We start from the raw sequence: 60,948 nt of genomic DNA, 5'->3' as shown, positions 1-60,948 counted from the left end.
ATTCCTTGGTAACCGTCCCTGCAGGGATAACATTCTCATCACTGTAGAACTTTAGCTTCTCTTTCTGACTCTGTAGGACATGGGTCCCGTAAGGTCTCATTGACTCCACCTCAACATTTTCCTCTAGTCTTGCCCCCTGCTGTTATCTTTTTTCCCTCATACTGAGCACCTGCCTGAAGCAAAGAATTCTGTGCTTCCTGTAAGTTGCATGTGGCCTGGTCACAATCACTCATGCCAGTAATACTAGCACTTTAGGAGGCCAAGGCAGGAGAATCCCATGTGCCCAGCAGTTTCAGACCAGCTGGGGCAACGGAGCGAAACCCTGTCTCAAATGTTCTTTAATAAAATTTTAGAATTATTAAAAAAGGAAATAAGAAAAAACAAACATAACTTGCACCTACATACTAGATTTTAGTGTCCAAGGGCCTAGAAGAGAACTTTGGATTTCTCTACCCCGCTAGGCACGCCTTCCCTAGCAGCAAAGATGGAGCTCCAGTTCCTCAGACGGTGATGAGCCACAGGAAGGGCAGGGGGTGGGACCAGTGAAGATCCTCTTGGGCTGCCTGACTTCCCTCAGTGTACACACCAGCTCAGCCCGAAGTGGGGTGAAGATCTCCCAATCGACACGAACCAAGGAATTCAAACTCTCCCCAGGGGCAGGATATGTCTCCAGGCTTAACTTGCTCAGCCCACTGGTGTGGCGCAGCAGGTCCTTCAGGGCGCCCATAGACATACAATTTCTGCCAAAGTAGAAGGTGGTGAGCTGGGAGCAGTGGCTCAGGCCAGGCAGGATGGCACTGAGTTGGGAGTAGTGGATCTGACAGCCCTCCAAGATGAGGGTCTTGAGAGTGGCAGCAATTTTCTCTAGCAGAGCTCCTAGGGGTTCAAGACTGATGCGGAACAGCAGCACGTAGCTGAGATTCAGATGCTTTAGGTAACCGAGGCTTGGGTACTGGGAGAGACACTTCATGTCCTCTTCCAATAGGTAGCCACAAGTTAACTCCAAGTTCTCCAAGGGGTTCTGGAGGCACCTGTGGAGATCAAGAAGTTAGTTCTGGGCAGTGATACCAGTTAGATGAAGGTGGTGGGGAATAACTGAAAGGGAAACGTCTGCTTCACCCAAACACAAGTTTATTCCCATCATATGATGATGGTCCACATGCAAGTTGCTGTGTGATGAGGACTCTGATCATTCAGGGGCAGTCCTAGTTTAGCCTCGATCCTTTCACCATTGCTTGTGTGATTGGTTCAAGGCCACAAAATCACATCACTAAAGCCTCTTTTCTTCATCTTTTAGCAGAAATGTTCGTCTCTGGGCCACAGGTACTCAGTGGGAGATGTGCACGAAGAACTCAACTGAGTAAGGTCTAGGGTCATCAGCTAGGGCTACATGTCGGCAGGGGCTCCCTGACATGCCTGCATCTGCAAACCAACTGTCACTTTTTACCACTCTCACGCCTACTCCCTCAGCCTCCGTTCAAGAAGCACACATTTCCCATGTCAGTTACCTTTCCTGGAGTTCAAAACAACCTTTTACAGACAGGGAATTAGAGACAGGATCATTTGTGATCACTAAGCTGGTGAGGACAGAGATTCTACTGTGAAATGCACAGGTTTGATGCGCTATCCCTCCTTTCATACCCTCCTGTATTATCTCTTTTATATCATATCAACTTGAAACACACTTTGTAACGAGAAATTCACATATGCACCCCCCAGTAGAGCTGAAACCCCCACTACCTGGCTTGTACATGATGTAGCTCTCTAGCCTCTACCCCAGGTGACCCCGCTGCCCTCATTGCAGAGATCCTGTGATAGCCACTCCAGAACATGGAGCACTGAATGGGACAATGTGTTGATATTCTGGTGTCCCCTTCACTGTGATGTCGCCACTGACTGACACAAAAGTTATGCCTTCTAGCGTTTGCTGTAACAAAAAAAGGCTGTGTTGTGGTCTACAGAGAAAGTGCACGATCCTTTCTCACCTGATCAGCTGTTCCAGGTGCCCACTGAAGAAGGTGATCAATTTTACTTTAAGCAATTGGAGGTGTTCCAGCCTGAGGAACACAGGCTGAATTTGGTGAGTAACCATTCCTCGAGGTCATTGTCTGACGTGTAATGATAGCACCTGGAGAAAACGAGTTTGCGAAGATTCTTCATCTCCTTCAGGTAACAATGAAGCTTTCTTATCAGATGCAGCCAGGACATGTTGTGAATTTCCAGTTCCTGAATACTATTCAGGTGGACTATTTTCAATGACTTTCTAAGATATTTAATGGGTGTTAGATAATTCACCAACTTACTACAGCACAGGTGTACTAAAACTCTCCTTTGGTAAACCCACTGGAAGAGGTATCTCAGGCATTCATCTTGGGGTGTTTCCTTGAGGCAGACGTCTATGAACACCTTTAAGGGCTGGTGCTCTCCCATCCTTGGATAGTCCTCTGCTCTCTGCCTCTTACTCATGGCCTCTGGGGAGGAGGACAGGGCCTAGCCTCCAGGCCATTCGGCCCAGACATTCTCATCAACATCCAGCAAGTCCAGCACTTGAAGTTTCCACCTCCTATAGGTAAAGTAAGGGAGAAGCTCAGAATTTAGAAGGAGCCATCCCTGACTTTTGCTTTCATTCTCATTGCTCCCTGTTCTCTCTCTGACTTTTCTCAGTCCATTTTCTCTTTTGATTCATACTGCTCCCCACTTCTAGTCCCTTTACCTTCCACTGGGAAAAAGCAGGTTTCTGTTCCCACAGTGGACCCTGTATGGTGAGCAGTCCTTTCTCTGAGGATCTGGACAATGGCCAAAGCCTCCCTGAGCTTCCTCACCAGCACCATCAGAGGACTCTGGGCTACCCTGAGTCAGGCTGGAAAACAAGCCGCTTTATTTTATTTATTTATTTATTTATTTATTTATTTATTTATTTATGGATTTTGAGACCGAGTTTTGCTCTTGTTGCCCCAGTTGCAGTGCAATGGTGTGATCTCAGCTCACCACAACCTCCGTCTCCTGCGTTCAAGCGATTCTCCTGCTTCAGCCTCCCGAGTAGCTGGGATTACAGACATGCACCACCATGCCCAGGTAATTTTGTATTTTTAGTGGAGGCGGTGTTTCTCCAAGTTGGTCAGGCTGGTCTCCAACTCCTGACCTCAAGTGATCTGCCTGCCTTGGCCTCCCAAAGTGCTGGGATTACAGGCGTGAACCACTGCGCTCAGCCTCAAGCCACTTTATATAGGGTTAAATAAACCCCCTCTGAGGGGACTTTGTGATTTGTAGAAGGTGACTCCCCAGGCCCTTTAGTTGGGAATTGGGGACCTTCATGTCCCAACTTCACCTCTGGATGCAAAGAACCTAATTATAATGCATTTAAATGTAAAGCCTCAACCACCAGGTGAACCTGGGACGTATGTGACATGTATATTTGCTCACCATACATGCATGCATCCCCCGCCCTGTGAATTTTCATAGCTGCTCCAATAACCTGCTGAATATGCACACTTGGCGGCCTACAGGTTCAGCATAGATTCCTGCGTCACCTTCCCTCCCTCCAAACGCTTGCCTCAGGTCCTGCCTGGAGGCCCATTTCCCAGCGAGCAGGTTGTAAACCTTTAGAAGAAATTACGCTCCTTTTTTCTAAATCTATAGACCCCATAATTTTTAGTGGACCTCATTGGTGTTAGAAGTGGGATTCAAAGGGGACCTCCGATCTCTTCCTGATGCCTCCAGAACCAATGCATCCTGCACTGGCAAGAGCCCCGTGAGCTCTTCTCGATTGCGCCATGGGAAGGCCTCGGGTAAGTCTTCCTGAATTCAGATGTCCAGCTCTTAGGTGGAAGATCTCAGAGACTTTAATTCTTCCCAGCTGGTTCTCTCCAAACAGTTTCTGGAGGGGACCTTCTCCATCAGTTCCAGGTTTTGGGACCTATGGTGCCTTCCCTTCCCTGTTCCCTCTCAGTCCCTGTCCTGGCTCCCTAATTGGGATCTTGGAGGGAATCTCTTTGTTGGTCCTGGGTTTGAGGAGACTCTTCCAGTTCCCTCCATCTGGACTGGATGGAAGATTCCTCTGAGGACTCCTGCCTAGCAGGGAGACATTCAGGTCAGACTTCTTGGGTCCATCAGGTTTGGTGAAGATGCTCGCCCTCTAGTGGTGCTTACAGGGACGCCTGTGGTAGGTAAGTGCAGTTATGAGGGCCCTTAGTTCCAAGGGGACAGACTCAGGCCAGTGGCCATCAGGAACCCTGGTGACTCTTTGTTTAAAGACTGTGTCCTGTATTACATGGGGGGAAATCTATAAAAAACACATGAAGTTCATCCATGTGATGACGGCACTGCCGTGACACACAGGTAGTGACCCCGGCAAAAGGAGGGTGACTTCATCCATATTCAACGTGTTTATATTATTGGTGGCAGCTCATGTTGACTGCCCGACATTTGCATTGTAGTGGCTATAAAGTGATTTCTAAGCACTATGTGATCAATAAGCATTTACAGCCACCTGCCAGGCTCCATGCTCTGCTGTGGGACCACAGGGTGACAGAGACACAGTCCCTCCCCTTGAAGAAGCAATCTCTGTCTACCACATGAGATTGTCCAGGAAAAAAATCATTATCAAACACAACCTAGGCACATGGCCCAGCAGCCACGCTCCTTGGCACTTACCCAAATGAGAAAACCTAAAACCTGGATGTTTTTAACCACTACATTCACAATAGACAAAACTTAATAGGGACCAACATGTTCTTCAGCAGATAAATGGATGTATATACTGTAGCACATCCTGACAGTGTAGATTATTAAGTCCTAAAAGACATTAAAAAAAGTAAATGCACATAACCATGTGAAAGAAACCAACATGAAAAGGCCACATGACATTCTGGAAAAGGCAAATCTATGGACACAGTAGAAAGCCTGGGGGGGCCAGGAGTCAGGGTACAGTGGGATGGATAGAAAGAGAACAGGTGATTTTTAGGGCACTGAAGCTACTCTGCATGATGCTATAAGGGTGAATACTTGTCATCATCAATTCATCAGAGCTCATAGAATATACAGCACCAGATGTGAACCCTTAATGTTAATTATGAACTTTGGGTGATAAGGATGGTTCGTGTGGTTCATGCATTGGAACAAATGGATCACGCTGGGGCAGGACGTTGATCCTTTAGGAGTCCGTGCTAGAGTGGGGTCATGAAGTATGTGGGAATGCTCTACTTTCTGCTCAACTTCACTGTGACCTTATAACTGCTCTCAGAAAATAAATCATATTTCCCTAAAAATATTGCACTTCCTTCCAGCTCCAAAATTGTATAAATTTAAATATTTTTAAATAAGAGCATTTCTTATTCATTGATCTTCAAAATCAGTTTTGAAGGTGTCATTTTATTTGAGACTCAAAACCACATTAAGCATTTTTTAAATCTACTTTAAGTTCTGGGATACATGTGCAGAATGTGCATAGGGATACATAGCGATACATATGCCATGGTGGTTTGCTGCACCTATCAAGCCGTCATCTACGCTAGGTATTTATCCTAAGGCTATCCCTCCCCAACACCCCCACTGCCCGACAGGCGCTGGTGTATGATGTTCCCCTCCCTGTGTCCATGTGTTCCCATTGTTCAACTCCCACTTATGACTGAAAACATGTGGTATTTGGTTTTCTGTTCTTGTGTTAGTTTGCTGAGAATGATGATTTCCAGCTTCATCCATGTCCCTGAAAATGACCTGAACTCATCATTTTTTATGGCTGCATAGTATTGAATGGTGTATATGTGCCATATTTTCTTTATCTAGTGTATCACTGAAGAGCTTTTGGTTTGGCTCCAAGTCTTTGCTATTATGAACAGTGCCACAGTAAACATATGTGTACATGTGCGTTTATAGTAGAATGATTTATAATCCTTTGGGTATATACCCAGTAATGGGATTGCTGGGTCAAATGATATTTCTAGTTCTAGATCCTTGAGGAATTGCCACACTGTCTTCCACAAAGGTTGAACTAATTTACACTCCCACCAACAGTGTCAAAGCATGCCTAATTTCTGAACATTCTCTCCAGCATCTGTTGTTTCCTGAAAAATATGGAACGTGTCACGAATTTACATGTCATCCTTGTGCAAGGGCCATGCTAATCTTCTCTGTATCATTCCAGTTTCAGTATATGTGCTGCCCAGACCAGCACAGACATTTTCTTTTTTTTTCTTTTTTTTTTTTTTTTTTTTTTTGAGACGGAGTCTCACTCTGTCCCGCAAGCTGGAGTGCAGTGGCACACTCTCGGCTCACTGCAAACTCTGCCTCCTGGGTTCACGCCATTCTCCTACCTCAGCCTCCTGAGTAGCTGGGACTACAGGTGCCCACCACCACACCCGGCCAATTTATTGCATTTTTAGTAGCTACGGGGTTTCGTTGTGTTAGCCAGTATGGTCTCGATCTCCTGACCTCGTGATCCACCCATCTTGGCCTCCCAAAGTGCTGGGATTGCAGGCGTGAGCCACTGTGCCTGGCCCACAGACATTTTTAAAATATTGCACTACATACTTTAAAATACCAAATTGCCATTATAAATTAAAATTTCAATATATATATTCAATATGTATAAATGTGTTATATATAAATCACAATATTTATTCTCTATAAACTTTTACATAACAACAGATTTTTGGAGATACCACTCAATATCACCCTGTTTGCATCAATAAATTACACCAGATGGTCTGAGCAACCAGCAGATGGCACATGAGTCTTATGGGTTGGAAATTTTTATCTCATGATCACTAGAGATGAACTCAGTCCTGCCTCACCCATCGCACCCTCTGCTGGCTGCTGAGGCTCTGCTGTTTGGGGGAATCATGATTAAGTGGTGGTGGCATGTAGAAGTTGAGTCCCATTGCCTGCCCTGGGTTTCTGCTGCCTCCCTGTTATCAGGAATAGAAGGTGAGATTGAAGGGTGAAGAATGCTGGGACTTCTATTAGGACGGGAAAAAAAAGAACAAGATGCATGTATTGAGCTCTTACTGTATGCCAGGCCCCATTCCAAGTCCTGGCCGTGCACCGTCTCATTGGGTCCTACGATAGTCTCATAGGGTGGTGGCATCATCATCTTCATTTTACAGGGAAACTGAGCCTCTTGGCTGTTTCGTGCCCAACAGCACCAGCCCCTGAGTCCTCGGCAGGGTTCTACACTTACGTGCCCTTTGTGTAGGGTCCCTCAGCACAGGTGCGGTCATTAATTACCCACAGGCACTTGATCATTATCCACCCTCTAAGGATGTGTGATTCCTACTACCATGCACTAGTCTTCCTTCACAGGGAGAAAAAGGAGGAGTTAAGAAAAGGTCTTTCATTGATGTTATAGGTATTATATGCCTACGTAATGTCAGCATTTTGCTAAAAGGGAATTTGGATGTCTTTATTGGCCACAACTACTTTAATTCAGCAAGGGCCGCTACCCACCATGACAGGCATGGGTTAATGATGCCCTGAGGCTCCTGCTCATACAGTGTGGAGCTCTCCTTCCAGGGCAGGGCCACGCCTTGGGCAGTGAAGTCCTTTCCCAGCACAGGTAACGGTCAGGAACTGAGAGCTCTGAATCCACCCATTGAGAGTGAACAGGGTCTTGGCATTGGGACAGAATGAGGGCACCTGAAGGGGCTTAACTTCAGGGGCTGACACTCACTTTACACTTAGAATGCTTCAGGCCCTGTGTGTGTCTCTCATGTGTATTAACCCATTAAATAGGCACAGAGAATAGCAAGAAGGTAACAGATGCACAGAGAGAAGAAAAGAAAAGGAGGGAATTGATCCAAATGATCAAATTCCATTTTGATGGCTTGATTTCCAGGAGCTGAACCTCATCAGTCACAGACAAATCAGTGCCTTCTTAGCTCGATCAGTAACTGGACTTTTTTAGGTTTAAATTGTTTAATTGTTAAGCCATGTTAAGCAATTATGGAGGACACCAGAGAGTTTCCACTCAGTTTCCCTTTATTTCTGACTGTTACTTTACAACCATCTGTGCAGGGGTAACCCTCTCATGTGTCTCTCCTCCCCGATTCTCACTCTAGCAATTCAGATTGCCATTTCTGATTCTCTGGGACACAGGTCTCTAAAGAGCCCATCCACTCCAAGTCAACTTTTCCCCCAGTCCTGCCCCTCCTGCATCCTCATTCCTTTCCCATTCACACTGAGGAGGCATTTGAAACGATGGGTCTGTGCTCCCTTTAACATGCACTCATGGCCTAGGTTTCAGCTGCGAAATGACCAGAAGAAAGCTTGAAATATATCCACCCTGATGGCAGGCATTCAACAGAGGCAGTGACTGGGCTCCAGGTCATAGGAGGCCCTGATGCCACAGCGAGGGCAGGGGACGGTGCAGAACACAATGATCTTGGGCTGCCTTAAGTCCCTCAGTGTCTTCATCAGCTCAGCCCCAAGTTCAGCAAATCTCCCCCAGCAGAGAGCACCCTGGGTGTCATAACTCTCCAGAGGGGCAGGATACAGCTCCAGGCTTAGCTTGCTCAGCCCGACGGTGTGGCGCAGCAGGTTCTCAAGGGCAGCCATGGAGATGAGGTTCCCACAGAAGCTGAAGGTGCTGAGCTGGGAGCAGCGGCTCAGGACAGGCAGGATGGCGCTGAGTTGGGAATCCATGATACCACAGTCCTCTAAGTCCAGGGTCTGCAGGGTGGCCACAACTTGCTCCAGCAGACCTGTGAGGGGCTCAGGGCTGAAATGGGTCAGTGTGACGCCCCTCAGGTCCAGCTCCTTTAATTGTCGGATGCTCGGGCACCAAGAGAGATGCTTCAAGTCTGACTCTGACAGCAGGCAGTCGGTCATAACGACCATCTCCAAGGGGGCCTGGAGACACCTGGGAGAGAACAAGGAGTTAGAGGAGAGAGGTGGGGATGACTTCAGAGTGAGAGATGACGCTCTCCATAACCCAGGGCTGCACTGCTCATCTGAGGATAGTCAGCACCTGGGGTTTGGGAATGGAGACTGTTCCTTCAGTGCAGTCCCAATCGAGGCTCAGTCCTTCACCATCACCGAGGTGACTGGATCAAGTCCATGAACTCTAAGGCTCCCTTTCCTCATCTGTCAGGTAGAAAACCACATCACTGGGCCACAGGAGCCCGATGGAGACACAGGCATAAATGACAAACCCAGGCAGGATCCTGCAACATCAGCTGGGGTGGCCAGGTTGCGGGGGACCCTGACATGCCTGTACCATCAGCAAACCATCTATCACTTTTACCATTCTTCACTCCTGCTCCCTCGCCCTCTATTCTATCATCATGTATTTCAATACATTAATTACCGACCTGGAGCTCAAAACAGGGTGCTGACAGGGAAACACAGGATTTTGCCTGTTCACTAGGCAGGTGAGGATAGACCTCATATTTTAAAATATAGGAGTGTGATGGGCATTCTCTTTTTTAGTGCCCTCTTCACCTCCCTATTTCCCATCATCTTAACTTAGACACACATCCTCAGGAGGAATTCACAAATGCACTCTCTTCAGATCTAAACCCTGTAGTAGCTAGTTTCCTAGCTTGGCACCTTCTCTATAGCATCTTGCCCAGGAGATCCCTCTGACTTTATTGGGATGGTTGTGTGATACCCATATCAGGACAGAGCCACCAACAGGATAATGCATGGATATTCTAGTGTCTCCTCACTCTTACTTCCTCACAGGCTCACAGTGCATACCCACTGGTGTTTACTGTAACAAAGAAAGGCTCTGCTGTGGTCTGAAGAGAAAGCTCACCATCCTTCCTCACCTGAGCAGCTGGTCCAGGTGGCCTTCAAGGAAAGAGACAGAGTGCATAAACAGATTCTGGAAATAGTCCAGCTTGAGGAACTGAGAGGTGAATCGGGCAATAAACTGCCCCTTGTTGTCTGGGGGAATGCGGGCAGATGCATGGATGTTGAAGAGAACAAGTTTGCGGAGATTCCTCATCTGGCCCAGGTAAGGGGCAAACTTGACAAGAATGGACAGCTCCCAGGGGCAGCACACTTCCACCTCCTGGATACAGTCAAGCTCCACCATGTTCAGGACCTCTATGATACTGTGGATGGGCATTCCAAAAACCTGCAGCTCCTTGCAACACACATGCAGTAAGCCTTTTCTCTCCTTGCCCCACTCTAAGAGGTGGGTGAGGCATTCATCCAGTGTCCTGTTCTTGAGACAAAGGTCTACGAACACCATGAATGGCTGCTGCCCGCCTGTCCCTGGACAGTTATCTGCTGTTTGCTTCTGACTCGGAGCCTCCGGGAAGGATGCAGCAGCTCCAGACAATATGTCGCAGAAGTTCTCATCCACATTCCTCAAGTCCAGCACTTGAAGTTTTGACTGCCTGTGGGTAAAGGAGAAGAGAGGCTCCAAACTAAGGCAAGGACCTGAGCTTTTATTTACATCCCAGACATCAGCTGTTCTCCTCTCTGCCACTTTTCCCTCTCTGATTTTGTCCAACCCCTTTTCCCTCCGGATTTTGCCTCATCCCCATTGCCTGTAGCTTTCAGAGCCACTAGAAGAGAAGTTTCTGTTTCCTCAGTGGACCCTGCATGGTGAGCAGTCCTTTCCCAGAGGGGCTGGGCAATGGCCAAGGCCTTCCTGAGCTTCCTCACTGGCACCATCAGAAGCCTCTGGGCCTCCATTGTGCCCCTCCTCCTCCTGAAACAGCTGTCCCTACCCTGGACAAAGGGCCCTCCCCACCTGGACACCTGGGTCACCTCACCTGGGGCGAACCTCTTGGGTCAGCAGCACATCAACCCCTTCCAGCACAGATTTTAACGACTCCAGATGAGGCGACTTCATCAGGGACCCTAGAGGGAGGCAGGTGAAAGGCCAGGCCTGCACCATCGTTTTCAGGGTTTCACAGCGTCTCCTGCTGAAGGCTTCCATGAACAGTGTGGGGAAGAGCTCCCTGGGCAGCTCCTCCACGGTGGAGATGGCCAAGGCCTGGTCCCTCAGCAGCCTCTGCCTTGCCAGCTCCAGGAGTCTGGGTGGGGCCCTGATGCTCATCTTGATGAATCTGCAAGGGAAAACTCTAGAGGACAAATCCAGAGAAAAGGCATCACTCTAAGGCCAAATACGATCACCTCATCTTCTCCTATTGCTAATCTCATTGCTCTGGTGGAGGTGGAAAAGCCCTCAATTCCCCCCAATTCCATTCTGCACTTGGTGGCCACAAATCTGTACCTGTGCCCCTGCGACTACCACAAAGAATGTCTTCCAAACACCAAGGAGGGGACCAGGTGGCCAGTGGCCCATTAATTTCTATGCATTGCTCCACTGAAACTCAGGATTACTGGGATCTGTCACTCAGGATCCTGAAAGCTAAGCTCCACCTTTTTGAGGGAAATTTTTTTGCTACTTACCACCCAAAAACAATGAGAATGACTGTCCTGTGGCCCCACACAGCCTGCATTCTCAGTTTACACAATTAGCATGCTTGGGGAAGACTAAAGTGACTCCCTAAAATCAATGCCATTTGTTTTTATTTTGAAAAATTATAAGAGAAACTATAAAAGCAGTGTGGCAGTATTCTAGAGCACTTGGAAGGTGCGGATGGAAACACTAAGTCTCAGATGAAGGATCCAATACACATCCCTTCCACATACTCACAATCACCCACTTAGGGACAGAGTCTAAGGGCAGAGATAAATCCCATGTTCAGAACAAGACTCGAGAAAATCACAATATCACCAAGTGTGTGAACTCTAGCTAAAGGGCACAGAAACCAGTAACTTCACATGTCAAGACATAAAAATTCATCCAACTGTAAATTTTTAATATCTTTTTTAAAAAACTGCTTCAATAAGAATTTTGAAATGAGAAAAATGAAGCAGAAATCAAAATTGAGGGATGAAGTCAAAACTATATTTAGAGGAAAAATCAAAACCTACATCTGTTTAATTGAAAAAACAGACAGGAAATTCTCTGTGCCACTTTGGGCTGCGTGTCACCATCCCTGACTGGCTGGCTGCAGATCAGATGGGCATGTTCCTAAGGAGGTGGTGACTTACCAGATCTGGACTCAGTTTGCAGGATGCTGGGATCTCTCAGAGAATCAAGCAGTAGCTCCAGGCACCAGGGCTTTGGGTCTCTCCTGTGCAAACTCAGGAGCTTTTGTTGATGTTTCTAACCACACCCTCCCCTTCTCAATCACCAGCTTCCAATCAGAAAGTGATGCCTGATTAGATTCCGAAGTTCCACCTAGTTAATCCTGATTGAGTTTTACACTTTCTTCTGATTCATTGATTAAATTAGATGTGCATTTATGAAAGTGAAAGAATAAATAATAGGGTGAAAGTCCAAAACTCATTAATTCATTTATTCCCCAAACACTGATGAAGTTTGACTAATATGTGACCTTCATAGTGACATGGAAGGTTTAATCTGTTCCTGGCATTAGAAAGAAAAAACAAAACCTGATGATATCTTTATGGAAAAATCTGTGGCCACATCGAAATTATCAACACGTTTCGTTAAGACAGTTAAAACAGCTTTAAAAAGACAGTGATGCCCACCCTAAGAAAATGGATTAAAAAGCTCCTTTATCCAATGGTCACCTGGGTTTTATGTTTTATAACAGGGCAGGTCATATGTGGGTTCAGGTTGAAAAGGGAACCACGGAGGGTGTGACTGATCACAAGACTAAGGTTAAGGCTTCACTGAAGGAAATCAGGACAGAGTGACAAAGTGAGGTGGGGGCTGGGCAGGATGGGACCGGGTGTTCTAATAGAATCCTGGAAAGGAACCAAGACAGCATAAAACATGGTGGGTATTTTGTGGGCATCTCCACAGAAGGATTGAAAGACTCTGTCTAGATTGAGTTTAAAAATTAAAAAGGGAATAATTACAAAAGAGACAGTGCAGACTCTTCAAACACGACATTGTCTTTAAGGGCAGAGGAGGCAGATACAGTCTTGGCCTCTACTACAAGGGAAAGCGTGTTTACTCCCAAAAATGATGGGCTCGCCTCAGAAAATCAGCCTGGGAAGATGGAATCTGAGAATGTGAGCTGGGGCAGATGCCAGAGGAAGGAAGGAAGGAAGGAAGGAAGGAAGGAAGGAAGGAAGGAAGGAAGGAAGGAAGGAAGGAAGAGAGAGAAACTCAGCCTTCCTGTCTTTAAGAACGGTGCACACATCTGGTTGTATTGTGTGCAAATGTACAATACATTTCCCCAACAAAACCTGGAAGCTCTATTTCATGTTAAAAGATCTGCTAAGTTCAGGGATGGCTCCCATCCTAAGCAGGATCACACAGTCATTCTTCTGCTATTTTAGGGCACAAAGTAGCAAGAACGTCCCCCGCCTCCAGAAAGTCCTCCAGGCCTTTCTCTCCCATTCCATATGAAACCCAAACAGCTCGGAGATGCCACTGGCTTCCAAAACTGCAGTACTTTGAAGGATGTTCTCCATCATGGAATATTTCTGTAAATGTTCTTTCTCCACATTTCTGACCTCACTATCAATGCCCTGCTATGTGTGCAATCGAGTTAAACTGAAACGTGCTCAGTGCGGCTTCTACTTCACCTGCCCTCACTTTGTGAGCCTGAGGCTGAGGGTGAGCTCAGCACCAAAGGTCATCCTGAGTGTCTCTGTTGATTGAGCATGCACAAGGCACAGCAGGGACTGGTACCATTCATCCAAGATCTCAGCTCTCCCTCACGAGGAATCTAAGGCATGTTGCTATATTCCCCATTTTTAAAGTGGTGACCCTGAGACTTGGCTAGGGAGAGGAACCTGCCCGTGTTCAGGCAGCAAATGATGGACAGACCCCTCAGGTGAGGTGCTCAGAGGATCCCCTAAGGAGTTCAATAATCTAAATGTTGAAAAGAACTGATTGACAGACTTTCCCTTCCTGCCCAATTCAGAAGGTCCAGCACCATCCCCAGGACCCCATTGAGAATCCCGCACATGGGGGCATTTCTACCATGTCCTGTCACCTGTTCTTCTCAAGGTGCTCATCTGCTGTCAAACTCAGAGCAGCCTTCAGAGCCCCTCTGAGAAGATGACCTGACCCCTTCTCCACTCACAGAATCTCCACCAGAATACCAAAGCTCCCCCAGGCCCTTGCTCAGGGTCTCTAGAATATTTCTGAGCTTCTGTTTCCCTCCTCCAGCCTGAGCTGTCAAGGCAGGTATCTCTTTATGCATCCTGGATACCTCAGCCCAAATCTCCTGAACAACAGAACATGGCCACAATGCTGGGAGACCCTCACCCCAGAGCAGTCATTGAGGAATTCTCCCAAAATTCTATTGAGCTATTTTGGTGAACATGAGAAGCCATAAAGCAGGGAGTTCCTCAGCTGCTGCTCTGGCCCTAAAGAGGCCCCTGGGACCGGACTGCTGGAGGGTGACCCTGCCTGGCACGCAGAAGGAGACCTGAGTCCTCTGGTCTTCCTATGGGTGCCAGGCTGAGAAGAGGTCCTGGGAAATGTCCCGGTGCAGGGGCCATCCCTTCCCAGGCTCCCCTGGCTCAGCCTTAGAGCTGACAAGGCTGCACCTGGAATGCAGTCAGTCTGCTTCTGTCCAAGTCAGGTCTCTTCTTAGCCTGAGCTGTTCACCCTCTGTGCATTTCTAAGAGTCAAAATCTCTGTTCTGGCCCTGTTGCCCTTCTCTGGTCCTCAACCGGGTCTGATTCCAGGTCAGATTCATGCACATCGTGTGCTAAAGTAGGGGCTTCCTCTCTTTCTTCCTCCAATCAAGTCTGAGGACAAGGTCACCCTGAAAGCAGACACTTGATGCTGAGGGAGGTGCTCAGAGCCTGGGGTGGGAGGAGGTCTGCACCCTCACTCCAGGCTGGACAGAGCCAGAGGGACTGAAAGTAGGAATGGGGCCAAGAAGGGGAGTGACCAGAGGAGCTGATGGGGCTGAAATAAAGGGGAAGGAGGGAGGTGGCAGCAGAGCAGGCAGCCAGGTTCTCTGGCTCTCATAGAGCTGTGTCTCTGAAAGGCAGGGACTTGTGTCTGAGACCGTGGGGCACTGGGGCTTGGACTTGGGTCTGTGAGTTCCCAAGACACTTTATGTGCCCTGGTCTGAATGAGGTTTTAGTGGCTGCCCCATCCTGCCCCAGGGGCACAGAGTCAGGAGAGTGGGGAGTCCCAGGAGAGGAAGAGCGGGTGGCGAGTGTCCATCCTGGATCCAAAGACAAGCAGCAGGTCAGAAGGAAGCAGCTGTGGCTTGAGGCCAAGGAAAGGATTCTCTTTGGAAATCGTGCAGCTCCATCTTTTCACTGGTCAGAGCCTTATGGGACGGGGAGGACTGGGCTTTTCAGGAGGGAATGAAAAAGAATGAAGTCTGGCTCAGAGTCCCTGACATCCAAGTTATTCCAAACCTCCTCTGACAAGCAAAGGGAAAATCATGGAGGATGGAAGTCAAACCAAGGCTCACGTGGCTGCCCAGAGCTTTCCAGTGGATCCAGAGAGGGCACAATGATCCTCAGTCAGAAAAGTCCTCCAATGTCCAGCACTGAGACCCAACAAGAGTGCCTGGAGGGGACTCTCTGTGACACGTCTGAAGAGAAGATTCTGGCACATGTGACTCCTCCCACACCCTCTGCCTCCCCCTGACTCCTCTCCCCTTGATTCATTCAAAGACCTTCACTGAGCACCAGGGATTGCTTCCTGCAATTCCGGGTGCTACCAGGGAAGATGAATAAAATGCAAGGAAGCTGGAAAATGAACTCAGCAGAGGACACCAGGCTCAGCACTGCAGTCCCGGTCAGAAAAATGACTGTGCAGGCTGCGCGGTGCAGAGCGATCATAATAACCCATGGGGATAATCACAGGTGTCCCAAATCCTTTAATCACTTTTTGTTGGACTATGAAGAGGTCTCTCACTGCTGAATATAAATATACAGGGAAGTGAAAAACATTAGTAAAACGAACATTTACTAAGTGCAACGTGACTCAAAACACTGAGAAGCCAAGGGTTTTATTTCTTTGAAACAACTTGCCAAGGCAGTTTGAACAGTGATCATCTTCCTCCTGGGCTCAGCACCGCAGAGGCAGCTGGTGTCTTCTCCACCTGGGAGAGTTGTCCTGCTTTTTTTTTAAGTTGGGATAGGCCAGTGAGTCGGGAAGTTTGTTCATCTTGGGCTTGGGGTACAGGAGGAGTTGGTGGGGTGCCTGTGGCCACTCCACTGCCCTCTGGGATTAGGAGGAGACAGTGGGGTCAGGACTCACCCCCTGGCCTGTGCTTCAGGTGATCCCTCTCCGTCCTGTGGATGTGGGGTTGGGAGCAGGTTTGGGGTCCTCGCCTATCCCCATTGGCTCTTCTTGGGAAGATGAATTTATGGGGCACCTGCAGGTGGCCACGTGTGGGAAGGAATCTCAGAACTTACATGGATCCATGCAAATGAGGCTTCCTTCAGGCAGACACAGGAACTCTGAGCCTCCCTGATGCTGCAGGCACCTGGGTCTGGGGACCCTCTTAGAGACAAATGCATGGAGCGTCCCAGCAAGTTTCCCTGTCTCCCAGCTCCTCCCTGGGCTTCTGCATCTGGGAGTCAGGGCCGGATCAAGAGAAGCCCTGCGGGGAGTGGGAAGGACATAGGATTCTCAGGGTCTCAAGTTCAGCTTTTAACATTATCCTCAAAGGTGGGGTTTTTCCCAGAGGCCTCCTTTCCACAGATCCCATGCCTTCTTGCTGGACTCACGGGAAACTTGCCCTGCTAGAGACATGGGATATTTTACTTTTCTCTGCCATGGAGCCATGCTGGAGAGCTGTGACTTCCTAGCTGACCACACACACACATAAACATGTAAACACCATGAGGTCATTGTAGGGATGCCCACTGGGCCTGCGGTTCTCCCATAGCACCCAGTTCATAAAAGCCTCCCTTCCACTCGCCTGGGGCCTGGAGTCATTGGCCTCCTCCTGTCTCATTGATCCAGCATTTGGCCTTGACTGGCCAGTGACTCAGACCCCAGCAAGAAGGACAAAATGACTAGTTCACGTGCTTTAGGGGAAACACAGAGAGAATGAGAAGACCAGTGTCTGAAGTGGCAGGTTGTGAATTGGCTCAGGGAGATGAGACTGGAGAGGTGCAGCCAGGGGCAAGGGTGACTCAGGGGTCATTGGCAGTTTGGTATTAGGGTTGTGAGGCCACTTGAAGCCTATTTTCCACATCCCCGAGGTGGCTGAGAGGACCGTATTCCCTGGGGGGATAACCAGAGGGCAGGGACATGCATCAGAAGATTCTTGCACTGTCCAGACAGGAGGTCCTGGTGTCCACTTGAGTGGCCATGGACAGCATGGGGACATCCTGGAGGCAGAGTCAGCAGGACTTGCTCTTAATTCTTCCTGGGGTGGATGTGAAGCTTGTGTCCTGGCAGAGGGAGTGGCTGGCACAGGAGAGGACTCTGCCTTAGGACTGAGTTATCCCCTGTGGCCTCAACTGTTTTCCTGATTATGCCTGTTGTCTTTGAATGTCAACAAAAGTAGCCAACATTTGTGGAGGGTTTATTATGCCCCATGCTTTGGGCTCAGCATTTTTACCTGAAGATTGAGATTATCCTTCTACACATTTGATGGAGAAAGAGACAGATTCAAAGAGAGAGGGAGAAATTTTCAAGGCCAGACAGTCTGTAAGTGGTGGGACTGGAATGACGGAATGTCTGTTTGTCAACATCTTTGGCGGTGACATGATACTGTCCCAATCCCTGCAATCTGCTGCTCATTTTCATCCTTTCAAATAAAACTCCACAGTCAGAGGCTTGTGCAAGAGTTGGGGTCCAGAGCATCACGTCTAATGTTTGCTATGTTTATATTCACTGCCAAATCTGTTATTCCAAAGAAATTTTACTAGTGAAATAGAAATACGTTGTCTGACAGCATTACCCCCTGTGACATGGTTTGGATCGAACCATTGCTCTCCAGCCTGGCAACAGAGTGAGACTCCATCTCCAAAAAAAAAGCAATTAATTATAACAACACGTCCATTCACTCTCCAAAGTGTCTGGGACTGGACAATTAATTGTCAGGCCCTCTTCTGTAGCACCATCCACTAGAGCATATACGTGGTTTAAAATAAATACACACACAAAATGCAAGTATATATTCTTTTTTCATTATTATTATACTTTAAGTTTTAGGGTACATGTGCACAACGTGCAGGTTTGTTACATATGTATACATGTGCCATGTTGGTGTGCTGCACCCATTAACTCATCATTTAGCATTAGGTATATCTCCTATTGCTATCCCTCCCCCCTCCCCCCACCCCACAACAGTCCCCAGTGTGTGATGTTCCCCTTCGTGTGTCCATGTGTTCTTATTGTTCAATTCTCACCTACGAGTGAGAACACCTATGAGTTTTCTTCTAGGGTTTTTATGGCTTGAGGTCTAACATGTAAGTCTTTAATCCACCTTGAATTAATTTTTCTATAAGGTGTAAGGAAGGGATCCAGTTTCCGCTTTCTACTTATGGCTAGCCAGTTTTCCCAGCACCATTTATTAAATAGGGAATTGTTTCCCCATTTCTTGTTTTTGTCAGGTTTGTCAAAGATCAGATAGTTGTAGATATGCGGCATTATTTCTGAGGGCTCTGTTCTGTTCCGTTGGTCTATATCTCTGTTTTGGTACCAGTACCACGCTGTTTTTGTTACTGTAGCCTTGTAGTATAGTTTGAAGTCAGGTAGCATGATGTCTCCAGCTTTATTCTTTTGGCTTAGGATTGACTTGGCAATGTGGGCTCTTTTTTGGTTCTATATGAACTTTAAAGTAGTTTTTTCCAATTCTGTGAAGAAAGTCATTGGTAGCTTGATGGGGATGCCATTGAATCTATAAATTACCTTGGGCAGCATGGCCATTTTCACCATATTGGTTCTTCCTACCCATGAGCATGGAATATTCTTCCATTTGTTTGTATCCTCTTTTATTTCATTGAGCAGTGGTTTGTAGTTCTCCTTGAAGAGGTCCTTCACATCCCTTGTAAGTTGGATTCCTAGCTATTTTATTCTCTTTGAAGCAATTGTGAATGGGAGTTCACTCATGATTTGACTCTCCGTTTGTCTGTTAGTGGTGTATAAGAATGCTTGTGATTTTTGCACATTGATTTTGTTTCCTGAGACTTTGCTGAAGTTGCTTATCAGCTTAAGGAGATTTTGGGCTGAGACGATGGGGTTTTCTAGATATACAATCATGTCATCTGCAAACAGGGACAATTTGACTTCCTCTTTTCCTAATTGAATTCCCTTTATTTCCTTCTCCTGCCTGATTGCCCTGGCCAGAACTTCCAACACTATGTTAAATAGGAGTGGTGAGAGAGGGCATCCCTGTCTTGTGCCAGTTTTCAAAGGGAATGCTTCCAGTTTTTGTCCATTCAGTATGATATTGGCTGTGGGTTTGTCATAGATAGCTCTTATTATTTTGAGATAAGTCCCATCAATACTTAATTGATTGAGAGTTTTTAGCATGAAGGGTTGTTGAATTTTGTCAAAGGCCTTTTCTGCATCTATTGAGATAATCATGTGGTTTTTGTCTTTGGTTCTGCTTATATGCTGGATTATGTTTATTGATTTTCATATGTTGAACCAGCCTTGCATCCCAGGGATGAAGCCCACTTGATCATGGTGGATAAGCTTTTTGATGTGTTGCTGGATTCAGTTTGCCAGTATTTTATTGAGGATTTTTGCATCAATGTTCATCAAGGATATTGGTCTAAAATTCTATTTTTTGTTGTGTCTCTGCCAGGCTTTGGTATCAGGATGATGCTGGCCTCATAAAATGAGATACGGAGGATTCCCTCTTTTTCTATTAAGTGGAATAGTTTCAGAAGGAATGGTACCAGCTCCTCCTTGCACCTCTGGTAGAATTCGGCTGTGAATCCATCAGGTCCTGGACTTCTTTTGGTTGGTAAGCTATTAATTATTGCCTCGATTTCAGAGCCTGTTATTGGTCTGTTCAGAGATTCAACTTCTTCCTGGTTTAGTCTTGGGAGGGTGTGTATGTCGAGGAGTTTATCCATTTCTTCTAGATTTTCTTGTTATTTGCATAGAGGTGTTTATAGTATTCTCTGATGGTAGCTTGTATTTCTGTGGGATCAGTGGTGATATCCCCTTTGTCATTTTTTATTGCATCTATTTGATTCCTCTCTCTTTTCTTCTTTATTAGTCTTACTAGCAGTCTATTAATTTTGTTGATCTTTTCAAAAAACCAGTTCCTGGATTCATTGATTTTTTGAAGGGTTTTTTGTGTCTCTATTTCCTTCAGTTCTGCTCTGATCTTAGTTATTTCTTGCCTTCTGCTAGCTTTTGAATGTGTTTGCTCTTGCTTCTCTAGTTCTTTTAATTGTGATGTTAGGTTGTCAATTTTAGATCTTTCCTGCTTTCTCTTGTGGGCATTTAGTGCTATAAATTGCCCTCTACACACTGCTTTGAATGTGTTCCAGAGATTCTGGTATGTTGTGTCTTTGTTCTCATTGGTTTCAAAGAACATCTTTATTTCTGCCTTCATTTCGTTATGTACCCAGTAGTCACTCAGGAGCAGATTGTTCAGTTTCCATGTAGTTGAGCAGTTTTGAGTGAGTTTCTTAATCCTGAGTTCTAGTTTGATTGCACTGTGTTCTGAGAGACAGTTTGTTATAATTTATGTTCCTTTACATTTGCTGAGGAGTGCTTTACTCCCAACTATGTGGTCAATTTTGGAATAGGTGTGGCGTGGTGCTGAAAAGAATGTACATTCTGTTGATTTGGGGTGGAGAGTTCTGTAGATGGCTATTAGGTCTGCTTGGTGCTGAACTGAGTTCAATTCCTGGATATCCTTGTTAACTTTCTGTCTCATTGATCTGTCTAATGTTGACAGTGGGGTGTTAAAGTCTCCCGTTATTATTGTGTGGGAGTCTAAGTCTCTTTGTAGGTCACTAAGTACTTGCTTTATGAATCTGGGTGGGGCAACCCGCTCGGGTCCCCTTCCACAGTGTGGAGGCTCTGTTCTTTCGCTCTTTGCAATAAATCTTGCTACTGCTCAAAAAAAAAAAAAAAGTATGAATCTGGGTGCTCCTGTATTGGGTGCATATATATTTAGGACAGTTAGCTCTTCTTGTTGAATGGATCCCTTTACCATTATGTAATGGCCTTCTTTGTCTCTTTTGATCTTTGTTGGTTTAAAGTCTGTTTTATCAGAGACTAGGATTGCAACCCCTGCCTTTTTTTGTTTTCCATTTGCTTGGTAGATCTTCCTCCATCCCTTTATTTTGAGCCTATGTGTGTCTCTGCACATGAGATGGGTTTCCTGAATACAGCACACTGATGAGTCTCGACTCTTTATCCAATTTGCCAGTCTGTGTCTTTTAATTGGAGCATTTAGCCCATTTATATTTAAGGTTAGTATTGTTATGTGTGAATTTGTTCCTGTCATTATGATGTTAGCTGGTTATTTTGCTCGTTGGTTGATGCAGTTTCTTCCTAGCCTTGATGGTCTTTACAATGTGGCATGTTTTTGCAGTGGCTGGTACTGGTTGTTCCTTTCCACGTTTAGTGCTTCCTTCAGGAGCTCTTTTAGGGCAGGCCTGGTGGTGACAAAAATCTCTCAGCATTTGCTTGTCTGTAAAGTATTTTATTTCTCCTTCACTTATGAAGCTTAGTTTGGCTGGATATGAAATTCTGGGTTGAAAATACTTTTCTTTAAGAATGTTGAATATTGGCCCCCACTCTCTTCTGGCTTGTAGAGTTTCTGCCAAGAGATCAGCTGATAGTCTGATGGGCTTCCCTTCGTGGGTAACCCAACCTTTCTCTCTGGCTGCCCTTAACATTTTTTCCTTCATTTCAACTTTGGTGAATCTGACAATTATGTGTCTTGGAGTTGCTCTTCTCAAGGAGTATCTTTGTGGCATTCTGTGTATTTCCTGAATTTGAATGTTGGCCTGCCTTGCTAGATTGGGGAAGTTCTCCTGGATAATATCCTGCAGAGTGTTTTCCAGCTTGGTTCCAGTCTCCCCATCACTTTCTGGTACACCAGTCAGACATAGATTTGGTCTCTCCACATAGTCCCATATTTCTTGGAGGCTTTGTTTTTTTCTTTTTATTCTTTTTTCTTTAAACTTCTCTTCACACTTCATTTCATTCATTTCATCTTCCATCGCTGATACCCTTTCTTCCAGTTGATTGCATAGGTTCATGAGGCTTGTGCATTCATCATATAATTCTCATGCTATGGTTTTCAGCTCCATCAGGTCCTTTAAGAACTTCTCTTCATTGGTTATTCTAGTTATCCATTTGTCTAATTTTTTCCCAAAGTTTCTAACTTCTTTGCCATTGGTTCGAACTTCCTCCTTTAGCTCGGAGTAGTTCGATCTTCTGAAGCCTTCTTCTCTCAAATCATCAAAGTCATTCTCCATCCAGCTTTGTTCTATTGCTGGTGAGGAGCTGCGTTCCTTTGGAGGAGGAGAGGCACTCTGAATTTTAGAGTTTCCAGTTTTTCTGCTCTGTTTTTTGCCCATCTCTGTGGTTTTATCTACCTTTGGTCTTTGATGATGGTGATGTACAGATGGGTTTTTGGTGTGGATGACGTTTCTGTTTGTTAGTTTTCCTTCTAACAGTCAGGACTCTCATCTGCAGTTCTGTTGGAGTTTGCTGGAGGTCCACTCCAGACCCTGTTTGCCTGGGTATCAGCAGCAGAGGCTGCAGAACAGTGGATATTGGTGAACCGCAAATGCTGCTGTCTGATCGTTCGTCTGGAAGTTTTGTCTCAGAGGAGTACCCAGCTGTGTGAGGTGTCAGTCTGCCCCTACTTGGTGGTGCCTCCCAGTTAGGCTACTCGGGGGTCAGGGACCCACTTGAGGAGGGAGTCTGCCCGTTCTCAGATCTCAAGCTGCATGCTGGGAGAATGACTACTCTCTTCAAAGCTGTCAGACAGGGACATTTAAGTCTGCAGAGGTTATTGCTTTCTTTTGTTTGTCTGTGCCCTGCCCCCAGAGGTGGAGTCTACAGAGGCAGGCAGGCCTCCTTGAGCTGTGGTGGGCTCAACCCAGTTCCAGCTTCTGGGCTGCTTTGTTTACCTACTCAAGCCTCGGCAATGGTGGGGGCCCCTCCCCCAGCCTCGCTGCCACCTTGCAGTTTGATCTCAGGCTGCTGTGCTAGCAATGAGAAAGGCTCCGTGGGCATAGGACCCTCCAAGCCAGGTGTGGGATATAAGCTCCTGGTGTGCAGTTGTTATGCCCATTAGAAATGCGCAGTATTAGGGTGGGAGTGACCTGATTTTCCAGGTGCCATCTGTCACCCCTTTCTTTGACTAGGAAAGGGAATTCCCTGACCCTTTGTGCTTCCCAGGTGAGGCGATGCCTCGCCCTGCTTCAGCTCACACACGGTGCACTGCACCCACTGTCCTGCACCCACTGTCTGGCACTCCCCAGTGAGTTGAACCTGGTACCTCAGTTGGAAATGTAGAAATCACCCGTCTTCTGCATCACTTATGCTGGGAGCTGTAGACTGGAGTTGTTCCTATTCGGCCATCTTAAGTATATATTCTAAATACTTGCTATATACTTATATTCTAAGAGGTCACATGCAAATTCAAGGCTAGGTCAAAGAGTAGAGTGGCTATCTATGGAAAGGGGAGTGGAAGTGAATTATGGTAATAAAAATTAAGTATAGATATAGATAGGAATAGATAGACATACACAAATATAGCTGCAAGAAAGGGGAATGTCATGGACCAATGATGACACTGAGCCATGTAAAAAGGCTACAATTCTTGTGATTATGTGTCTGTTTTCAGGATGGGTTGTAGCTTACCTTTTTAGAAAGGCTGATGCCACAGCCATAGTGAATAAATGATTATAAAATGTGTTTCCTTTCTGGGGCGTCTCTGGAGAAATCTCCAGTGGTAGGAGAACTCCGTTTACTGGGCGGGTGATCACACAGATAAGATTTTTCAGATCCAATGGCACTACCATTAACTTCATTATCCTTGGTATCCTACAAAGGTCGAGTGAAGAAATGGTATCTTGAAACTAAAATTAGCTAAACTAACAAAGGAGACTGGGTTAATTTTTTTTTTTTTTTTTTGAGACAGAGTCTCTGTTACCCAGGCTGGAGTTCAGTGGTGTTATCTCAGCTCACTGCAACCTCTGCCTCCTGGGTTCAAGTGATTCTCATGCATTAGCCTCCCAAGTAGCTGGGATTAGAGGTATACCACCACACCCAGCTAATTTTTGTATTTTTAGTAAATAATGGGGTTTCACCATGTTGCCCAGGCTGGTCAACTCCTGGCTTCAAGTGTTCTGCCAGCCTCAGCTTCCCAAAGTGCTGAGATTACAGGTGTGAGCCATCATGTCCAGCAAGACTGGATTACTTTAATGAAATTGTTACCACCCCCTATGGGAAAACACAGCCAGATCCCCCATAAGGTATTTTATTTTCACCAACTGCAATCAGAAACACTGATAATTAAGTATTTACTGGAGAACCTATGCCTTTGATAATAGAACCTCATGTATCCCCTGCACTTTTTAGCTCTGATCATGTAACCAGAGGATCAACTCCAACAGATTAGTCATTGCTTAAGTTGTTACAGGTGATGACGCAAAGCCCAAATTGCTCAGGCATGTCCGATGGGAAAAAGGTTTAACCTCTTCACTATTAACACAGCCAGGCAGACTGTTTGAGTTGGCATCATCTGAAACCAGTTGGAAAGATGATGCAAGCTTGCTCCACCATCCCCAGATTGGGGAGACAGGTTTAGAACTTGTCTCCTATCTGCTTATCAGTTAACTCTTTTTTATTTTTATTTTTATTTTTTTCTTTGAGACAGAGTCTCGCTCTGTTGCCCAGGCTGGAGTGCAGTGGCATGATCTCAGCTCACTGCAACATTGGCCTTCTGGGTTCAAGTGATTCTCCTGCCTCAGCCTCCCCAGTAGCTGGGATTACAGGCATGCACCACCATGCCCAGCTAATTTTTGTATTTTTAATAGAGAGGGAGTTTCACCATATTGGTCAGGCTGATCTGGAGCTCCTGACCTTGTGATCCACCCACCTTGGCCTCCTAAAGTGCTGGGATTACAGGTATAAGCCACTATGCCCAGCCCAGTTAACTCTTAATAAATTTTTTTCCCAAAATGGAGTCTTGCTCTGTCACCCAGGCTGGAGTGCAGAGGTGCAATCTCGGTTCACTGCAACCTCTGCCTCACAGGAACAAGCGATTCTTCTGCCTCAGCCTCCTAAGTAGCTGGGATTACAGGCATGGGTCATCACACCCAGCTAATTTGTGTATTTTTCATAGAGACAGGGTTTCACCATATTGGCCAGGCTGGACTCGAACCCCTGACCTTGTGATCCGCCTGCCTTGGCCTCCTAAAGTGCTGCAAATATAGGTGTCAGCCACCATGCCCAGCCCTTTTTGCTTTTCTATGCACTTAGGAGAGTGAGCCCATCGTTCAGTAACAATATGACTCAGTACCGCAAGACCTTTCAAAGCCTATTTCCAGTTGGTGAAGGAGGGTTTTGATGATCACTGGACCTTCATGCCCTACCATTTGGAGACTGCATCTTTTATTTTTTTATTATTTTCTTTTAATTGATCATTCTTGGGTGTTTCTCGCAGAGGGGGATTTGGCAGGGTCATAGGACAATAGTGGAGGGAAGGTCAGCAGATAAACAAGTGAACAAAGGTCTCTGGTTTTCCTAGGCAGAGGACCCTGCAGCCTTCCGCAGTGTTTGTGTCCCTGGGTACTTGAGATTAGGGAGTGGTGATGACTCTTAACGAGCATGCTGCCTTCAAGCATCTGTTTAACTAAGCACATCTTGCACCGCCCTTAATCCATTTAATCCTGAGTGGACACCGCACATGCCCCAGAGAGCACAGGGCTGGGGGCAAGGTCACAGTTCAACAGCATCCCAAGGCAGAAGAACCCCTCCCAGTACACAACAAAATGAAGTCTCCCATGTCTACTTCTTTCTACACAGACACAGAAACAATCTGATTTCTCTATCTTTTCCCCACCTTTCCCCCTTTTCTATTTCACAAAACCGCCATCGTCATCATGGCCCGTTCTCAATGAGCTGTTGGGTACACCTCCCAGACGGGGTGGTGGCCGGGCAGAGGGGCTCCTCACTTCCCAGAAGGGGCGGCCGGGCAGAGGCGCCCCCAACCTCCCTCTAGGATGGGGCAGCTGGCCGGGCGGGGGCTGAACCCCCGCCTCCCTCCCGGACAGGGTGGCTGCCGGGCGGAGACGCTCCTCACTTCCCAGATGGAGAGGCTGCCGGGTGGAGGGGCTTCTCACTTCTCAGACACGGCGGCTGCCGGGCGGAGGCGCTCCTCACTTCCCAGACGGGGTGGCGGCGGGGCAGAGTCGCTCCCCACATCTCAGACGATGGGCGGCTGAGCAGAGACACTCCTCACTTCCTAGATGGGGTGGCGGTCCGGCTGAGGCTACAATCTTGGCACTTTGGGAGGCCAAGGCAGGCGGCTGGGAGGTGGAGGTTGTAGCTAGCCGAGATCACGCCACTGCACTCCAGCCTGGGCAACATTGAGCACGGAGTGAACGAGACTCCGTCTGCAATCCCGGCACCTCAGGAGGCCGAGACTGCCGGATCACTCGCACTTAGGAGCTGGAGACCAGCCCGGCCAACACAGCGAAACCCCGTCTCCACCAAAAAAATACGAAAACCAGTCAGGCTTGGCGGCGCGCGCCTGCAATAGCAGGCACTCGGCAGGCTGAGGCAGGAGAATCAGGCAGGGAGGTTGCAGTGAGCCGAGATGGCAGCAGTACAGTCCAGCTTCAGCTCGGCATCAGAGGGAGACCGTGGAAAGAGAGGGAGACCGTGGGGAGAGGGAGAGGGAGAGGGAGGGGGAGAGGGAGAGGGAGGGGGAGAGGGAGAGGGAGGGGGAGAGGGAGAGGGAGGGGGAGGGGGAGAGGGAGAGGGAGAGGGACTGCATCTTTTAAAATGACACCAAGGGAAATCTGCCCATGAGCAGCATTGGATGGGACCATACCAGGTGACTTAAAATTAAGGATAACCAAGGAACAAAGCCTTTCTTACAAGCAGACATCATCACATGGTAGACAGCTTTTTTAAGAAAATGGGACAAAACTCCATTTGATCTCCTTCCATTGACAGAGACTTGGTTTTGTTTTGTATTAACACAAAATGATCAAGCCTACATTTTATTTTGTTACGTACTTTCACCAGTCAAAGCAAACACTTTCTAAGGTCTCCTATTCAAAATTTAGCCACTCTCACTAACCAAAGCAATTACTGGCTATGGAGTCATTTAGGTGAATGGGAAGGATCACAACTAATAGTAGAATCTGCTCTCACACGTGGTTGGTTAATATTTATAATTAAATGACTTGGCACTGAGCAGAAGCTATAGATGCAAATGAGTGGCCTATGACTCTTGTTGATTTCATTACTTGTAACTTATCTCCATGCATAGGAAACATTAGTGTAACCGGGTCTAATCTAGGTAGTGTCCCAGACTCCCCCTAGAATCAAAGTCTTCCATTTGACACACATTATGAAGACTGAAATGCTATAAGAATTGACATAGACACAGAATCAGAACATGACCATGTTACCCTCTGCCATATAATCAGAGAACTTACTGAAACTAGACATTTGTTCATTGGAAACTCGAGGCAAATAGAATGCATCTATAGCTCTACTATATGAAATAAACAATAGTTTCATTTATTGGATGCATCCATACTCAGCACATATTTGGAGAAGACCCTATTCATTCTTCAATGGAGATGACATGCAAGGATTATTTAATAAAATTCATAAAAATATTTTTTCATCCCACCCCAGTTCAAACTGTCACCATGCAACCTGGTGTCAGTGGAAGGTAAGGCTCTTAAGGCAGAAATAATTAAATAAATCTTCACTGGAAGCTAAATGTGAGAATGAATGTGGAAGACACAGACCAACAAAGTGGGTGTGTTCCAAAGTCTGTTACAAGTTGGAATGCTTTTGTGAGAAAAGTTAAAAGAAGGGAATGAGACTCCTCCTATCAGTTTTTTTTTTTTTAATTTTCTTTTGTTTTACTGACCTGGCAAGGCTCAAATAGAGTTGAGTTTTTGTTTTGTTTTTGTTTTTTCCATTGGAAGGTACAATACAGAGGTTACAATCATTGACTTTAGCTGACAACATAACAAGTTAAACATTTTCCTTGCAAGACAACCAGTGAAACTTCATGATCAGAATCAAATCAGTGTCCTTCTCACTGTCAGTGGGTGAAGCTTCATCAATACATGTAGAGTTTGAGGCACTCATGAACTCAAGATCAGATTCTTTACTCAGGGACAGAATGTAAGCCAATCATAAGACCTTCCACAGGTGGTTAATTTGGACTCCTGAAAAATGTGACCTGTAAGTTTTCACTGGCAATATGCAGGTGCACATATGACAAATAATAACCAGGACCTTTATATCACCCGCAGCTGGTGGGGAATGGGATCCTTTTGACCCTTTCTCTCCATAATACCAGGCTACTCATGTTGTGTGGCAATAAAATATATGGTCTACTTCACAGAGAAAGAGATTCTTTTAAAAAAAAAGGATTTTTATTATGAAATGAGCAAAGCAATGGGAATAGATGTGAGATTATTCAGGGAGGTAAAGGAAGACAAAGGTTTTGAAAGGAAAAATCAGGAGAATTACATACACTGTTTTGGAAGACTCATTCTTGGTCACAAGTATCAACACCAAGGGGGCCTCAGTGCAATGTTGGAAAGATTCCTCCTCCACACACTCAGTAACCCCCAACATGTTTACCAAGTCTTGGTTCGCTCCCCGGATCCCATTAAAACACACAGCTCAACCCTGACCAGCCTCCACCTTCACTTCCCTTTGTAATTTTGACATGACTTTTTTACAGGACCATCAGGTTCCTATGCCTGCAGCACAGTAGCATACTAATATTCTTAGACAGCAGGGTTTGCAGCAGAGAGTTTAACGATCACAGGTTGGCAAAATGAAAAGCTGGGAGGAGACCCTCAAATTCATCTCCCCAAGAAGTACTGAGAGTTTTCAGAGGATCATGGATAGCAAGGGGCTGGAAAGTTGGTGCAGTTTGGTGGCAGTAAGAGGTATGAAGTCATCAGGATGTCAAAACTGCATTCCTTGGTGAGTTGGTGCCTTGCAGGGCCCTTCAGATCACCTGCCATCAGTAGCTTCACTGACATGCAGAACCTGAAAGAATATGTCAAATGAAAAAGTTAATGTTTTACAAGGCCTAAATTGTTGTCTGCAGGGCAGTTAAGGGGAACTGTAATCTAAGGTCTACATGATTTTGGGACAGTAGGCTGCCAGCAACCATGAGGAAGCAGGTCAGAGAGCAAGCTGACCTCATGATGAATGCTGAATGCGCTGCAAGCTTGGTTTATGTTTGTTTCTCCCCCTCCCTTCTTCACTGATTAAGCTTATAAAGTTTATAAGTATGGTTGCAATTTCTTCCAGAGTAGCCTTAACCTAAGCCCTGAGACCACTCAAGCCCTCAGTGGCACCTCTCTTCCACCAGCAGGAGTGAAAAAATTGCTACCTTAGGTGATATAAAACCCACAAGACCATTCAATACATGGAGATTTTTATTCTGATTTTGTAGGGACGACTCCTCTGTTTTTATAAAGCTATTTTAACTATAAAACATTTTTGTGAATTTGATGTGGCCAAAGATCTCCCAACAATACTACTTTCAGATTTTAGTTTTCTGTCTAATATCTGGGAAAGATTAGACCCTTCCCTGCCTCAAACTCAGGACTATGCAGGTCACATATTAGTGAAATTCCATCAGTGTTTGTGAAGTTCCTGAATGAATGAATTTTTTTTTTTCTGACAAAGTCTTCCTCTGTCACCCAGAGTGGAGTGCAATGGTGCAATCTTGGTTCACTGCAACCATTGCCTCTTGGGTTCAAGCGATTCTCCCACCTCAGCCTCCTGAGTAGCTGGATTACAGGCATGCGCCATCGTCCCTGGCTAATTTTTGTATTTTTGTAGAGATGGGGTTTCACCTTGTTGGCCTGGCTCATCTTGAATGTCTGAACTCAGGTGACCCACCCAACTTGTCCTCCCAAAGTGCTGGGATTACGGGAGTGAGCCACCTTGCACGGTCTTGAATGAATGCATTCTTGATTCCCACCCTATCCCTAACACTGTCAATTTCTTGATTCATGAACTTAATATGGATATCTGATATGAATGGATATCTGATTCAATCCATTAATCTGGGGAGAGCCAAAAACCCAATCAGGATTAACTGGGTGGAGCTTCAGAAATGCAATCAGATATCACTTGTTGATTGGAAGCTAGCAGTGGATACGTGGAGGGGTGTGGGTGGGAGTTGTGATTAGAAAGGTCAATAAAAGCTTCTAAAGACCCACAGAAGAGACACAAAGTCTTCAAGTCTGGAGTTCCTGCTTAGTTCTTCCTGAGGTCTGAGCACCCTGCAAACTGAGTCCAGATCTGGTAAGTCACTAATCTCTCTGTAAGGACACTCCCATCTGACCTACAGTCAGCTGGTCTGGGATGGTGACAGTGCAGCCTAAGATGGCATAGAGTTATATCCTGTTTTGTTTTTTTTCTCATATGAACAATTTGAAGCTTTGCATTTTTTCCTCTAAATGCAGTTTTGTCTTTATTTCAAAAAATTGGATTGTGCTTTGGTTTATGTCATTTCAAAATTCTTGAAGGGAGCAGTGACTCATGCCTTTAACCCCAACACTTTGGGAGACCAAGGCGGGAGGATCATTTCAGCCCAGGGGTTTGAGACCAACCTGGACAACACAGCAAAAACCCATCTATAAAATATTCTTTATTGAACGGGGGATGGAGTCTTGCTCTGTTTCCAAGGCTGGAGTGCAGTGGCACGATCTCAAATCATTGCAACCTCTGCCTCCCAGGCTCAAGCAATTCTCATGCCTCAGCCTCCTGAGTATCTGGTATTACATCCAACTGCCAACTTGCCTGGCTAAATTTTGTATTTTTAGTAGAGGTGGGGTTTCACCATGCTGGCCAGGTTGGTCTCAAACTCCTGACCTCAAGTGATCCACCTGCCTTGGCCTCCCAAAGTGCTGGGATTACAGCCATGAGCCACTGGTGCTTGGCCTCTACAAAATATACATATTTTTTAATTAGCCGGGCATGGTAGCATGCATCTGTCTTCGCAAGTGTATGGGTTGCTGACATGGGAGAAACAATTGAGCCCAGAAGATTGAGGCTGCAGTGAGCCATGCTCACACCACTGCTGTACTCCAGCCTGGGCAACATTGTGAGACCCTATTAAAGAAAAAAAATCTTAACCAAAGAGGATCTTTGACCTTAATTTTAAACCAATCACATCCTCATTGTAACTCTTCCACCCAAACGGAGACATGGGTGTGGAGGTGCATGCCTGTAATCCCAGCTACATGGAAGGCTGAAGCATAAGAATCACTTGAACCTGGGAGGCAGAGGTTAGAGTGAGCCGAGATGGCACCACTGCACTCCAGCCTGGGTGATGAAGTGAGACTCAGCTCCCCCGACACGAAAAAAATTAAATTATACCACCCAGGTGATCATTGGATTCATGAAGATTTCTACTGTGTTTTCTTAGGGACTGTCATGTCTATCTTTGTAAAACTGTTTTAACTCTGAAATATTTTGATAAATTTGACGTGGCCAAGGATCTCTCAACAAAGATACTTTCACGTTTTTTTCTTTCTGTCTAATGTCAGGAAGAGATTCAACTCTTCCCTATCTCACACTCAGAACTACAAAGGACGCATATTAGTAAAATTCCATGTTTGTGGAGTAAATCAGTGAATGAGTCCTGGACTTTCACCATATCCCTAAATATTTCACTTTCATGGATGAATATCTAATTTGATAGTTAATCTGGAAGAAAGACAAAAATCCAATCATGATTAACTGGATGGAGCTTAAGAAGTCTAATCCAATGTAGTTCTCTCTCTCTCTCTTTTTTGAATCTAGCCAATTTCCCAGGCTGGATTGTAGTGGTATAATCTCAGCTAACTGCAACCTGTACCTCCTGGGTTCAAGCGATCCTCCTGGCTCAGCCTCCCTAGTAGCTTGGACTACAGGCGCAGACCACTGCACCTGGCTAATTTTTGTAATTTTAATAGAGGTAGTGTTTTACCACGTTGGCCAGGATGGTCTCAAACTCCTGAACTCAGATGATCCAATGCCTCTGCCTCCCAAAGTGCCGGGATTACAGGTGTGAGTCACTGTGCACAGCCAAAGTGGTTCATTTTGAACATGTGTAAGAGGTGTGTACTGGAAACATCTGTGTCTTGCGAATGATGCATAACACTGTCACATAGCTTTCAAAGCTTCTTGCTGAAATTTTCAATAATGAGGCCGGGAAGAGGATTACGCCTGTAATCCCAGTAGTTTGGGAGGCCAAGGCGGGTGGAATGTTTGAGTCTAGGAGTTCAAGACCAGCCTGGACAACATAGTGAAACCCACTGTCTTTACAAAAAGTCAAAAAATAAAAGATTAGCTGGGCATGAGATCCGAGCTTCAGAGATCCTCGGTAACATTTCCCAGTGTTATGAGTTTATTGCAACAGTGGCTAATAATTCATGGACTAGGAGGGATCTTGCCTGCTCTTTAGAGGTTGGGACACACTCTTCTTGGTACCAGAAGGGCAGAACTATGCCTCTGTGGCCACTTATTGCAGAATGGAATTGGAGTAAACTGAGGGCTCTTTCACACATGCTAGAGAAATGACTTTGGCCCTAGGAGAAGCGGGGATTGCAGGGGATTGGCCCGAGAAACTTGCCTTTTCACTTGATTGTCCTCTAGAGTTTTTCCTCAGAGATTTGTCAGAATGAGCCTCCACTCCCCATCCAGACTCCAGGAGCTGGCAGGGCAGAGCCTGCTGAGGAACCAGTTCTTGACCATCTTCACCCTGGATGAGCTGCCCAGGGAGGTCTTCCCTCTGATGTTCATGGAGGCCTTCAGCATGAGACGTTTTGAGGCCCTGAAGCTGATGGTGCAGGCCTGGCCCTTCCTCTGCCTCCCTCTGGGATCCCTGATGAAGACACCTCATCTGGAGACCTTGCAAGCTGTCCTGAGGGGACTTGATACACTGGTGGCCCAGAAGGTTCGCCCCAGGTGAGGTGACTCAGGTGGCTTGCGGGGAAGGGTCCAGGCATCCAGGGAAGGGACAGCTGGCTCAGGAGGAGTGGTGGGGTTGGGGAGCTAGGGTGGCTCAGAGCCTTCTGACGGTGCCCATGAGAGGCCTTGGCCTTTGCCCAGATCATCTGGGAAAGGTCTGCTCACCATAAAGGGTCCACTGAGGAAACAGGAGCCTGCTTCCTCCCAGCAGATAGTAAAGGTACTAGAAGTGGGTACAAGGCAGAATCCAAGGGGGAACAGGATGGATAAGAGACAGAAAGAGGAGCACTGAGGACAGGAGCAGCTGACTGATGTCCTGGATGTGGAGTGAAAGCTCAGGTCAGGGGTGGGTCCTTGCCTACATTCTGAGCTTTTTCCCTATGTTACTCACAGGAGGTGGAAACTTCAAGTGCTGGATTTGCGGGATGTTGATGAGAATTTCTGGACCATATGGTCTGGAGCCAGGGTCCTCTCTTGCTCCCCAGAGGCCATGAGTAAGAGGCAGACAGTGGAGGACTGTCCAAGGATGGGAGAGCGCCAGCCCTTGAAGGTGTTCATAGACCTCTGCCTAAAGGAAAGTACACTGGATGAATGCCTGAGCTACCTTTGTGGGTGGATCCACTACAGAAGAGGCCTAGTGCACCTGTGTTGTAATAAGGTGCAGAATTACTCAATGTCCACTTCAAGTTTCTGCAATTTATTGGAAAGGATATACCCAGACAGTATCCAGGAGTTGGAAGTCTGGAAAAAGTCCTCTCTGAATAAAACAGGAAAGTTTGCCCCTTACCTGAGCCAGATGAGCAATCTTCGTGAACTCTTTTTAGCCTTCGGTTATGAGCGTGAGTTATACGTGAGCGTCCAGTGGCCGTGCATTCCTGACTTGGACTCTCCATTCCTCTTCCTGTACTACCCCCAGATGCTTTATATAAAAAAGATCAATAATATTAAAGAGCACCTGGAGCACCTGCTTAGGTAAGAAATGATGGTGAGCTTTCTCTGCAGACCATACCACAGACTTATGTTCTTTTTCACAGTAAATGTTAATGGGCATCTACTGTGTGCCAGCCACCGGTGATGTCACAGGGAATGGGACGCTAGAATGTCAACTCATTATGCTCTTCAGTGCTCTATATCCTGAAGTGGGTATCACAAGACCAGTCAAATAAGGGCAGAGGGATGGCCTGGGGTAGATGCCACAGAGAGAGGTGTGTAGGGAGCCGGTTAGTTGAGGGTTCAGATCTAGGGAGGGTGCATTTGTGAACTCCTTGTGAGGAACAGTGTATAAAGTTAATATGATGAAAACACATTCTTCATACAGAGGATGGTATGAAAGAAGGGAAGGTGTGGCCAGTTGTGGTGTCTCATGCCTGTAATCCCAGCACTTCGGGAGGCCAAGGCAGGGAGATCATGAGGTCAGGAATTTGAGACCAGTCTGGCCAACACAGTGAATCCCCGTCTCTACTAAAAACACAAAAAAAATGTCACCGGGCATGCAGACAGGCATCTGTAATCCCAGCTGCTTGGGAGACTGAGGCAAGGGAAGTGGAGGCTGCAGTGAGCTGAGTTGGTGCCACTACACTCCAGCCTAGGTTACAATGTGAGACTGTCTCAAAAAAAAAAAAAAAAAAGAGAAAGTACATCAAACCTGTGCATTTCACAGTAGCAGCTCTGTCTTCAGCAGCTTAGCAAACTGCTCTAATTCCCTGTCTGTAAAACGTTGTTTTGAACTCCAGGAAAGATAATTGATATCAGAAGTGCATGCTTCTGGGATGGAGGGTGAGGGAGTAGGTGTGAGAGTGGTACCAATCACACAGGCAAGGGTGAAAGGACTGAGCCTAAAATGGAGTGGCCCTTGAATGATCTGGGTCTTCATCAGGCAGCACCTTGCACGCAGACCATCATCTGATGATGGGAACAAACTTGTGTTTGGGTGAAACAGGCTTCCACATTGCAGTTACTATAACACCTGTGTGGTAGTAAGGTGCAGAATTACTCAATGCCCACTTCAAGTTTACCGTTGAGATGATTTTCCACCCCCCTCCTCTAACTGGCACCATTGCCCATAACTAACTTCTTGCTCTCCCCAGGTACCTCAAGAACCCCTTGGGGGCCTTTATATTCAGTGATGCTTACCTAACTGATCGGGACATGGAGTGTCTGTCTCAGTACCCAAGCCTCAGTCAGCTAAAGGAGCTGCGTCTGATTCATATCCTAATGTGGACCACCAATCTTGAGCCCCTTGGCGTTCTGCTGGAGAAAGTTGCTGTTACTCTCAAGACCCTCGTCTTAAAGGACTGTCGGATCCAGGACCCCCAACTCAGGGTCCTCCTGCCTGCCCTGAGCCACTGTTCCCAGCTCACCACCTTCAACTTTCATGGAAATGAGACCTCCATGAATGCTCTGAAAGACCTGCTGCGTCACACAGGTGGGCTGAGCAAGTTAGGCCTGGAGTTGTATCCTGCCCCTCTGGAGAGTCTTGACTGCAAGGGTCATGTCAATTGGCAGATCCTCGCCCCAATTTGGACTGAGCTGATGCGTACACTCAGGGAAGTCAGGCAGCCCAAGAGGATCTTCTTTGGTCCCGTCCCTTGCCCTACGTGTGGCTCATGGCCATCTGAGAAAGTGGAGTTCCATCTTTGCTCCTAGGGAAGGCCTGGTTCGTGGGATGGATAAGCTTTCTTCTGGACACTTGGGAACTAAAATATTGTACATGGGTGCATTTTTTAAATTTTTATTTTATTTTTTATATTTTTTATTTTATTTTATTTTATTTTATTTTTTGAGACAGAGTCTCACTGTCTCAAAAAGTGGATGAAGTGCAGTGGCACAAACTCAGCTCACTGCAAGCACCACCTCCTGGGTTCAAGTGATTCTCCTGCCTCAGCCTCCCAAGTAGCTGGTGTTGTGGGTGTATGCCCCCACGCCCGGCTAATTTTTGTATTTTTAGTAGAGACAGGGCTTCACGATGTTGGCGAAGGCTGACCTCAAACTCCTGACCTCAAGTGATCTGACCACCTTGGCCTTCCACAGTGCCAGGTTTACAGGTGTGAGCAGCAGGGCCTGGTCAGCCGCTTCTTCAAGGAAGCACACAGCCACATATTTGAGGCACGTGCTCACTGTGAGTGGAAAAACAAAGGTGACTCAGCCAGGGGGAGGACTGGGTAAAAATGCTGACTTGGCATCAATGAGGCCTTCAGGGACCTGTGTCCTAGACTTAGAAATAGAACCTGAAGTTCTAGAGTGATGCAGGAGTTACCACCGCAAGGATGGTTATTTAAAAATGTCAAAAATAAATGGAACCTGAATGGAAACTTTCTGGTGTCTTCCATGATTGATCAACCTGTTTTAGACATTTATACATCAGAAGTCTCTAGAAATCTGCCTCCTGGGTTCAAGCAATTCTCCTGCCTCAGCCTCCTGAGTAGCTGGAACTACAGGGACCCGCCACCATGCCTGGCTAATTTTTGTATTTTTTGTAGAAAGGGGGGTTTCACCATGTTGACCAGGCTGGTCTTGAACTCCTGACTTCAGGCAAACCATCCGCCTCAGCCTCCCAAAGTGCTCAGATTGTAGACATGAGCCACTGCACCTGGCCTGAAATTCTGATATAAGCATAAAATGTGTAATGTTCAAATCATAGTAACAGGGATAGCCACCATCTGAAGAATTTATCATTTCTTTGTGTTAGCAACATTCCAATTCCATTGTTTTAATTATGTAGAAATTTACTATGAACTATTGTCAACATGATTTGCCCTATTGTGCTACTGAACCCTGGATCTTATTCCTATCTGTGTTTTTATTCCCATTAATCATCCCCTTCTTATTATCCGTTTCCCAGTACGCTTCTTAGCTTCTGATAACAGTCATTTTACTATTTTTAAGTTTTGTGTTTTTAATTCCCAAATATGAGTGAGAAGATGCCATGTTTGTCTTCTGTAGCTGGCTTACTTCACTTAACATAATGCCCTCCAGTTCCATCCATGTCGTTGCAGATGACAGGATTTCATTCATGTTTATGGCTGAATGATATTCTATTGTGTGTATTTACCACATTTTCTTGATCCATTCATCTGTTGATGGACACTTTGTTTGATTCCATATTTTGGCTATTGTGGATAGTGCTGCAATAAATAGGGGAGTGCAGGCTGGGTGCAGTGGTGTACGCCTGTAATCCCAGAATTTTGGGAGGCTGAGGCAGGTGAATTACTTGAGGTCACGAGTTCGAGACCAGCCTGACCAACATGGTAGTGTAGATATCTCCTGGATGTATTTATTTAATTTTGGTTATATATCCAGCAGTGGGATTTATGGTTCGTATGATAATCCTATTCTTAATTTTTGGAGGAAACTCCATACTGTTTTCCATAGTAGCTGTACTAATTTACATAACTACCAATGTTGTACCAGGGTTCTCATTTCTCCATATTCTCCGTAGTATCCATTATTTTCTGTTGGATTTTTATTTTTATTTGTTCAGAGACAGAGTTTTGCAATGTTCCCCAGGTGGGTTTTGAACTTCTGGCCTCAAGTGATCCTCCCACCTCAGCCTCTCAAAGTGCTGGGATTACAGATATGAGTCACTGCACCGATCTACTGAGTAAATTAGAATCCTCGCAGGAGGCTGTGACTGTGGGTTACCTGGTTTATATCAGTTGACACAAATGTATTAGGACCTGGGAAAGCCTAAAAGTGAATGACTACAGCAGGGTGGGAAAAGCCTGAGGAAAGTATGAATATTGTGTAACATTCTATTACACAAACCTGGGTTTATACTTTTTGTTGATAGATTTTATGCCAAAAATGTAGGAGAAAAATGCCAAGCAGGAAATGCTATCACTTCTGAAGATGAACTCATAGAGATGGAAATTCTTTCAGAATTTATTTTTCCAGCTTTTTGGGGGTTTTTTGTTGTTGTTTTGTTTTTGTTTGTTTGTTTTGAGATGGAGTCTCGCTCTGTCACCAGCTTGGAGTGCAGTGGCGCGATCTTGGCTCACTGCAACCTCCTCCTCCTGGGTTCAAGCGATTCTGCTGTCTCAGCCTCTTGAGTAGCTAGGACTACGGGCGGACACCACCATGCCCAGCTAATTTTTGTATTTTTTAGTAGTGATGGGGTTTCACCATGTTGGCTAGGATGGTCTCAATCTTTTGACCTCGTGATCTGCCTGCCTTGGCCTCAGAAAGTGCTGGGATTACAGGCGTGAGCCACAACCGCGACCGGCCTTCTTTTTTTTTTTTTGAGACGGAGTCTCACTCTGCTGCCCCGGTTGGAGTGCAGTGGCGAGATCTCAGCTCACTCTCACCTCTGACTCCGTAGTTGAAATGATTCTCCTGTCTCAGCCTCCTAAGTAGCTGGGATTACAGGCCTGTGCACCATGCCTGGCTAACTTTTATATTTTTTAGTAGAGATGGGGTTTCACTATGTTGGCCAAAATGGTCTCCATCTTCTGACTTTGTGATCTGCCTGACTTGGCCTCCCAGAGTGCTGGATTACAGACATGAGCCACCGCTCCCAGCCTATTTTTCCTGTTTTAAAAGTTGGTTAATTCTGTTGCATTTATTTTAGAGTTTATATCAGAACAATTTACAGTAAGATACACCCTTACTAGAGTTTGTCATATAGTCAAAGACAAAGTAGTTAATACTTTTACAAATAGTAGGTATGCCTTTGGAGTGATTCATAATTTTAAAATGTTATGTAAACTATGAGAATTTCTCACTTCTAGTGGAAGCACATTAAATATACACCACGAGTGAACAAGGTTTTGTCCTGAAAGGACTTTTGTGTGTGTGTGTGTGTGTGTGTGTGTGTGTGTGTGTGTGTGTGTGTGTGTTGTGACAGAGCCTCACTCTTTCACCTCGGCTGGAGTGCAGTGGTGCAATCTCAGCTCACTGCAACCTCCACCTCCCAGGTCCAAGTGATTCTCCTGCCTCAGCCTCCTGAGTAGCTGGGACTAGAGGCACACACCACCATGCCTAGCTAATTTTCTTTTTATATGTTTAGTAGAGAAGGCTTTTCACTGTTTCACCAGTGAGCCACTGCAACTGGCCAACATCTCTTTATGATAAAACTCTCTACAAAAACCTCAGAATAATAAAGAGTATTTTTCACACACCCACAGCCAACATCATACTGAATGGAGAAATTGAAAGCCTTTTTTTCTATGATCTGGAGCAAGACAGCAAAAGTTCTTAATAAAATGTCAGCTAATAAATGCAACAGTGCATTAGAAAGTATTATATAGGCCAGGCATTCTGAATCTCGCCTGTAATCCCAGCACTTTGGGAGGCCAAGGTGGGTGGATGACCTGAAGTCGGGAGTTTGAGACCAGCCTGACCAAAATGGAGAAAACCCATCTCTACTAAAAATACAAAATTAGCCAGGTGTGGTGGTGGGTGCCTGTAATCCAAGCTACTCAGGAGGCTGAGGCAGGAGAATCCCTTGAACCCAGGAGGCAGATGTTGCAGTCAGCCGAGATCACGCCATTGCACTCCAGCCTGGGCAGCAAGAGTGCAACTGCGTCTTAAAAAAAAAAAAAAAAAAAAAAAGGAAAAGAAAGTAATATATAATGGCCATTCCAGGAATGCCAGACAATCTCAGAAAAATCTATGCATAATTCACCACACTAACAAATTAAAGGAGGAAAAGCAAGTTTCCTAAAAAATGCAGAAAAATCAAAGTAAATGTATAATAACATATTTTGGAAAATGAAATGTTATGTATTAAAAATTTGCATTAAACATCAGATGTAATGGATAAACATTAGCTCCCTTCCTACTGAGATATGAAGCAAGGTAAGACCCTCAGCAGCTTAGGATTTAGAGGCACATAGGTATTTTGGTCAGTAGGAAAGATTCCAGATCCAGATTGATTAATTTAGGTTCAAATCTGGCTCGGTGGCCAATGGCTGTATGATCTTATCCAACTTACTTAACCTCTGGGCCCCAGCTAACTCACCCATAAAAAGGAATAATCACAAGATTGACTTCACAGAGTGCTATGAGTTAATCTATTTAAGTACTTCAAGCTGGATTTGACATAGGGCAAGCAATACTTTTATTCTTATTATATTTGAAAGATATATTAGTTAAAAATTTGGTAAGAGACCAAGGTCTATAGTTAAGTTGATTATAAGCCTTCATTCACCCTGTTGTTCTGAAAATCTGAATTACAACAAGGACGGACAAGATGGCTCATGCCCGTAGTACCAGCACTTTGGGAGGCTGAGGTGGGTGGATCACCTGAGGTCAAGAGTTCGAGACCAGCCTGGCCAATATGGTGAAACCCCATCCTAATAAAAATACAAAAAATAGCCAGGCATGGTGGCGGGCGCCTGTAATCCCAGGTAGAGTGGAGGCTGAGGCAAGAGAATCACTCAAACCCAGGAGGTGGAGGTTGCAGTGAATCGAGATCACGTCATTCCATTCCAGCAGCCTGGCAACAGAGTGAGGCTGCATCTCTGAAAAAAAAAAGAAAAGAAAGAAAATTAACTATAGCAGCATGTTCATTCACTCTCCAGTGTCCAGGACTGGACAATTGTCAGGCCGTCTTCTGTAGCACCATACACTATAGCATACATGTGGATTAAAATAAATACACATATGAAATGCCAGTATATATTCTATATACTTTCCATATACTTATATCCTATAAGGTCACATCCAAATTCAAGGTTGGTCAAAGAGTAGAGTGGCTATCTATGGAAAGGGGAGTGGAAATGAATCATGGTAATAAAAGGAAATAGATATAGATATCGATATGAATAGATGGACATACACACATCTAGCTGTAAGAAAGAGGAATGTCATGGACCAATCATAACAGTGAGCCAGGTAAAAAGGCTACAATTCTTGTGATTGTCTGTCTGTTTTCAGGATGGGTTGTAGCTCAGAAAGGCTGATGCCACAGTCATAGCAAATAAATGATTATAAAATGTGTTTCCTTTCTGGGGCATCTCTGGAGAAATCTCCAATGGTAGGAAACCTCAGTTTACTAGGCAGGTGATCACACAGGTAAAATTTTACAGATTCAATGGCACTACCATTAATTTCACTATCCTTGGTATTCTGCAAAGGTATTCAAGAACAAATGGTATCTTGAAACTAAAATTAGCTAAACTAACAAAGAAAACTGGATTATTATTATTAATATTCTTTTGAGACTGAGCCTCTGTTGCTCAGGCTGGAGTACAGTGGTGCTATGTCAGCTCACTGCAAAATCCACCTCCCAGGTTCAAGAGATCCTCCTGCCTCAGCCCCCTGAGTAGCTGGAATTATGGGCGCACCCCATCACACCCAGCTAATTTTTGTATTTTTAGCAGAAACAGGATTTCACCATGTTGGCCAGGTTGGTCTCGAACCCCTGACCTCGTGATCTGCCTGCCTCAGCCTCCTAAAGGGCTGGGATTATAGATGTGAGCCACCACATCCAGCTGAATCTTTTTTCTTTTCTCAAAAGATAGTGTCATAGTATTGGCTTCTATGCACTTAGGACAGTGAGCCCATCATTCAGTAACAATGTGACTCAATACTGCAAGACCTTGATGCAGTATTTGAAAGACTATTTCCAGTAGGTGAAGGAGGCTTTCAGTGATGCTTAGACCTTGATGCCCTAGCGTTTGGAGATTGCATCCTTTAGAAATGACGCCAAGGGAAATCTGCGCATGAGCAGCAATGGATGGGACCGTACCAGATGACTTAAACTTAAAGATATCCGAGGAAAAGCCTTCCCTAGAAGCAGACATCATCACCTGGTAGACAGCTTTTCCAAGACAATGGAACAAGACTCCATTTGATCTTCTTCCATTGACTGAGACTTGGTTTTGTATTAACACAAAATTATCAAACCTATATTCTATGTTGCTAGGTAGTTCCACCACTCAAACCAAACACTTTCTAAGATCTTCTGTTCAAAATGTAGCCACTCGCACTAACCAAAGCAATTGCTGGCTATGGACTCATTTAGATGAAAGGGAAGGATCATAGCTAATCCTACAACCTGCTTTCATCACAGTTGGGTAGCAATTGAGGATGCTACATTCATGATAAGATTTGTAATTTTGGCATGATTTTATTACAGGACCATCAGGTTCCTATGCCTGCTGCACAGTAGCTGACCAATATTCTGAGACAGCAGGCTTTGCAGCAGAGTTTAATGATCACAGGGTGGCTGAATGATAAGCTAGGAGGAGATCCTCAAATTCATCTCCCCAAGGAGTACTGAGGGTTTCCAGTGGATCCCAGATAGCAAGCGGCTGGAAAGTTGGTGTAGCAGTAAGAGGTATGAAGTCATCAGGATGTTGAAACTGCATTCTTTGGTGAGTTGGTGCCTTGCAGGGCCCTTCAGATCACCTGGCATCAGTAGTTTCACTGACATGCAGAACCTGAAAGAATATGTCAAATGAAAAAGTTAATGCTTCACAATGCTTAAATTGTTGTCTGCAGGGCAGTTAAGGGGAACTGTAATTTAAGGTCTACATGATTTTGGGACAGTAGGCTGCCAGCAACCATGAGGAAGCAGTTCAAGCTGACCTCATGATGAATGCTGAATGAGCTGCAAGCTTGCTTTATTTTTGTTTCTCCCCCTCCCTTCTTCACTGATTAAATTCATAAAGTTTATATGTATGGTTTCAATTTCTTTCAGAGAAGCCTTAACCTAAGCCCTGAGACCACTGACACCCTCAGTAGCACCTCTCTTCCACCAGAATGAGCATATAACCTGCTACCTTAGGTGATATAAAACCCACAAGACCATTCCATACATGGAGATTTTTATTCTTATTTTGTAGGGATGACTTCTCTGTTTTTATAAAGCTATTTTAACTATAAAGCATTTTTAAAATATTGATGTGGCCAAAGATCTCCCAACAACACTACTCTTAGGTTTTATTTTTCTGTCTAATGTCCGGAACAGATCAACCCCTTCCTTGTCTTTAAAAACCAATTTTAAAGACACTGAACAATAATCATTTCTTCTTTAAAATATATTTAGAATAATACAATTTTAGCTTTGAAAGGAAACATTACAGTTTTAAAAAATATTGAGTTTATTTTATTTTATTTTATTTGGAGACAAAGTCTCACTCTGTCACCCAGATTGGAGTGCAGTGGCATGATCACGGCTTACTGCAGCCTTGACCTCCTAGGCTCAGGTGATCTCCCTGCCTCAGTCCCCCTAGTAGCTGGAAAAACAGGCATGCACCATCATGCCTGGCTTATTTTTGTATTCTTAGTGAAGACCAGGTTTCACCATGTTGCCCAGACTGGTCTTGAAATTCTGGGCTCAAGCGATCCACCTGCCTCGGCCTCCTAAATTGCTGGGAGTGAGCTCTTATAGGCATGAGCCACCGCACCCAGCCTTGAGTTTATTTATTTATTTATTTTGGAGATGGAGTCTCACTCTTTCACCCAGGCTGGAGTGCAGTGGTACGATCTCAGCTCACTGCAACCTCTGCCTCCAGGGTTCAAACAATTCTCCTGTCTCAGCCTCCAGAGTAGCTGGGATTACAGGCATGCACCACCACACCTGATTAATTTTTGTATTATTATTATTACTATTTTTTAGTAGAGACAGGGTTTTGTCATTTTAGCCAGGCTGGTCTCGAACCCCTGACCTCAGGTGATCCACCCACCTCGGCTTCCCAAAATGCTACGACTATAGACGTGAGCCACCACACCCAGCCTATTTTTTCTTTATAGCAGTTTTAGATTCACAGAAAAACTAAGCAGAAACTGCAGAGTTCTCATCTACCTTCTTCCCCCTTCAATACACAGCACCCCCACAGGATCAGCACCCACACCAGCACAGAGCATTCATCACAACCAAAGAGCCACAGGGACACATCATTATCACCCAATGTCCATAGTTTACATGAAGGATCATTGCTGGTTTTGTATATTCTATGGATTTTAACAAAGGGATAATGACATGTATCCACCATTAGAGCATCATGCAGAGTAGTTTTGTTTCCTTAAAAGTCCTCTGTCCTCTTTCCATTCATCCCATTGTCCTCCAAATCCCTTGCAACCACTGGGTTTTCTACCATCTCCATAGAAAAAGGCAGAAGCCTTTTCTGGAATGTCTAAAAGGATGAGTCTTTTCACATTGCCTTCTTTCACTTGTACAATAACATGCATTTAGGAATCTTTCATGTCTTTTTATGGCTTCGTAATAGTTCACTGACCAGATGGATCACAGTTTCTTTATCCAGTCACCCACTGTAGGGCATCTTTCTTGCTTCCAAGTTTTGGCGATTATGAATAAAGCTGCTATAAACATCCAGGTGTGGGTTTACTCCCTTCGTTAAATACCTGGGAGCATGATGACTGAATCGTAGGGGTATGGTGTGTTTTACAAGGATTTTTTCTTTCTTGACAATCTCACTTGTTCGATATTGCTGCTAAAGGTTAGGAACTTTGTCTCGATCATCCTGTGGTCCCACTGCTGAGCATGGAACCTGGCACTTGGTAGCAAATGCTGTTGACCACATGATGCATGGAAATGTTTATCATCAGTATAGCCACTAAATTGCTAACGTGGGGATGTCAACAGTAGCTCGCTACCAATAATACAAATAAGTTGGATTATGGAAAAAATAGCCCTTGTGATACTGTGGATACTCCATGTGTATCATGAAAGTACAGCAATTGGCCAGGTGCAGTGGCTCACATCTGTAATCCCAGCACTTTGGGAGGCTGAAGTTGGTGGGTCACTTTAGGTAGGAAGTTTGAGACAAGCATGGCCAACATGATTGAAATCCTGTCTCCATTAAAAATACAAAAATTGACTGGGCGTGGTGGTGCATAGGTGTAGTCCCCACTACTGGGGAGACTGAGGGAGGAGAATTGCTTGAACGCAGGAGGTGGAGGTTGCAGTGATCAAAGATCATGCCATTGCACCCCAGCCTAGGCAACAGAGTGAGACACCACATCAAAAAAAGAAAAAGAAAGAAAGAGAGAGAGAGAGAGAGAGAGAGAAAGAAAGAAAGAAAGAAAGAAAGAAAGAAAGAAAGAAAGAAAGAAAGAAAAACAAAATGAAAGAAAACAAGAAAGTCCAGCATGGTAGGAGGTACATAGAGGTACATAAGGGCGAGCTTCATTTGTTTTTCATCCTTTTTCCCTTCTCTGGACAGCATTCTGAATGCAAAACACTCCAAAACGACAGAGCAAACGTCTCCTATAATCCTCCCCTTATCCCAGACTTCTCTTCACAGTGTATGTGCTAGTGTCTTCCAGACTTTTGTATGACTTGCTATACAGAAGATCAGATCAAATGGGCATGTCCCTAAAAAGTGGTGACTTGCCAGTTCTGGACTCACTTTGCAGGGTGCCGGGACCTCTGTGAGAATCAAGCAGTAGCTCCAGGAGCCAGGGCTTTGGGTCTCTTCTGTGCATCTTCAGGAGCTTTTATTGACCTTTCTCACTACAACCCCCTTCTTGACTACCAACTTCCAATCCAAAAATGACATCCAACTGGATCGTGAACTTCCACCCAGTTAACCCTGATTGAGTTTTCAATTTTCTTCTCATGAAGTGATTAAATTAGATAGGCATTTATGAAAGTGAAAGAAGTAATAACAGGATGAAGGTCTAAAACTCATTTATTCACTTATTCCACAAACGCTGGTAAAGTTTGACTAATATGTGACCTTCATAGTGATACAGGGAAGGATTTAATCTGTTTCTGACATTAGAATATATATATATCTTTATTGGAGAATCTTTGGCCACATCAAAAGTATCAAAACATTTCAGCATTAAAGCAGCTTTAAGAAGACAGGGATGTCATCCCTAAAAAACACAATAAAAATCTCTGTGTATCCACTGGGCACCTGGGTTTTATGCCACCTAACATGGTAGATCATATGCCCATTCAGGTGGAAGACAGGAACTACTGAGGGTGTAATTTTTCTCAAGGTTAAGGTCAAGGTTTCACTGAAAGAAATCAGGCCTACATTACAAAGTAAGGTGAGGGCTAGGCTGGATGGGACTAAGTGTTCTAATGGGACCCTAGGAGGGAACCAAGACAACATAAAACATGGCAGGTATTTTGTGGGCATCTGGACAAAAGGATTGAAAGACTTTTTTTTTTTTAGATTGGGTGTCACCCAGGGTGGTGTGCAGTGTTGCAATCTTGACTCACTGCAACCTCTGCCTCCCAGGCTCAAGCAATCATCCCCTCTCAGCCTTCTGAGTAGCTGGAACTTCCAGCACGTGGCAGCATACCTGGCTAATATTTTGTATTTTATGCAGAGAAAAGATTTTGCCACATTTCCCGGGCTAGTCTCAGAATTCCTGGACTCAAGTGAACCATCGTGCCCAGCAATATTATTGTGATTTTAAATGACAGATTTTGCTTTGTTTTTAAGAAAACCACAGAGATATTCCATATGCTATTTTCTTTTCTTTTTTTTTTTTAATTTTGAAATGAAGTCTCACTCTGTCACTCAGGCTGGGGTGCAATGGCATGATCTCAGCTCACTGCAACCTCCACCTCCCAAATTCAAGTGATTCTTCTGCCTCAGCCTCCTGCATAGCTGAGATTACAGGTGCGAGCCAACACACCCAGCTAATTTTTGTATTTTTAGTAGGGTTGGGGTTTCACCATATTGGCCTCACTGGTCACGAACTCCTAACCTCAGATGATCCACCTGCCTTGGCCTCCCAAAGTGCTGGGATTACAGGCATGAACCACCATGCCCCATCATATATGCTATTTTCTATTGATTTTTTTTTAATAGTGATGGGGTCTTGCGCTACTACCTAGTCTGGTCTTGAGGCAGAAATTTAAACACAATAATAACAATAAATACTACATTCATTTACTCCAAGAAAAGTTACAGACAAAGCTATAAGAAGGTCATAGTGACCTAGTCTGAGAAGTAAAAGCCAAGGCCCAGAATGTGTCAGGCAAAGGTAAAACAAACAAACAAACAAACAAAAAACAAGTTTTCCTCTGCCTAGCAAGCTCATTTCAAGGACAGTTATAAGATAATGCTGTTGGAGAAGTTGAAATGAAAGGAATAGGCTCCAGACACCCACTGCTCCAGAGCAAGGGTGATTAAAAAAAGAAAAGAAAAATGGCAAATGTCTGTATTTAGCCAGTTCTTCTTTTTTCTTTTGATGCAGCTACAAGGCCACCAGCTATGCAAGGCCACAAATTATGTAATAGATTACATTACCTGTCATTGTGTGATTAACTGCCATTGTTTTGCTTCTGTAAGCCTGCTTATAAAAATCCTGCTCAGTCTTTGTTCAATGCTCAGCTTTTTGGATATGAATCCACTGAGCCAGTGTGTACCTTAAAAAAAAATCCTCCTGTTTTCCCATATCAGTCTCTCTGGTCCTCAGTTTCTCAGAACTTTTTGGTGAGCCAGACTGGAGGAGTGGAGATGACAGGTTTACTTTCTCCTTTTCTTGTGGGGCTGGAGCCCAGGGTCAAGGGAAACCTGTGACCCCAGACACTGCTGGGAGAACTTCAGCCCAGAGGGGAGATCGGCTCTCCTGTGACCTGGTGTCCCCACCCAGCAGCACAACAGAACCTGAGGGGCTACAGGACGATTCCAGGAGCAGTGTGATTTCTTCAGGACTGCAGTAAAGTTTTGGGACCAAAGACAGGATCTGTCCCATAAGGACGGAAGGGGAGCCTGATCACCTCCAAGGGTGTAACTAGTAATCTGACCCAGAGAGGCTGGAGGTGGTGACAGAGGCTCATCAATTCAGATGAATCTCACACCCTACCTGGCACACAATGCAAGAGTGGCTCCCCAAGTCGGTTAGGAAAAGAAAACTGGAGGTGGTGAGAGTGGCTCACAACCCCAATTAGGAACACACAAACTGGGAGTGGGGAGGTGTGTGAAAGTGTGTGAAAGATACAGTTCAGGGAGGAACCAATGTGGGAGTGGCACAGGGAGTCACAGATCTCTTAGCATGGTCTGTGTGCTCCAAGCGAAGTGTGGGGCCAACCTGCACTAGTGGCGAACCGCATACAGCTAATAGGAGCTGCCCCACATCTCAGAGTTATGGTGGGAATAAAACCCTTTCTTAAGCCAAGTGGCATCTGAAAACTCCCATAATAGGAGATGATCTGGTGGGTCTGAGGCAAAAGGAAGAGTGGGTGTGCTGCATCGTAAAGCGAGGAAATAGGAGGAAAGTCATCAAAACACACTCCATTGGGGTGCATGTTACAGAACTTTAATAAAGGTTTTGCAGGAGATTATGGAGTTACGCTAACCTCCTAGAGGTTGAGAACTCTCTGTGAATTCAAATGGCCTTCTTTTGGTGTTGGATGGCCAACCAAAGGAACTATAGATAGGGAAATAATTGACCGTGTATTTAAGGTGGTGACAGGGGTTGGAGGACAGCCTGGGCACTCAGATCAATTTCCTTATATTGACTTACGGTTAAATATAGCACAGACAAGACCAGCATGGTCCAGCTCTGTTTAGCCAGTTAGTGCAAAACACTTGTGGCCAGAGCCATGCCAAAAATGAAAGTAAGAACAGCTTCATCAGCAGACACAGAGTTAAAGGCAAAGTCCCAGAGGGAGCAAAAAAGCCAGTTTTGCAGGATCCACCAGAGGGAATAGAGATTCCTACTCCATATGTCCCAGCCTAGCCTTCTTTACCGAGGCCAACAGCCCCCCAGGAACCAGATTCAGGAGCTAGCACACCCAAAGTCTCACCCCAAAGGAAGGATCAGAGGCTTGAGAGGCCAGGGAAGGAAGTCAACATGGTTAAGCAGGCCATCTCAGATCTAGCCATGCTTGAGTTATGCAAATGCATCTCAGGGAGATGGGAGGACCCATTTATTATGATGACCAAGGCCAAGTCAGGTGGGGGGAATGGACTTTCATCTATCATCCCTTTTCAACCATTGATCTCTTGAACTGGAAACACCATACTCCCTCCTATATGGCAAAGCCCCAAGCTCTTATAGATCTGATGCAGTCCATCTTTCTGACACACAATCCAACCTGGCCAGACTGCAGGCAGTTTTTTCTCCCACTGTTTAACACTGAGGAGTGTCGGAGAGTAACACAGGCAACTCTCTGCTGGCTAGAAGCCCGCTGTTCTCTCTCTACACTTTGTCTCTGTGTCTTATTTCTTTTCTCAGTCTCTCATCCCACTTGATGAGGTATACCCACAGGTGTGGAGGGGCTGGCCCCCTTCCTTTAGGGGCAGCAGGATTCTGCCACATCTGGATTCCAAATTTTTCAGTGATGGCAAAGACATTATATGTATGAAGCCACAAAATCGGAGAAAAAGAGCCCCTCCTTTGGGAAACTAATCAGGAAATAGCATTCAAACAGCTCAAGGAAGCTTTAGGTCAGGCCCAACCTTAGGACTACCAGATATAATTCAGCCTCTCTTTCTATGTATTCATGAATGAAAAGGTATGGCTATAGGGGTTCTGACTCAAATTATAGCATCATGGCATTGCCCAGTGGCATATTTATACAAACAACTGGACTCTGTGGTGCCAGGATGGTCTCCTTGCCTTAAGGCATTAGCTGCCACCATCTTGTTAACACAAGAAGCTAGCAAATTAACTCTGGGACAGCAGCTAACTGTGCGGGTGCCACACTCAGTTATAACTTTGATGGACCAAAGAGGGCATCTTTGGTTATCAAACCCAAAAATGACTCAGGTCTTCCTTGTGAGAACCCTTACATTATTTTAGAAACAGTGAACACCTTAAACCTGGCTCCTCTGCTCCCAGTCTAACCGGGGGCTCCCCTCCATGACTGTGTTGCAACAGTAGATGAGGTGTTCTCCAGTCAGAAAGACCTTGCAGACAGACCTCAGAGACCCGGATTTTGAATATTTCACAGATGGAAGTAGTTTTGTGCTAGAAGGGGTTCAAGATGCCAGGTATGCAGTAATAACATTGGACTTAGTAGTAGATGCTCTGCCTCTGCCTACTGGAACATCAGCTCAAAAGGCAGAATTAATAGCCCTGACAAGAGCACTGTTTCTAGCAAAAGAGAAGAAGGTCAACATTTACACTGATTCTAAGTATGCTTTTACTACATTGCATGTACATGAAGTTATAGACAAAGAGAAAGGGCTTTTAACAGCTGGAGGCAAAGAAATCAAGTACAAAGAAGAGATTCTACAGCTCTTAGAGGCTGTATGGCCTCCAGGAAAAGTAGCTCTAATGCACTGCAGATGGCACCAAAAGTCAGGGACACCAAAAGCCAAAAGAAACAGAAAGGCAGACAGAGAGGCAAAGAGGGGAGCAATGATTACATCACATTTTAAAGAGGAAGCCTTAGCTATGCTTCTCCTCCCAGAAGCTCCTCTCCAAGAAGACCCAAGTTCTACTCCAAATGAAAGAGCCTGGTTTGCTCAAGAAGCTGGAAAATATATTAAAGGAGGGTGGTGGAAATTCTTCAATGGGACATTAGCCATTCCAGAAATGTTAGCTCCTACGTTTCTGAAGCAAATTTATCTAGGAACTCATATGGGAAGAAATGGCACTGGAAACATTACTGAAATGCTGTTTCTATGTGCCGTGGCCATCATTTGAGCTGTTTGTAAACAATGTTTAACCTGTGCTCAGAACAACCCGTGACAGGGGCCCACTCAACCCCCAAGAATTCAGGAAGTAGGAACCATGCCTTGTGAAAACTTTCTTATAGAATTTACCAAACTACCCCATGCCGGAGGCTATCAGTATATGCTGGTGCTTATTTACACCTTTTCAGGATGGGTTGAAGCTTTCCCCACCAGAAGAGAAAAAGCATGAGAAGTGACTAAAGTACTGCTAAGAGACATTATCCCCATGCTTGGACTGCCTCTAACTTTAGGGTCCGTTAATTGCACGGCATTTGTAGCTGAAATAGTGCAAGATTTAACAAGACTGTTAAAAATAAAATGGAAGTTACACACAGCCTATCAGCCGCAAAGTTCAGAAAAAGTGGAATGCATGAACCAGACACTCAAGGAGCTACTGAAGAAGTATTTCCAGGAAACCTATCTGAGATGGGATCAGGTCCTGCCTATGGTCCTCCTCTGAGTCAGGTGCACCCTCACCAAACAAACTGGGTATTTGCCCTATGAGATTTTGTTCAGTCAGCCTCCCCCAATGATAAGTCAAATTAAAGGTGATCTCCTTGAACTAAGAGAATTAACCTTAAGAAAGCAAATGCAGGCATTAGGGACAGACTTGCAAAGTGTCCATGGGTGGGTACAGGAAAGAATGTCTATAAGCCTGACAGACCAGACACACCCCTTTAAACCTAGTGACTCTGAGTTAAAAAGTTGAATTAAATTCTCTAGGACCCATATGGGATGGGCCCTATACTGTAACCTTTTTGTTGTTGTTGTTGATGCAGAGTCTTGCTCTGTCCCCCAGGCTGGAGTGCAGTGGTGTGATCTCAGCTCACTGCAAGCTCCGCCTCCTGGGGTCCCACCATTCCCCTGCCTCAGCCTCCCAGGTAGCTGGGACTACAGGTGCCCGCCACCATGCCCGGGTAATTTTTGTATTTTTTTTTTTTTTAATAGAGATGAGGTTTCACCGTGTTAGCCAGGATGCTCTCCATCTCCCAACCTCGTGATCCACCCACCTCGGGCTCTGAAAGTGCTGGGATTACAGGCGTGAGCCAACACACCCAGCCCTATACTGTAATCTTGTGTACTCCCTCTGCTGTTAAAGTTGCAGGTGTTGTGCCTTGGATCCACCACAGTTGGCTGAAACCGAAGCTCAGGACAAGTGGACCAGCCAGCAGGACCCAGATCACCCAACTGATCCTGAGATGAGACCCAACTGATCCTGAGATGAGACACAGCTGATCCTGAGATGAGACCAAGCTGATGCTAAAGGTGACCGCCCTGCTCTGGTCACTCCAGAAGCTGACCAGTCTACGTACAGCTGAAGGTTGAGGAGACAACAAGCCCTGCTCTAGTCACACACTGGAAGCTGACTAGTCTACGCACGGCCGAAGCTTGAGGACTCATCAAGCAAATAAACATAGTTAGAAATCTTAGGACTAGTAGTTTTCCTTGTAATACTGTTTTCCTATTGTTCACTGAAACTCTGCTTCCTCAGTTCAAGCAATTCTCCTGCCTCAGCCTCCCAAGTAGCTGGGACTACAGGCACAACACCACACCCAGCTAATTTTTCTATTTTTACTAGAGGTGAGGTTTCACCATATTGGCCAGGCTGGTCTCAAATTCCTAACCTCATGATCCACATGCCTCAGCCTCCCAAAGTCCTGGGATTACAGGTGTGAGCCACTGCACCCAGCTGTCCTGCTTCTTTCTAAGTGGGGATCTGCTCCCCACACATTCTCCTCTGTGTTCCTCAGGCCACGAATATCTCTGAGGTCCATCAGTGTGAGGTCTCTTGCAGGTGCCATTCCTTCCTTTCTCTCAGGACATTTTTTATTGGTGTGTCTCTGTGCCATAAGGAATGTGAGCCTCTGAAGAACAGGCTGGACTCTGCAGGACACAGAGGCCCTGGAGAGGCAGACAGTGGAGCAAGCAGGGGCTGAATTTACCTCGTTTTTACCCAAAGGAGGCTCCTAACCACTGTCGCCACTGACACAGTGGCTCCAATAGAAAGAAAATAGGGGATGACTCCACACATTTCCTTGAGCAGCTAGAAAAAAAATCCCTGTTGATATGCATATTAGTACAGTACTTTTGGTAGTGTTAGTACTTGTATTAGTAGTGGTCCTAGTATTAGTGTCAATACCTGCATTAGTATTAGTAGTGGTCTTGTTTAGCTGATGAAAGCTTGTTTCTCTCTCCTTCTGGGATAAAAACTCAAGACACCCTGGGGATCTCGAGTGCATGGACCAGGGAGTCTGAAGGAGTTTGTTCTTTGGATGTGAACCCATGGGAAGTGGGTGTGTATTCTGTGGCCAAAGTCGCTGACCTCTTTGATTAGAGGAGACAGAGGGGGCTAGCACCCACCCCCAGGCCTGTGCTTCCAGGGACATTTCTCTCTCTTTCCATGCGTGTGCCTGAGAGGGTTCCTGGTCCTCACCCATCCCCATTGGCTCTTCTACAGGTGATGTGTCTACTGTACACCTACAGGTGACCTTGTGTAGAAAGAAATCCAAGAACACACATGGGGCCACACAGAGTGAGACTGCCTCCAGGCAGACACAGGGACCCCGAGCTTCTGAGGCACTATGAGCGCCTGAGACTGGGGCACTCTCATGGAGACAAATGCATGGGGCTTTAGAAAAGGCTGGGTTGGAGGGAGCAGAGGAGGGCATGGATGGAATGCAGGGGTCCCTGGAAGCTTCAGGCCAGAGGCACTTGGGAGTGGGGAAGGCATCATGGAGAAAAAGGTCGGGGCTCCTTCCATGCCCTGAGGTCACAGCGGGTCTCCCTCTCTCCCAGCTCCTCCCTGGGCTCTTGTGTCTGGGAGTCAGGGCTGGCTCAGCTGGGGTTCTTTGGTGAGTGGGAAGGACATAGGGCACTGAACGTCTCAAGAGCAAATTTTAACATAATCCTCAATGAGAGGTTTCGCCCAGTAGCCTCCTGTCCACAGATCCCATGTCTTCTTGCTGGACTCCTGAGGGAGTTGCCCAGCCAGGAACACGAGGTGTTTTACTTTTCCCTGCCAAGTGAAAAACCATGTTAATCTGTGAGGCCAGCTCTGTCCTGGAGAGTTGTCACTTTCTAGGTGCTCACACCACACACACATATATATATACATACCATGAGGTCACTGACACTTACCAAGGGGGCGAACCAGGGATGTCAGGATCCACGGGGCCCCACCCAGGGGCTGCTGGGAAGGCACTTTTGTCCAAGGAGGTACCCCGGCCTGAACCTCGGCTGTTCCCTTTTTTTTTTCCTTCCACAGGTGCCTCTACCTCCCCTTTCAAGCCTTATCATCCTTTCTGGGCCTTCTTGCCCCATTGGGGTAAAACCGCGAGTGTGACATGCACCGTAGGTGAGCACCAGGGACGCCAGGATCACCAGGGCCCTGTGCAGGGTCTGCTGGGAGGGCACTTTCATCTGTGGGGGAACCCAGGCACCCCTTCTCTGCCTCGCCATTTTTTTTCTTCCACAGGTGTCTCTACCTCCCCTTTCAAGCCTTATCTTCCATCCTGGGACTTCTTACCACTTTGGGGTGCCCCCCATGGGTGTGACATGCACCTTGGGTGTGAATCAGGGATGGAACTAACCCCGGAGCCCTGTGCAAGTGCTGCTTGGAAGGCACTTTAGTCCATGTGGGGACACAGGCCCCCCTCCTCTGCCGCATGTATTTTTTACCTTCCACTGGTGCTTGTTGCTGCTTTGGGTTTCCCCCCAGTGGGAGAGACAGGCATCGTTGGGGCGAACCAGGGACACCAGTATCCCCAGGACCAAGCTCAGGAGCTGCTGGGAAGTCACTTTCATCCATGGGGGGACCCATGCCCACCTCCTCTGCCGTGCCGTTTTTTATTCCTTCCACAGGTGCTTCTACCTTAAGCTTCAAGCCTTGTCTTCCATTCTGGGCCTTCTTGATGCTTTGGGGTGCCTCCCGCAGGTGCAACACGCACTGTGGGTGTGAACCAGGGATGCCAGGATCCCCCGGGCCCTGTGCAGGGTCTGCTAGGAAGGCACTTTCATCCGTGGGTTGACCCAGGCCCCCCTTCTCGACTGCGCCATTTTTTCCCTTCCACAGGTGCCTCTATCTCCCCTTTCAAGTCTTGTCTTCCTTTCTGGGCTTGCTTGAAGCTTTGAGGATCCCCCCCATAGGTGCGATATGCAGCGTGGGTGTGAACCAGGGATGCCAGGATCCCCGGGGCCCAGTGCAGGGTCTGCTAGGAAGGTACTTTCGTCCGTGGGTGGACCCAGGCCCTCCATCTCAGCCCCACCATTTTTTTTCCTTCCACAGGTTCCTCTACCTCCCCTTTCTAGCATTAACTGCCATTATGGGCCTTCTTGGAAGTGCTGGGAACTGCAGAGCCACAAAAAGGGAATCACAGCCCTGGCTCAGGAAGCTCCCACGTCTGGGCTCCTGAAAAGAGTATTAGCTCTTCTCTTTTTCTCTTCACCTACAACTTGGTGAGCAAGGGGCGTGTTTCAGCTTTGTTTGTGTTACTGCTTTTAGCCCCACTATTAGGCGGGTCTTGTCCTGCAACCAGGAAGAATGAAATATGCAGACAAGTGGAGAGTGAGCAAGGTAAAGAGGACCTTTATTGAGCAATAGAATGGGGAAGGGGGGACCTCCTGGGCCCTCGAGAGCACTGGGGGACCTTGTTTGGTAACTGCAACCTGGGCAGCTTCAGTTGTGCCTTTGGAGCTACTGCCCTGCCAACTTGGGAGGACCAGGACTCCCTCTTGTCCCAGGATCCCATCAGCTCCAAAGTGTGCACAGCCTCAGCTTTGCCCTCTCTCTGTTTCCGTGCAGAGGTGACAGGTGAGATGCAGGTTCACAGCAGCTCTGGTCAACCCCACAGAAACAAATCTGGAGCTCCTGGGTCTGGTTTAATGAGCCCCAACTGCGCTCTGATCCAGGAGTTTGCAGGCTAACAGCACAAAGTGGGGAGTGAGGTCGAGGCTGTGGTGGAGACTGCGGACCTAGGGGCAAGTCCCGTTTAGCCGTGAGAGGGTATGGGTGGCGCAGTTGGCTGCCTCGGGGACATGGGGCACAGGCCTGGCTGACAACCCAGCCAAGAGGTGGTGCCTTTAGGAGTGGATCATGGTCCACAGGCCCAGCAATCGGAAGCATCAGGCTCTGTGCTCACCCCTCTTGGGGGCAGATCTTGGAAATGCAGCCTCAGGAAGATTCACACAGAACTCCTTTTTAGACCTAGGAACTTGATACTATTAGCAGGGTGGGCACACAGTTGATGCATAGCTGGCCAGGTCATTGAACTTGGTGCCATTTCTGCTTCCCAACTCGGGGCCCTGGAGCATGGCCCCAGCTCTGCCTTTGGAACCTGACAACCACACTTCATGTGCAAGCACGGCACCACCCCAAGCCCATCTTCTCCTCATGGCCCCTTTCTGCCTGTGCCTTTGTGCCCGACCGAGCTGCTCCCCACAGTCGAAAAAGTATGAAAAAACAGATGACTAAAGAGAAGTAAAGGATGGGTGCAGACCATTCGCACACCTGTAATCCCAGCACTTTGGGAGGCCAAGGTTGGCGGATCACTCAAAGCCAGGAACTCAAGACCAGCCTGGTGAACAGGGTAAAACCCTGTCTCTACTAAAAATACAAAAATTAGCAGGCTTGGTGGCACGTGCCTGTACTCCCAGCTACTTGAGTGGTTGAGGCACGAGAATCACTTGAGCCCCACAGGAAAGGATTTCAGTGATCCCAGATTGCACCACTACACTCCAGCCTGAATGACAAAGCAATATTTTTGTCTCCAAAAATAAAAAAATAAATAATGAAATAAAAGAACAAGAATGGGTGGGAATTACTCAAAATGGTCTAATTTTATTTGGCTGCTATGATGTTCCACAGCTGAACCTCAATCACAGACAAATTAGTGCCTCGTTATTTTTCCATCAGTAAGTCAATAACTAGAGATTTCTGATGTATAAATCCCTAAAACAAGTAAATCAATTAGAGAGGACACCAGAAAGTTTTCACTGAGGTTCTCTATTTCTGATATTTCTTGGTAATCATCCTTGCAGGGATAACATTCTCAGTGAAGAATTTTAGTTTCTCTTTCTGACTCTGTAGGTCTCATTGACTCCACCTCAATATTTTCCTCAAGTCTTGCCCCCTGCTCTTAGGATTTTTTCCCTCGCACTGAGCACCTGTCTGAAACAGAGCTCTGTGCTTCCTTTAAGTAGCACATGTGGCCTGGGCACAGTCGCTCATGCCTGTAATCCCAGCACTTTAGGAGGCCGAGGCAGGAGAATCCCATGCGACCAGCAGTTTGAGACCTGCTGGGGCAACATAGTGAAACACTATCTCAATTTTGTTGTAATAAAAATATTGGAATTATTAAAAAAGGAAATAAGAAAAGAGGAAAATAACTTGTACCTACATACTAGATTTTAGTGTACAAGGGCCTAGAAGAGAACTTTGGATTTCTCTACCCCGCTAGGCACGCCTTCCCTAGCAGCAAAGATGGAGCTCCAGTTCCTCAGGCGGTGATGAGCCACAGGAAGGGCAGGGGGTGGGACCAGTGAAGATCCTCTTGGGCTGCCTGACTTCCCTCAGTGTACACATCAGCTCAGCCCGAAGTGGGGTGAAGATCTCCCAGTCGACATGAACCAAGGAATTCAAACTCTCCTCAGGGGCAGGATACATCTCCATGCTTAACTTGCTCAGCCCACTGGTGTGGCACAGCAGGTCCTTCAGGGCTTCCATAGACATGCAATTTCTGCCAAAGTAGAAGGTGGTGAGCTGGGAGCAGTGGCTCAGGCCAGGCAAGATGGCACTGAGTTGGGAGTAGTGGATCTGACAGCCCTCCAAGATGAGGGTCTCAAGAGTGGCAGAAACTTTCTCCAGCAGAGCTCCGAGGGGTTCAAGACTGATAGAGAACTGCAGCATGTAGCTGAGATTCAGATGCTTTGGGTAAGCGAGGCTTGGGTACTGGTAGAGACACTTCGAGTCCTCTTCCAATAGGTAGACACAAGTTAATTCCAAGTTCTCCAAGGGGTTCTAGAGGCACCTGTGGAGATCAAGAAGTTAGTTCTGGGCAATGGTACCAGTTAGATGAAGGTAGTGGGGAATAACCTCAAGGAAAATACCTGCTTCAACCAAACACAAGTTTGTTCCCATCATCTGATGATGGTCCTCATGCAAGTTGCTGCATGTTGAGGACCCTGATCATTCAGGGGCTATCCCATTTTAGCCTCAGCCCTTTCACCATTCCTTGTGTGATTGGGTCAAGGCCACAAAATCTCTAAAGCCTTTCATCTTCATCTTTTAGCAGAAAACTTCATCTCTGGGCCACAGGTACCCGGTGGGAGATGTGCACAAAGAACTCAACTCAGCAAGGTCTAGGGACATTAGCTGGGGCTACCTGCCGGCAGGGGCTCCCTGGCCTGCCTGCATCTGCAAACCAACTGTCACTTTTTACCACTCTCACTCCTACTCCTTCACCCTCCATCCCAGAAGCATGCATGTTCCATGTCAATTGACTTTCCTGGAGTTCAAAACAACCTTCTACAGACAGGGAATCAGAGACAGGATCATTCATGATCACTAAGCTGGTGAGGACAGAGCTTCTACTGTGAAATGCACAAGTTTGATGCACTGTCCCTCCTTTCATACCCTCCTCTGTTACCTCTTTTACATCATATCAACTTGAAACACACTTTGTAACAAGAAATTCACATGTGCACATGCAGTAGAGACAAAATGCCCACTAAGTACCTTGTACATGATGTCCCTCTCTAGCCTCTACCCTAGGTGACCCCTCTGCCTTTACTGAAGTGATCCTGTGATAGCCACTCCAGGACATGGAGCACCGAATGGGACAATGTGTTGACATTCTGGTGTCCCCTGCACTGTGCCGTTGCCACTGGCTGGCACACAGTACACGTCTTCTAGTGTTTGCTGTAACAAAAAAAAAAAGGCTGCGCTGTGGTCTGCAGAGAAAGGGCATGATCCTTTCTCACCTGATCAGCTGTCCCAGGTGCCCTCTGTGGAAGGTGACCATATTCATTTTAAGCAGCTGGAGGTGTTTCAGCCTGAGGAACATAGAGCTGATTTTGGCGACTGAGCATTCCTCGCGGTAATTGATGTGTAAGGATGGCACCTGAAGAAAAATGAGTTTGCGAAGATTCTTCATCTCCTTCAGGTAACAATGAAGCTTTCTTATCAGATGTGGCCAGGACACATAGCAAATTTCCAGCTCCTGAATACTATTCAGGTGGATTATTTTCAATAATCTTCTGAGATATTCAATCGACGTTAGATAATTCACCAACTTACTACAGCACAGGTGTACTAAACCTCTCCTTTGGTAAACCCACCAGAAGAGGTATGTCAGGCATTCATCCTGGGGTATTTCCTTGAGGCAGATGTCTATGAACACCTTCAAGGGCTGGTGCTCTCCCATCCTTGGACAGTCCTCTGCTGTCTGCCTCTTACTCATGGCCTCTGGGGAGTAGGACAGGGCCCTGGATTCAGACCATATGGCCCAGAAATTCTCATCAACATCCCGCAAATCCAGCACTTGAAGTTTCCACCTCCTGTGGGTAAAGTAAGGCAGAGGCTCAGAATTTAGAAGGACAAATCCCTGACCTTTGCTTTCATTCTCATCCAATAAATCAGCTGCTCCTGTCCTCGGTGCTCCCTGTTCTCTCTGAGTTTTCTTGGTCCCTTTTCTCTTTCAATTCTGACTGGTCCCCACTTCTATTCCTTTTACCTTCCACTGGGAATAGGCAAGTTTCTGTTCCCACAGTGGACCCTATATTGTGGGCAGTTCTTTCCCTGAGGATCTGGGCAGTGGCCAAGGCATCCCTGAGCTTCGTCACCAGCACCACCAGAAGACACTGGGCCATCCTTGGGCTACTTCTTTGCCTGACCCTGCTGTTCTTTCCCTGGACACCTGAGCCCCATCTACCAGCCTTCCTGCGTCACCTCACCTGGGGCGATCCTTCTGTTTAAGCAGCATGTGAAGCCCTTCCAGCAATGCTTTTAAGGTCTCCAGATGAAGCGTCTTCATCAGCGATCCCAGAGGGAGGCGGGTGAAGGGCCAGGCCTGCACCATCACTGTCAGAGTCTGGAAGTGTCTCCTGCTGAAGGCCTCCAGGAAGAGTGGGAGGTAGAGCTCCCTGGGCAGCTCCTCCAGGGCAGAGATGGCCAAGGGCTTGTCTCTCAGCAGACTCTGCCCCGCCAGCTCCAGGAGTCTGGGTGGGGCCTGGATGCTCATCCTGATGAATCTGTAAGGAAAAACTCTAGAAGACAAATCCAGAGAAAAGGCATCACTTTCAGGCCAAACACAATCACCTCTTCTTCTCCTAGGGCCAATAGCATTGCTCTGGTAGAGGTAGAAAAATTACCACTTTACCCCAATTCCACTCTGCACTTGGTGGCCACAAATCTATATTTCTGCTTCTGCTGGTACCAGGAAGAATGTCTTCCAAACACCAAGGAGGGAGGGGTCAAAGAGACCACTGGCCCATTAATTTTCATCCATGGCTCCACTGAATCCCAGTACCACTGGAAAGTGTCACTGAGGATCCTGAAAGCCAAGCTCTACCTCTTTGAGGAAAATTTTCTTGTCACTTACCGCCCTAAAGCAATGAGAATGAGAGTGTCCTGTGGCCCCAGACAGCCTCCATTCTCAGTTTACACCATGAACATGCTGGGGGAACACTAAAGGGACTCCCTAAAGTCAATGCCATTATTTTTTATTTTGAAAAATTTCAACCAGAAACTGACCGGGTGCTGTGGCTCATGTCTGTAATCCCAGCACTGTGGGAGGCCAAAACAGGCAGATCACTTGAGGTTAGGAGTTCGAGAACAGCCTGGCTTACATAATGAACCCTGTCTCTACTAAATATAAAAAAATTAAAAATCATTTGACTCCAAAAGGCAGAGGTTGCAGTGAGCCGAGATCCCACCACTGCACTCCAGTCTGGACAAAAGAGTTAGACTCTGTCTCAAATAATAATAATAATAATAAATTAATTAATTAAAATGTTAGCCAGGTGTGGTGGTGCAGTCCTATAATTCTAGCTACTCTGGAGGCAGAGGAAGAAGAATCACTTGAATCCCGGAGGCAGTGTTTTCAGTGAGCTGAACTCAACACCCTGCCCTTCAGCCTGGGTGACAGAGTGAGACTCCATCTCAGAACAAGAGAAAAGAATTAACCAGAAACTAAAAGCGATGTGATGGTATTCTAGAGCATTTGGAAGGTAGGGATAGAAATACTAGCTCTAGATGAGGCACAGTGGCTCACTCCTGTAATCCCAGCACTTTGGGAGTCCAATGTGTGTTTTTATTTTGAAAAACTGTAAGAGAAATTATAA

The 60,948-nt window shown here is 46.1% G+C and overlaps 3 protein-coding genes, 1 non-coding gene and 1 pseudogene across 4 annotated transcripts; 1 reads left to right on the top strand and 4 right to left on the bottom strand.

Moving 5' to 3' along the window:
* Window positions 1–472: 472 nt before the first annotated feature.
* Window positions 473–1,639, bottom strand: LOC129143375 (PRAME family member 1-like). Its single transcript, XM_054677577.1, has 2 exons — window positions 1,509–1,639; window positions 473–1,031 (listed from the first exon to the last, which is right to left on the bottom strand). The coding sequence occupies exons 1-2, from the start codon at window positions 1,637–1,639 to the stop codon at window positions 473–475; spliced, it is 690 nt and encodes a 229-aa protein (XP_054533552.1).
* Window positions 1,640–6,065: 4,426 nt separating this feature from the next.
* On the bottom strand, window positions 6,066–6,172 carry LOC129138493 (U6 spliceosomal RNA). The gene has a single exon (XR_008541801.1). It is a non-coding gene; the product is annotated as a U6 spliceosomal RNA (small nuclear RNA).
* Window positions 6,173–7,978: 1,806 nt separating this feature from the next.
* Window positions 7,979–11,163, bottom strand: LOC129141427 (PRAME family member 8-like). Its single transcript, XM_054679579.2, has 3 exons — window positions 10,722–11,163; window positions 9,765–10,340; window positions 7,979–8,854 (listed from the first exon to the last, which is right to left on the bottom strand). The coding sequence occupies exons 1-3, from the start codon at window positions 11,006–11,008 to the stop codon at window positions 8,293–8,295; spliced, it is 1,425 nt and encodes a 474-aa protein (XP_054535554.1). The 5' UTR covers window positions 11,009–11,163; the 3' UTR covers window positions 7,979–8,292.
* Window positions 11,164–32,711: 21,548 nt separating this feature from the next.
* On the top strand, window positions 32,712–35,698 carry LOC129141462 (PRAME family member 10-like). The gene is made up of 3 exons (XM_054679497.1): window positions 32,712–33,049; window positions 33,446–34,024; window positions 35,140–35,698. Exons 1-3 carry the CDS (start codon window positions 32,763–32,765, stop codon window positions 35,696–35,698), a joined length of 1,425 nt encoding a protein of 474 aa, XP_054535472.1. The 5' UTR covers window positions 32,712–32,762.
* Window positions 35,699–56,960: 21,262 nt separating this feature from the next.
* Window positions 56,961–59,846, bottom strand: LOC129143369 (PRAME family member 14-like; annotated as a pseudogene).
* Window positions 59,847–60,948: the final 1,102 nt, after the last annotated feature.

This window comes from Pan troglodytes, chromosome 1, assembly GCF_028858775.2.
Source record: "Pan troglodytes isolate AG18354 chromosome 1, NHGRI_mPanTro3-v2.0_pri, whole genome shotgun sequence".
Taxonomy (NCBI): Eukaryota; Metazoa; Chordata; class Mammalia; order Primates; family Hominidae; genus Pan; species Pan troglodytes.
This window is presented reverse-complemented; position numbering and strand designations above follow the sequence as displayed.

Bases quoted from the DNA above. Each gene is read 5' to 3' on its own strand.
- LOC129141462 (XM_054679497.1), top strand. From the start codon at position 32,763: ATGAGCCTCCACTCCCCATCCAGACTCCAGGAGCTGGCAGGGCAGAGC. The intron at 33,050-33,445 runs GTGAGGTGACTC...TGTTACTCACAG, and splicing joins GCCCAGAAGGTTCGCCCCAG to GAGGTGGAAACTTCAAGTGC. The intron at 34,025-35,139 runs GTAAGAAATGAT...TGCTCTCCCCAG, and splicing joins CACCTGGAGCACCTGCTTAG to GTACCTCAAGAACCCCTTGG.
- LOC129141427 (XM_054679579.2), bottom strand. From the start codon at position 11,008: ATGAGCATCAGGGCCCCACCCAGACTCCTGGAGCTGGCAAGGCAGAGG. The intron at 10,341-10,721 runs GTGAGGTGACCC...CTTTACCCACAG, and splicing joins ACCCAAGAGGTTCGCCCCAG to GCAGTCAAAACTTCAAGTGC. The intron at 8,855-9,764 runs GTGAGGAAGGAT...GTTCTCTCCCAG, and splicing joins CACCTGGACCAGCTGCTCAG to GTGTCTCCAGGCCCCCTTGG.
- LOC129143375 (XM_054677577.1), bottom strand. From the start codon at position 1,639: ATGAAAGGAGGGATAGCGCATCAAACCTGTGCATTTCACAGTAGAATC. The intron at 1,032-1,508 runs GTAACTGACATG...TGATCTCCACAG, and splicing joins TGTTTTGAACTCCAGGAAAG to GTGCCTCCAGAACCCCTTGG.